Source organism: Aythya marila (assembly GCF_965140915.1).
Source record: "Aythya marila genome assembly, chromosome: 10".
NCBI lineage: Eukaryota > Metazoa > Chordata > Aves > Anseriformes > Anatidae > Aythya > Aythya marila.
In genome coordinates this window covers 19,016,851-19,088,473 of record NC_139051.1, presented here as the reverse complement: position 1 = coordinate 19,088,473, position 71,623 = coordinate 19,016,851, and the positions used below count along the sequence as shown (strand labels likewise).

The 71,623-nt window shown below is 43.4% G+C and overlaps 2 protein-coding genes across 7 annotated transcripts; one reads left to right on the top strand and one right to left on the bottom strand.

The window, feature by feature from the left end:
• Positions 1 to 21,511: 21,511 nt before the first annotated feature.
• On the bottom strand, positions 21,512 to 24,974 carry BARX1 (BARX homeobox 1). Its single transcript, XM_082768350.1, has 4 exons — positions 24,701 to 24,974; positions 22,775 to 23,063; positions 22,574 to 22,658; positions 21,512 to 22,246 (listed from the first exon to the last, which is right to left on the bottom strand). Exons 1-4 carry the CDS (start codon positions 24,903 to 24,905, stop codon positions 22,082 to 22,084), a joined length of 744 nt encoding a protein of 247 aa, XP_082624476.1. The 5' UTR covers positions 24,906 to 24,974; the 3' UTR covers positions 21,512 to 22,081.
• Positions 24,975 to 39,257: 14,283 nt separating this feature from the next.
• Positions 39,258 to 63,673, top strand: PTPDC1 (protein tyrosine phosphatase domain containing 1). 6 transcript variants are annotated; one of them, XM_082767789.1, is made up of 10 exons: positions 39,258 to 39,287; positions 52,484 to 52,576; positions 55,308 to 55,479; positions 56,344 to 56,424; positions 56,650 to 56,768; positions 57,553 to 57,690; positions 58,301 to 59,508; positions 60,249 to 60,434; positions 61,855 to 61,965; positions 62,610 to 63,673. In XM_082767789.1, exons 2-10 carry the CDS (start codon positions 52,492 to 52,494, stop codon positions 62,724 to 62,726), a joined length of 2,217 nt encoding a protein of 738 aa, XP_082623915.1. In that variant the 5' UTR covers positions 39,258 to 39,287; positions 52,484 to 52,491; the 3' UTR covers positions 62,727 to 63,673. The 6 variants fall into 6 exon arrangements, 5 of the variants coding, with proteins under 5 accessions (XP_082623915.1, XP_082623911.1, XP_082623913.1 ...); XR_014318165.1 differs by lacking the exons at positions 39,258 to 39,287; positions 52,484 to 52,576 and adding exons at positions 54,454 to 54,733; positions 60,831 to 60,949 and having other exon boundaries at positions 62,610 to 62,737; XM_082767785.1 differs by lacking the exons at positions 39,258 to 39,287; positions 52,484 to 52,576 and adding an exon at positions 54,454 to 54,733.
• The last annotated feature ends 7,950 nt before the right edge of the window (positions 63,674 to 71,623 follow it).

The window sequence follows — 71,623 nt, the reverse complement described above, 5'->3', positions numbered from 1 at the left end:
GTGAAATACCATCCTGATACAAAACTTAGCTCCTCCTGTTTATATCTTGCTGGTTTTGTTTGTTGTTTTTTGATTGTCTTGGGTGTTTTTGTTTGTTTTGGTGGTGGTGATTGGTTGGTCATTTTTAAAGAGCTACCTACAGGTATCTCAGAAGTAGAATTTAAGTGAATTCTTCTGCTTTCTTTGGTAAAACTTACTCTGAATTTTTTGTCTTTATTATTTCTGAGGTTTCTGTCGTCATGCTCTGTTCTCCCTGAGCACTGACTGCAGAACTGCAGCAGTTCTGCTGGTAGGACACAGTCTCTGCAATCTTTACTTCTAACAGAAAACAAATTTCAATACTTCACCTGATATGGTGTGTGATTAGAATAGTCCTTTTCTTACAACAAGCCTGAATGACACCCATAATTGCCTGTGAAATTACTCCCTTATCACAAGAAACAAGTTCCCCAGGATCTTTAAACATAATTTCTTAAATTGTTGAAAGTTTAATTAATATTATTAATATTAGACCATCAGACCACATACAGACTCAGATAGCTTACAGAGCAGCAACTGAAAACTAATGCTAGATAACCCTCTGTACAGCAACATCCATATGTATGCTAGGGAACCAGAAGAGAGAAGCCCGGAGCTGCCAGTGCAAACCCCCAGATGCACTTCTGCCCTGTGAGAAGGTCACAATTCACAGCCACTTGGCTGTAACACAAATAACTCTGCCTCAGCGTAGCAACTGAAGTGAATGAAAGAGTCTGTGTATGTGTGGGGAACATAAATGTGATATTAATTATTAATTTTGACAAGTCTGAATACCTTAATAATGTATTATTTTAAGCTGCAGGCTTTTTAAAAAGCCATTGAGGCTAAAACAAGCTGACTTTGTGGCTTGGACTCTCATTCTTCAGCGTATACCAAAACTCACTGTGACAACAAAATGGGTTGTGACAGACTTTGGCGAGAGCGATCTTGTTTTGTATATTTAATAAAGGGTTGATAAATACAATGTTTAAAGTGCAAGGTTTGGAATATATCAGCCAGAAAACATTACGAGTTAACCAACCTGTCAAGACACACAGGGCGCTTTAAATTAATACTTGCACAAACTGACTCATTTGTTGACTCCCTACTACTCCAGTATTTTTTAGTAGCATGATGCAGGTGCAGGTCATGGTATTTCTTTAATAAAAAATGTAGTATTTGTGCAGCCAAATGTACCAGGTACTAATGCTACCTGATTCTACAAACCTCAACAGGTGGGAACTATGTTAGATTTCTACCAAGTATTTAAGTGGAACTTACTGGGCAATTTACGATACAAATTTCAGAAGCAATCAGGGAACCATCACTTTTGACACCACCTGCAAGTAACACTTTAAAGCACTTCCTACCTAAAAATCCCAGAGCATTTTACATGTTAATCAGAGAAAAAAAACAAAACAAAACAAAACAAAAAAAACATTCCCACAAGTTACGTATTACTATCTTGAGAAGCAGATTTGAGAAATAGAGGATTCATGAACTTCAGCACAAAAAAAGTTCTCCAATACTCCCTCTCACAGTGCTATTCATTGTAATCACCCTGCAAGATCAGCTTTTTAGGTAAAACCTGAAACTTTACCTGAAAGGTAAAGCTTTAGGCTTTACCTGAAACTGGCAGGGCCCTGAAAGTCAAGAGCTACATATGGCACTGAAGTAATAATGGACATATTTTAAAACCAAAATCAAGTTGTTTGCTTCCTTTCATCCTATACAACCATAGAAAGTTTCACAAATTTGATTAATCACATTTATTCATGTTATAATTTTTAATATCATCACATCACCACAGATGAGCTAAGAAGCTCTCATCTCCAAGAACTGAGACAATATTGCCTGTTATCTTTAAGTGCCATGGTAATTAGTTGTAGGGTTTGTGTGTGTGGTTTTTTTTTTTGTTTGTTTTGTTTTGTTTTGTTTTGTTTGTTGGTTGGTTGGTTGGTTTTGGTTTTAGTTTAAGTTATTTATACAGTGAACCTGAGACTGAAGTTTCTAACCCTCAGAACTGCAAAGTGAACAGTAAGAGTACAAAGACGCTTTAAAAACACAGCCCAAATAAAAATCACAAGCAGAGCAATTATCATTTCATTAAACTCTGTGATTCTTTTCAAGCAGTTTCACAATTCTTAGAGGCTTGGCTCCTGATTTGGAAACAAGATTGATGGTTTTATAACCGAAAGGAAATATAACCGGGTAACATGTACCAAGTCACGCAGTTCAGAAATACAATCACAGATACATAGAGATGGTGCCATGAACTTGATCTCTGACTGGAAATGGAGGGATATCTGGGGTTGAAAGAAACAGAAGGGAAAACAAATTCTCTTCCTTTTAATTCTTCCATTGCCACACACACACACAAAATAATAATTAAAAAAAACCTTAACCACCAATCAACAACATAATGAAGCCTGGTTTCCTGTGAGTTTATGTTCTATATTCTTCTGCAACTCTAATTTGCCCCAGTTTCAATAGAACCGGTGGCTCCCAACAAGTCCCCCAAATCCTCACACAGCAGCCTAAACTTCCTCCCACCTTCTAACTGTGAGGAGGTAAGAGGGAGTATGTCACACAGACAGATCTGAGTAAGGCACACATTGACCAATCAACCAATAAATACAGGGCCACTGCCCAACCAGAAAGCCGACAAAACAGACAGCCCTCAAGCACACATCAGTGCCCTTACCAGGAAAGAAGCCTCCATCCACTATTGTCTTTTCTGTCCACTACCCATCCTCATGCAACTTAAAAGACCCCGGTATTTTGGACACCTCCATGCCACTATCAAATTTTGCTGACAGTGGCTAATAGCTTCTCAAAAGGTACTGGAACTGGCAGGCAGTAGAAAGATTGATAAACATTGTGTTCTGTAGGTCTTGTTTCCATAGAAAACAGGTTGAAAAATCAGAAATCAGCAAATTTTCTTTGCTGCCAACAGGGATTTTGGAAGGAACTCAAACTTTTGTCAAATTGCTTGTTGTCAAGGCCAAAAACCAGGGCTGTCTACAACCTAAATAATACCCTCAAAGACAAGTGCCCCATACTTTCCCTTTGCTTCCTTAATTCTGTTTTCTCAGCGGTTGCTCTTAAAATCTTAACAGTAGTGTAAAATTTTATTAAGATGACAAAGACTCTTTTCTTCTGCATAAGCAGAGAGCTTGAAACTAAGAATACAAACAAATCCTCCCTCCTTTTTGTTACAGTTAGAAAACAATAAAGATCTTGCTATAAGCAGGCCCCTGACATAGCTGTGTATACTACACAGTCAGCAGCTCACCTGCTGGGAAATCAAAGAGCTGGCTCTCTGGGCTACCTTCTTATTTTCTCCCCCACCTACTCTTCAAAAAAATTTCCAGCCTCACATGAAATTAGTAACACAAATAAAAAAGAGAAGAAATTCAACTTGTGTCCCACTGTTGGTCTTTATGTGAAAGTTTAATTTGGATTATTCTGAAAAGATGATTTAGATCTAAAAGCCATTGTCTGTGCCCATAACAGGAAGGAAGGATAACAGTTGAAATGAACATTATCTTCCTTTATGGGTGGTAGCCAGAGGGTGTCGAAGGCCAGTATGAAATTCTGACATGGGACACACAGGCAAACAAGCACACAAAGCTACTCTAAAGCCTGTAATACAAGGGGATTAGAGTTGCCATTGCCAAGAGAAGAATAGATGAGACAAAAGTAACCTGGACATTTCTGAGAGGCTCTCTTCCATCTCCTCAGTCTGATAGGTCCTCAGGAGTAGCTAAAGCTGACTAAATAGTATCCCAAGAAGTACATGAAACAAACCTTTCTCTTCTCCCATTACTACCAGAAATCAAGGGCAGGGAGGAGGAGGGTAGATAAAGTACCATGCTATGTTTCTGTGATTTAAAGGGTAAAAAGAATGTTAAAACGGTGGAAGCTTTAGTTCCGCTTTTAAGATGCCCAAAGTCCTGACTGCATAGCCCTCCTAATCCAACCCACTCTCATGGTCGGTGACCTATCATTCCTTCTCAGTCCATGCAGCTGCATGGCTTTCATCTTCAGCTCCACTTTTCCCTTGCTTCATTTCAGAAAATTTCATCTTGAAAATGAAAACAGTTCAGAATTAGGCCAACATTTCTTCAGTAAATCTTTAAAAAAACCCAAAGTCCTATTTGCACAATCATCTCTAACAAGCTTATTAACTCATCTATATATAAAGCAGGGAGACTCCTTGGCTATACACAACCTACCCACAGAAGCAGAGTTCTGCACCATTTATTATTTACTCCCATACTTCTGAAATTAGCCAACTCTAGTAGCTAGACAAGACCTTGTTTAAAACTTCCTCCCACAATTCCACATTACGCTTCAGTCTACACTGCTGATTAACCTTGAAACTAAAGGTAACTCAACTATGTTTAGAGATAATCAGCTAATCACACTTCCGTAACAGATGCAGACACTGCTCTTCCCCTGCTACATAAAAACTAAGGACCCTATTGTGCAAAAACCAACGTGAATATCACTATTTGCAGGGAGCTGCAGCCAGTAAGTAATTTATACATTATGAAAGACAGAAGAAAAATATATATATATTACCTGGCAGTATCAGAAGATTGACACAATATTTATGTCCCTTAAATCCTATTTAAGCTCTCTGCATTTTGGTAGCAGACAGACCCATCATTTTTAAATGATGCAAATTATTCACCATTCTCTCTAGCTTTGCAAATAGCATGTTTCATGGGAAAAATACGTGAAGTTCTGTCAGTCTAATTCCCAGAAGCTGCATTCAGAAGCCTAGGTAATAATAATATACCAGCTAACCTGTGTGCACATGAATATCTCATTTTCTGTACCTATTTCCTAGTCCTGCTGAATCATAAGAGTATGAAAAGAACAGTTGAAACTTAAGCCGTTAAGACATGAAAATAACACTTCTTAAAGAAAATAAAAGTATTTTTCCAAGTACCCACAATCAGCATTAACTCTCAAATTATCTGAAACAATAAGAGCATTCAATTAGATACAATGATTAGAATCTCCTACACAGTAATTTTCATTAAGCCTAATATTAATTGGATAATATCTAGTATTACCCATTAAGCCTAATATTACCCAACCCTTCATTATTAAAGCAGAGCTAGTTCTAAATCTCATCCTAAATCCTGTAAAGGCAAGAATCTTGACCATCTCCTACAAACCACTGATAGCCTTAAGTCTGTGAAACACATACTTAAAATTTATTTGGCCAAACCCTGAAGCACGTGCATAATTCTTAGTCCTGCTGAAGTCCCAGAACTTTAGAGCATGCTTTTAAAACAGGATTTTTGCCAAAGTAAAGGCTGAGATTTAACAGGAACAAAGCAACCTAAAATTTAAGCAAATGCCTAAAAATAGCTGTTTCTTTTGTGAGGGAACGGTATTGTCGGTTTCTTCCTGTGTGCTCAATTAATCAAAAAAATCCTTTTAAGCAAGGATTAAATTGCAGTTACTACCAAGAAACCCTAGCAACATAGGCTATTTAAATGGATTTTTGGACCGAATAAACTTTTGCCTCTGTTTTTATACCCAATTTTGAACACAAGAATGTATTTCCCAGTCACATCTGAAAGACACATTATAAGTGAAATAAATGTACATTCATCTTTCCCTGTATGATGCAGCATTCTTCTGATGTTTTTAATCATGCTTCAAACACTGGGGGAACCTTCTCACGCTGTTAAGTAAGTGTGCTACTAAAAAAGTGGGAGATGTTTATTCTTTAAACATACTACTAAAAGATCTAAATCACAAGAGCCAATGGCAGACATTTAATGCCTTGTGTATGAGATTATGTCCCACACACGAGGCAGAGGTAATCCAACTCACAGCTTTCAAAACTAAGTATTTGCTCAGACAGTAGACAAATGTGTTATCCAGTGTTATACCGTACACACGTGCATACACAGACATAAAATGGAGCCAGAGTCAAAACAGGCACAACCCCTGTGCCTAGTCTGCTGAACATGTGAAATGTCATCTAGCTGATTTCTACTTCCTGGCATTCAAACATATAGATTTCATCCTTTAGGAGAAAAGACTAAAGTGTATTTAAAAAAAAAAAAAATTAAACTGTGAACTCTGAAATGCAATGCAGAAATGCAGACAGAGATGGGTAATCTAGGGAAGCTTCATACCCTTGGGTGGAGGAGTAATTCATACACCAAATGCCACTCAAGTCTGTCAGAACATGAGAGACCATAGAGGAAACATATTTACATCATAATGTTATCATACACATTATCTTGGATGGAACCTGTGGAAAGCACAGTTCTGAGCATACGTGCCTCCACAGCTAAGAAAATACCTTTACCTTCTTTAAACTGAAGTTTAAAGAAGGTAAAGTGATGATGAAGTTTTCTTTAAATATTCCCTTTTGCACGACTTTCCTGAAAAGGTGCTGGGAGTTATGACGACTAAAGCCCTCTAATTACTCATGAAATTCAGGCAGCACCAGTACAAATTTCTTGACACCTCTCAGCCAATGTGCTTTAATTCCCAGCCACAGCCAATAATGTAGCTTCCGCCTGTTTTTATTTTTTTTATTTTTTATCTTTTCCTGAGAAAGTTGATAAGTTTCCAGCTAGGCTCACACCTCACACTGCATTTTATTCAATGTGTGAATTAGGACATCTATGCAGGGAACATTCATTTTGCTTTGCTAAGCAACAACAGCATTAGGCAACAATTTGAGCCAATCACTAAGACCCCTTGCAAGAACTGCTGGCCCTCTGGAAGCAGCTCTTCAACAAATTCTAACACCATCTCCTCCAGTTTTCAACAATATTTTAAAATTTAAAGAACACTGCTGTTGACACGGCACAAAGGCCAAACTTCACTGTGAAATGACTAACTTGTCCTTGAAAATCCTGTTCTTTTTTTATTTTTATTTTTTTATTTTCCTACTTCTTATACTAAAAGATGGACCCAGAAGTAGGGGATGAATGTGCTAAGAATCTTTAAGATAACAAAACTCTTGAAGCATTATCACAAGTTGAATCACAGTAATACATTTCTTGTGTCTAGACAATTTGAGGATATATCAAACTACCTAATAAACATTTATTTATTCACATTTCCTAAAATATTTTATTAAATTATTTAAAAAGACAACTTACTTTTAAAATTTATTTTATGGGAGCTGCCATAGATAAAAGAAAATCAGAAACACAAATCTAAGGAGTTAAATTAATATATAAAAGAGGTTTGGCAAATACCTTCTTCCTAAGCTCAGAAAAAGGACACCCAGTCCAAGAAGTTACTTGCTTAACAGAGATGTCCATTAAATTCCATTAATACAGACAAGAAAACACTAAGGCATGGAAATTAATTTCTATCAACAGAAATCCTTTAATAAATTAAACAGAAGATGGACATGCTACAGACATTTACAAATGTGTAGTCCTTCTAATATTGAAACACTTTTCAATAAATATTCAATAAGAGCATGATTCCTTTGAATATTAGTCATAAATAACACAAATCAAAGTGAGCACCTATATTGACAAAAAGGCAATTATGATTCAGCTTAGTCAGGTAGCAATTATCACTTTAAGATGACAAGTGCTAAGTAATAGCAATACAACAAATGAAAGTTTTCTCTCAGACTTGACATTAGGAAATGCAAATGGTAATCCTTGAGGATAAAGACTGCAGTGAAAGTCCTGTTAAAGAACTTTCAATTTTCAATTCTTCAACTGCATTTACGAAACAACTTTCTATTTCCAGTGGACAGATGCAACTTTCTGAAACCATCCTTAATAGCGTCATCTCCATTGGATAGTCAGAGAAGAGACTATGAATAAAATAGACAGTTAAACAACATAGTTATAGGTCAGAGGTGAAGCACACTGGCAGGGGCCCATGAGGAAGTTCAAGCTAGCGTGGCCATGATGTTCTTGTTCTGCAGCCAAGTAGACAGCCTCCGAGGCTGCAGATGCAGTATTTTTCATAAGCACTGAATTCAATTTAAAAAAAAGTGATTTAACTGTGAAAAGACAGGTTTCAGTTAAATGCTAACTAGTTGCATCACTAGTACTAAAAGCCTGATGTTACTTCCATTGCCAGAACTCCTAAATAAACCAAGCAAACTTGCTTATATAGCAGGGAAAAAAAAAAAAAAAAAGTTAAAAAAAAAAAACAGTTATTTCCAAATGCCGAGACTCAGCCAAATGCATCCCAGAGTCCTGTGTTGCCATGAACTAGCCAACAGTTATTTCAACTGAGACTGGAGCTGGTTTCCACATTGCTTTGTTTATATTGACTGCATTTATGATGCCTCAGAAGTTGCCAGTAAAATATTTATTTAGCAGTTAAAACGTTCTGCAAATGATTTTGCTGTCCCAAAAGATAAATATTTCTCAGCATGCTGAAATGATACATTGATGTTTTTGCTAAGGAAATTGCATGTTGATAAAATTTTCTCAGATTACACTCTGTCGTTCCTTTGTATTTGAAGTGGCCACATTAATTTTTTTGTGATATTTATTGTAATTGCAAATTGCACTGAGATTAGAAACATTAAACTTACCATAAAATGAAACACATTTCAACTATTTCCGAGTCATCTATTTAAGGGCTTGAGGACACTTTTGATCCTTCAGGTGGATCTGAGTACTCCAAGCTTACAGGACAAGGATCCAACACAAACCAGAATCTCACTCTAAACTGGTCAAGAGCTATTTTCTCCTTTTTTTTTTTTTTCTCCTTTTTTTTTTTTTTTTTTAATATGTTAATATCCAGCACCACTCTGGGGTGTCCTTGCCCTGCAAAATTTCAATCTGAATGTGAGGTTTACAGCAGATTAGAAATTTAAGAAGGCCATGAAAAAATAAAAAAGAAAAAAAAAATCAAAGAGAGAGCACACCACTGTCTTCTCTCCTTCCTTCCACTTCTTTTACCCTCCAAACAAAGTCAAGTCCATGGTTCTGGTTAGGCTTAACAGCTTTAAAGCAGCAGTATTATTTCTCTAGACAAGGCCAGAAACTGCTAACAAATGAAGGTTGTCAGTACTCAATACCATAAAATCTCCCTTTAACACTGAGGTCTGCAGGCTATTAGAAGTACCTCCCTTGCCCCTATACTGCTGGGGGGACACGAGGAAGATTAAGCTCTTCCCCAGTCACTCCAGATGTACTGGGCAACCTACAGGCCTGCACCAGGCCTGGTGTGACAAAATGGCACCCACGTAGAGCTTCTGCCACTGCCCCACTGCAGCTTACATCATGTTGGCAGATTGGCCACAAGATTCAAAAGGAAAACAGCTGCACTGAGGATATGTAGTAATTTATTTTTACTCTAAATTATTTTGATATAACAGTTTTGCCACTGTGCACACATACCAGCACTGATATTGGATGTCCCCAAAATGAAGTTACTTTTTCAGAAGGAATATGCCTGGTGGAGTGGTAGGTGTCCCTGCCTGTGGCAGGGGGGCTTGAATTAGATGATCTTTAAGGTCCCTTCCAACCCAAACCATTCTATGTCACAAACCCAGGTCTTACTGTACAAGCTCTGTAAAGATAAAGCCAGTCTGTGATCAGAGATACATGGGAGCAAGCTCCCTTCAGGTAAGGTTTTCGCGTACAGATTACAGATGGACTGCTGAACAAGCCCACACTTCTAACACCTTCTATATTAGGATTACTTGGCCCTGTCATACATTTCAACCTCCAGGTTAGTTTGTACTGTCAAAAATTCTCCCTGCAATTTTAGTATATATCGTGTCCACATTAGCCCACACTATAAGCCACTGAGTAGTTCTATTGTACATGATTAAAAAGTAGCTGTACTTCCACCCATAAGTGACCCCAAATCGAAATCTTCAGATGCAAAACAGGAACTATTTTTGCTTTAGCATCTGCATTAATCCAGTAAACTTCAATTTTTGGCCACTCATGTATTAGGCATTAATAAAAACAAAGAAACATCTGAAAAGCAATAGAAAACCAGATGTCTTTCCTCTTTCTAATATGAAGGAAGCTAGCCTTTGACTTTTCCAAATATCTGCTGAGGTAGTGTGGCTTACCAAGGACAGGAGGTATGCTTGTTTGAACAGGCTCGATGCCTCATCTATTACAGAAATAGTCTCCAAACAGCTTCGTATCTGGCAAGTAAAGTTTTACCAAGAGAATAAGACATCTTGGGTAATGTATAAATATGCAGAGATCCATAGATATGACTCTGAAAAATTCTCACACCACACATTAACACGCTGAAACATGTTCATACCAAGTAAAAATAAATACGCACATGTTGCTAAATAAAACATTCTTAGTTTACCTCTTAGACTGCTGGGAGAATTACACTGCTTCTACCTTGATTTTAACTTCCAATAAATACTGCTTAAAACAATTTAAGAATTAAAATAGTTTTCAGGGTCCCCGGTTGCTGTTGTCATATGGCTGTTTTAAAAACATTTTGTGTGTGTGCATGAGTATACATGGAAAGTCTGGGTAAACTAATAGGAAAAGCATATATAATGCACAAGCAAGAAAATTAAAACTGTCCATATATGTTATTTTTTCACTTCTCGTTCCAAAGTATTTTGTTTGTCCTGCTACTTTGAAAAGAAACAACATTTATTTTGGAAAAGGGCTATGATTTTTGTGTTAGGATCTGGCAGGTAAAATTTTCACATCATTAAACCCATGACAAAACTGAAATGAACTTCAAGGGTGATAATAAACTACCTGATTAAAAAAAAAAAGAAAGCAATCCTTATGGGTTGTTTCATAAATACATGTGGCAAGAGACCACGTCATCTTCATTTCGTAAGCTTAAAATTTTGGTTAAGATTTTGCTAATTTTTTTTCAGGATTTTCTTATTTATATATAAATATATATATATATATATTTTTTTTACTTTTATTTAGTTAGTTATTTTACTATTTTCAAATATTCAGCTGTATTACCTGCATATACATTCCTAGTAAAAGCCATCAAGTAATATCTCTAAACAAGTCATTATAATATGTAAAGTATTGGTGTCAACTGGAACACATCTCTTGCTTTTACACTTAGAGTCTAATCCACAGTACATCCCAGAAAAAGTACAGGAAATACTTTCAGCTGTGCCATCTTAAACTCATTTCTATCAATAGCAATAGTTAACACCTATGTGCTTGTTTTTCCAACCACAGATCTCAAACACTTTATAAAATAAAGGAAATGAGCATCAATCACGTTCATACTCTATTTAGGTGCAAAGATGTGAAAGAATTTGTATGCAAGTTGCTGCAACATGCTGACTAGTGTTCCAGTTTACCCCTCAATAGCAGAAACCTATCCCCAGCTCTGCCAGCCTTACTTCCTAAACTTTGATCCTCAGCTACATCTTAAGAGAAAATACACCCAAACACATTACCTAGTTGCAGCCAGAATATATGCAAAGAGCACAGGATACCGCTTCATCCCAGAAGTCCATTATCACTCAGAGCAGTTCCAGATTAATCATTCAACAAGAAAAATAGTCTCCTCTGCTAAAATTTCCCATCTTTCCTCCTCATCAGCCTTTTAATTCATCTATTAGCTAGGTTTAAAATAAAACCATTTTCCAGCAGCTAAAGGGAGAGTTTTTGTATTTCCCTATGTAATAAACTTTCTTTTTGCATTCTTGCCTCCCTTTTGGCTTTTTTGTGCCATCTGACTTTACCAAACATCTTTGTGAATTCGTTGGGAATCTACTGGGACAGAAACATTAGACACATAGGAAAAAAATTCTCATTTTAGTTGTTTTCAGTCGAATTCCTTAAAAAGTCAACACAAACTTTTCAATAACTGACCTTGACATCAATGAATTCCAGCTCTTAAAATGTACATTCATTAAGTGAAATCAAAAACAGCCTTGTAAATGAACATGGTTGCAACAACAACTTACGAAGAGGCTTCCACCCTTTCCTCTGTAAAGTGTAGATACACCATGCAGCTGGCACACAAACCAGAGCCTTGCAGAGTAAAACATTTAGGCCTCTTCCACAGGAATTTAAGTAAGAAGACCTCTGGTAATTAGCAAGCCCGAGAACATTCTGAATCAAAGCTAACCAACAGAGGGCAACATGATTACATGAGCAGGGATTACTCTGACAAGGACTGGGTTTCACTCCAAGGACACTGATATAGGGGATTTAAGATACCACAGACTGACATGAATTTACAGCCAGAACTCTGAAAAAACTCTTGATAATACATGTGGAGACACACAAGCCTGAATGTTCCATGCTAGCAATTTTTGTTACTTTAAGAAGCACTGTACATTCCTGCGTAATCAGTGATACTCTTTAGCTAGAAATTAAGACCACCACATCATAGACCAAGGATAGTGACAAGACTCAGTACAAACTCACTGGTATGACTGAGATGCAGGGAAGGCAGAAGGAGGCTGGGGAAAATTATGACAGAGTTCCACAGAACAAAGACTTGCACGGAGAAAAAGAAACGAGGTTGTTAACTTTGTCAGAACATGAACAAAATGTACCAAATAAAATTATCAAGTGGCAAGTTAAAAAAGCAAGCAACAGGAAGTAGTTCTTTGAATATTGCATGTATAAAACAATAAATAAAAATGTGTTGCAAGACAACCTGCCCTATACCAAGGCCTATTCAGGTGAAAATGACAAATAAATATAACAAATGTCTACTATAGGATAATATGAGTATCCACTTTCAGCTCAGAAAAACCTTGAGCAACAAATGCCTGTAGAGTTACTATTTGCTTACCTCTTTTTATGCCTTTCTCTAGGCATACTGACTGCTATCAAATGTAGGACACAAAACTGAACCAATACATCAGTCTTCAGGTCCTTAGGAAATTCAGCTCGTTGTCACCCTTCTCTATGGGTAAATATTGTCTTGACAGAGAAATCATGAGTGTGAGGGCACCAAAATTTGGTTGCTTCACACATGCGGATATAATTAAAGACAGAAGTGAATGAGAGAATAGCATAAACTGCAGTATAAATAACTGAATGAAATAATTGAAGTTATCTCATTACTCATCTTCTAATTTTTAAAACCATTAAATGTCAGCTCTTACAGGTGCAGTCTAACAGGAACTAGAGGGATCTGAATATAACAACTAAGATTCAGTCATGCAGATGAAGAATTTGGGCAGTGCAGGAACAAACAAGACGGAACCTACATTCATGCCATTCTAGAGCAATCATTATTTCTTACCCTCTATCCACTACCTAAGTGTCTTCGTAAAAGCAGTGCATACATGTATATGGATCTTGCATCTCCCAGGTACAGCAGCTCCATTTATAAAATTTTCAGGAAATTACACTTTGCCTTGAAACTTTCATCTGCATTTAATGTAATAACAGAATGTATGTTGGACAGAATCTGTGGGACACTCAAGGACACATTTACCACGAATACACTAATAAAAATATCATCAGGGAAAACGCACCTGGAAAATGCGAGATATGTAAACGTAAGGTCAAAGAAGAGAATTCTTGCAGACTGTATATAACCTAGCCTAAGAAAACAGATATATATATTTTTTTAAAGGACAGAAAACACAAATATGTGCCAAAGCCTTTGGCCCAATTTTGGGTTCCACCAATTATGGGCTCTCTAACTATAAAGGTAGTATTTTCTTAACCAGTCCAAACATAACTATTCAAAATTTATGTAGGGATACCATCATCTCTGGAGTTTGTCCCCTCTAATAGGAGATACTTTGAGGGACTGTAAAGAATACAAAACATTAGTTGCAAAGAAATACCTTATCTTCCTAACTTTTTTTTTTTTTTCCCAGAACCAACAAAGAGATCACATCCCAATATGGTTACTTTAGAGAAACCATCGTATTTTAAAACTTTCTTAGTTCTGTCAGGATGTCAGTTGCTTTTATAAATCCCTTTGTAAAAAATAACGATTGCAACACAAAAACAGAGAACAGAACAGGATGGCAGTACACTCCTGACCCTGCAACACCCAAAAGAGTAGGTGCTGGTCTGTGTCTGGAACTCCTAAGTACTGCCATGGTATGAACGTACCCTAAATGACACTGGGGCTGCTTTAATAAAGAGAAGTCAGACAATACTTCTGCTACAGAGGCTTCCCCCCCAGCTCCTCACAGATGTTTCTGAGCAGCATTTCCATGTGTAGCAATTCCTCTGCATATCTGTTAAACAAGATCCAATAGGTTACAAGAAGCTCACAGCAAACCACAAAGATCTCATTACCTTTATGACAATCTGCTTTTCGTTCTGAAAAATAATAATAATAATAATAAAAATAATCTGCTGAAATAATAATTCACTTTTCTTTAAAAAAAAAAAAAAAATCCACCATACAACATAACCAAAAGGGATCTGCTGGAGGAATAAAGAGCAACGGGTAAAAGGAAAGCATGGTGAGTTAAAAACTGCATGTACATATATACGCATATGAAACACCACTTACAGAATCATGTGATGCAAGAAAACAAGCAAATGTCTTTTATGTGTTTAGAGGCCTGGAAAACAGAAAACATGACCCTTTTTGAGAAGAGGAATTTGTGAGTCTGGGGAGGAGACAGTTGGTATGACTTTCTGACCGCGTGAATGCCACAAACATACTTGCCAATGCTACTGCTCTTGGCAGCAAACCATCACTCTTACACTTCATCTACAGCTTTTCTGGCCATATGTCCAGAATTTTTGGACACCCAAAAGCTCAGTGGCAGCATACAAGGCTGCTTGTACAATGCCTGCTCAGCGGGTCCATCAGCTTCTGGATTCCTTGGGCTACTTTTGCAGTGTAAAAAATAGCAAAAACAGAAAGTGAAAACAAAAAGTAGTTCTGGCAATCCAGAGCAGCAATATAAGAGTAACTTTTTTGTTTGGATTTTAAGCTTTAAGAAAACAGATGTAAGACCCTTATGGAAACACGTACAACTTTTGTTATCCGGACATTTCCTGTTCCATTAGGGTTAAGGCTACAGCAAAACAAAACAGAAATTATCTGTATCAAGGATGCTGAAAGGTGACCGACCAATGCCACACACTGTCTCTGGAGTGCATCATCCAGCAGTCCCAAGAGTTTGTCTTGAAACCAGATACTCCTTCCTGACTCCTGCTCCTCATCTCTCTCAGTACGACCAGCTTTCTTACACAGCTTCTGAGCACAGCTCTCTGTCCACTCTGAACAATTCTCATTCCTTTGGCAAAGAGAGAAAACAGGTTGATTAAACGGTTACTTTTCTCTTTGAAATTCGTCACTGTCACCATGACACAATAGTGTGCCCACCCCTAGTCCAGCAGCACTACAAACCCAGCACGATCTGATCACTTCTGCAAGGAGGTCCCACACTGCCTGTTAAACTTGCTATGCTCCTCCTTTCCCATCCAGGTCAAGATTCTCCCAGGCAGTGCTGGAAATACAATATTTGGCTATGACAAAGTTTAATGAAAACTGTTACAAATTCCCTAATGCAGGGAATCAGTTCTTTGCAACCAAAGGGAACCATCTGGACCTACAGAACTCCTCCCTGGACTGGGGATCCTGGGCAGCACATTCCTCATTCAGTCTTTGGGGTGTTCTTACTGGATATGAAAGAGTTAACTCCATACTACTTAGTTTTTACCCACAAGCCAGTGAAGGCTACAGACCACTAATTTATGTGTTTATCTAAAGTTTCTGATGTTCTATGTATTTTTTAAGGGTTTTTGTTTTTTTCAAACTGGTCTGTATTTTTCCATTTAAACTGAGGATATAAAAGTTAAATCCAGCGGGCTTAGCTGCAGTTTGCACACTGGTAAGTGTAAAGCACTGGAATTTACAAGCTTTCTGTCCCATACACACACACATTGCAGACTAACCAAAAAACTGGCAAATATTCATTAAAATTCAGATGCAAATTCAGACATATTTACAGCTGCTTCACATTTGCTTTCTGCAAATATTTGAGCACTTGTACTTTAATAGTACAAATACTAGCAAATAATTAATTTTAATTTCAAATAACCACGGAGCTTAGCATGGTATGTTCAGTTCTAAAATACATGGTCCGTACATTTATCCAGCGATTAATTCATCCAACCAGGAAACAAGCAGCGCTCTGTGACGTATACATTTAATAGCACAAAATATGAAATACTTTCACACCCATCAACAGGGAAAATTCACAGCATACCGTAGAAGTAAACAAACAAACAAACAAACAAACAAACACCTTACAGTGGCCTTTAAACTTCAGCTCTGGCAGTAATTTGCCTCAAAGAGACAGAGACAGAGGGGGCTGAACAGCAGCAGAAGCATCTGAACACCTTCAGGGACTGGTAGAAAATCCAGCACTTTGCATGGGCTGAACAGCCCCTGGAAAACACCTGCTTGAGAAATGGGACTGGTCAGTAACCCAACCCTCATGTTGACAGAAAGGAGTAAAGTACAATATATGCAAATTATTATTTTTAGACATCTAATAAAAGTTATTTTAATCCAGACAAGGTGCTATTCACCTCTGTATTTCAACAAAATACACAAATGCAGCATTCAAAATTACTTGGGGCTTATGTTAAATTCTTAAATGCTTATGGTTAATCTTCAGTAAATACCTCACAAAATATGCCTATATCAGCATCTGATCAGGTGGAATCGCTCCAAGACCTAGCAGTCAGTGGAGCAGGAGAGAAGGAAAAGCCTGTTAGTTCCAACTGAACAGCCAGCTTTGCACTCACGGAACTTACTGCGGTGAAAAAATTGTATTTTGGGGGTAATTTCCTTGTCAGCCAGTTAGAACAGCATTTTGGTTACATAAACTTCCATACATAAATTTATGCACGTATAAATGATACAACATTCATACTACATAAAGTGCAAGTTTAGGAGTTGGAGAGCAATTCTGTAATTCATGTAAGAATGCCTGGAGAAGGGTTTGGGTGACTCTCCTAATTATTGCAATATCGTGTTTTTGGAAAAGCATCAAAGTTCTTGTCACACACGCAGTTCTCAGCATATGAATAACCACCGCACATCTGCCTGTTCTCTTCACAGCTCTGTTCCCTCTTGATTTTCTTCATCCTCGTGGACTGTCTCTGAGGTTGAGGGACTCTGCACAAGAAGGTTATCAGGCTATCAGTTATGAAACAGGCTGGGAACACTTGTCATAAATTAATGTCTTTTTGCATTTTTTTTTTCACTGCAAGTCATGCTTGAGTAATTTTTGAGTATGAATGAAGAGGATGTAATGTTTTGAGGCTATCTGTACTTGAACTCAGCAGGCACTCTTTACAACACTAGCTCAGGGTTTCCTCCTTGAGCAGTACCCTCTACTTAAATATAATTCACCAACTTCAGTACATGCTCAGAGACTGAATTTACACCACCTCACACTCTTTGAATTAATTATCTGGAAAGAAAAAAAAATGTGTTGAAAAAAATTAAATGTTTTAATTCTAGCTAATACTCAAGCTTTAGACACAAATCAGTCTTCTTACATATATTTTTTGAACTTACATGCCATTTCAATCCAGAAAAGTTTCCACATCCCCAGCCTAAAAAAAAAAAAAAAAAAAAAAAAAAAAGAGAGAGAGAGAGAGAGGAAAGAAAGTAAAAGAAATCTGTTTTAGAGATGCTACAAGCTTGTTTTGTGGTTTGTTAATATAGGTGCAACATAAACAATGGATACGAGGATCTTGCATGGAGAGAACCCATTTTGTACATAATCATGTTTTAATGGACTGTGTTTGTAAACTGATGAAACCATCCAGGGCTGCGACTTGGTCTTTTTTCCATCAACACGGGTTTGCGTGGCTGAGGGCTTACTCGCACGGATTTGTTCATTACGCCACGAAGCCCCTGGCTGCTGACACAACGGCCATCGCTAACTCCACCGAAGGATCCGTCCCGAACACAGCCGGAGCCTGAGCTCTGCACGTTCCCGATGGATGTGAGGGGAAGGCCTGGCCAAGCAGAGCTGGCAGCCCCAGGGCCCTGGCAGGATGCTCGCCGAGCCCCGGCGCTGCCTCCCTCCATCCACACGCTGCTGCTGCGGGCCTCGCTGCTCGCCTTCACGCATCACCATCATCTTCATCATCACCACGGCAGCAAGCACTGCCACGACCTCGGGCCAACCACTTGGACCGAGTCAGACCTCTAACAGCCACACCTCGCCTGCCGGTTAACGATTTGCAGCTTGACCTAATTCGAGCTGATGTCTTCGTTACATTTTTGTCCCAAACGCTGCCCTCACACCCGTCTCGACGATGCCCGGGGTGCAGCATCTTCTTGCCCCCGGGGGTCCCCCCGGGCTAAAAGCGGTACCCGGGGTAAAATCGGAGCAACGTCAGTAAACTTTCGCCTCGGTGTAAAACCGGAGTAACGTCAGGAGTCTCAAAGCGCCGCGGCTCCGCGGGGCTGTTTTTGGGCGGGCTTTGCTGCAAGAGCAGGACCTGCCTCGAGTTTCCCCGAGATGCTTCGGGAAAAGCGAGTTTAGGATGTTTGAGTTGGAAACGCACCCAAACGGCCTTTTGTTAGGGAAACCATCACACCGTTAGCCCATTGACTGGGACGGGATGAGCACTGAAACACGGGAAGAGCCCACTTTCGATGGGGCTTTCCCAGCCTTCAACCCACCCCCTTCTGCTCTGCTTACACAGAAAACAGCCGCGCGTTACCTCTGCTGCTGTAATTCGAACGGCAGAGCTCCCAAGCGCAGATGCGTTTATGCCAGAATAAATGTGCTACAAAAATAGAGTTTTTTGACACGGGGACGAGAAGGAACATCGGGGGGCGAGCCCCGCCTGCCCTTGGCCGCCCACGGGCACACGGCGCAGGGCAGGGGCAGCGCTGCGAGGTGCCTCGATGGGGGGAGATCGTCGTCCCCCTCGGCTCCAGGTGGCCCCAGCTCCGGACAAATTCGTCCCCAATTTCTCCAGGGCTGCCGTCGGACAGCGCTGCAGGTCCCCGCACACACGGCTCTGCTGTTGAAGCGCCGCGAACGCGGGTACCCGTGCTGCAGGAGGCAATCGAAAAGGAAAAAAAAAAATGAAAAACGATTGCACCGAGCTGAAAATCGATATGTTAGCACCAAAGCAGCGTGCTGCCGAGGCTCGCTGTGCTCTCCTCCCGGCCGCTCACCCGCCGGCCGGCGTCACCGGGGCGAGCCCCGAGCCCCAATGGCCATCGCGCAGCGGTGTCCCCGGGCTCTGTGCGAGGGGAGGCGGCACCCGCCAGGCCGGGCCTTGACCGAGACAACGGGGGAACTCATCAAGAGAGCAAGAACCCACACCGAACTAAATAAGTATTTTACAAGGAAAAAAAAAAAAAAAAAAACAAATCAAGCATATTTTCGTTTTCTTCTGACTTGTCGTGTGATTAAGAGGATTTTTTTTTTTTTCGCATCGGTGCAGATGCCCTGGGGGCAGTCAGTCAGCACACACATAACCCGTGGTGTGAGCAGCTCCTTCCAAAAGGAAAGTTTGTAATTAAAGTCGTTACTACTAAAAAAAAAAAAAAACGTTTATCGTCAAGCGGCTCCAAACATGGAGCCCGTTAATGTCGAGGTCACAGCACGGCGCTGGAGATACAAGGTTTTCATTCACACCGTGTTTATGTATCCAAAATCCTCCTCGCCCTTTGCTTACAAACACGGTGAGCGCATCCCGGGGCCGCCTGGCCGAGCCCTGCCCGGGGGGCTGAGGCTGGGGGGCTCCGGGCGCCTCCGTTCCTCGCAGGAGGCGGCTCCCGGGCATCTGCTACCGGCTCCGCCGAGGCTTTTCGTGTCGTGGTCCACCGGAAAGGGAGAGAGAGGCATCCCCAGGGTTCCGCGGAGGAACCGCTGCGAGACCCCCGGGGGGAGACCCCCGGAGCCGGCGGGCACCAGAGGGCACCGGAGCCGGGCGGCGGCGGCCGAGGCGAGCCCAGCCCCGGGAGCCCCGGGAAGGGCCGCGGCCCCGCCAGGGAGCCGCTCCTGCCTTCTCTCCGCCTTGTCTGCAAGGGAAGAGTAAAATACGTTTTCTCATTCATGGTCTGTGAAAAACAATCACTTGTGCGCCACTTACTCAGATGGGGAAAGAAAATCTCGCTGTCCGTGGGTTTGCTTAGGGACTACGGTAGGGAGGTTATTACGGTACGGAGGTTGCATCGCGGCTGTAACAGCAATAAACTGACCCCAGCCGCTTCCGAAGCTCTGCTCAACACCGCTCGTCATCCCGGTAATTTAGGTAAACGCACCCGCGAATCTACCTCCTAATTAAGAGCGGCTGCTCCTTCCAAGCGCTGTGGGGCGGCCAGAGCCAACCGCCGGGAGCCGAAAGCCGCGGGGGACAAAGCCCAAGCTCCGCGCCGGCCGGCCCCTCGGCGGGCAGCCCTCCTCGAAACCGCCGTGCTCGCCCTGCCCAGCCCTAATCCCCATCCCCAGGTTAAATAAAACAGCTCGAACTATTTGTTTGTTTAAATCCAGAAGTCATTTTAGCATAAGAATATGAGCTGGCTTCCTGTTTGCTCGGCACGGGCCGCGTCCCGTGCTTACAAACACTCCATCGCTCATCCCGGGTTTATTTAACCCAGGGCACGGCTCCGCGAGCAGGAGCCGCCCTCAGCCCCCACCGAGCCGGGCCGCAGCGGAGAACCGGCCGAGAGGGACCCAGGGCTGCTTTTATTTTTTTAGGGCCGTTTAGGGCTTTTTACAGCACTTCGATGCCCTCAGCACCGCTCCTGCCCCACCGTCGTGCCGTTTAACGAGAAACGGCGGCATTACCGAAAGTTGGAGCTCGGTGTGGGCTCGTTTACCCGGCACGGACCCGCTGGCACCGGCACGGCACTGGGGACCCGGCCGCCACCGCCGCGGAAGCGGCCCTCCCCGCGGCCCCGGGGCACAGCCTGGGAAGGGCTCAGCCCGGCCCCCGACGGGACGAGAGGCAGCGACTGTACCCTGCACCCGCTGCAGGACCTCCCTTCAGCAGCCTTGCATTAATCACCGCCTTTAATTAATTGGGAGGCCCGGCCAATTAGCACCCCGCCGCTGGGGCTCAGCTCCGCAGCCGGGCTCCGCTGCCCCCGTCCTGCTCCCTCTTCCCTCCCCGCCGCCTCTCACCGCTTCCTGCGGCGCTTCTGGGTTTTGGTGGGCCTTTTTTTTCTTTTATTTTTCTTTTTTTTTTTTTTTTTTTTTTTTTGCACGATGATGATAATTGCACGTCTCTGTAGATGCTCTATAATTTGATACCTCAATGGAAAAAGTACAGCGAAGACCGAAAAAAAAAAAAAAAAAGCCACCGTTTCTTGCTACGTCGCCGCAATTAGCAAAGAGCCTCGGGAAAGGGGCCGTGACCCGAGGCAGAGGCGGGCAAGGAGCCGGGGCTGGGGAGCCGAGAGGGTCCCGTACCCGGCGTGCCGAGCCCCAAAGCCGCTCCAACCAGCAGCACTTCGTTCCCTGTTTGTACAGTGCGAAAGCATCGCCTCGCTCCTGCCCCGCTGCGCTCCAGCAAACCCGGGGGTGCTGCCCCCGACCGGGACAGGCGGCCTCGGGCCTCGCGTCTGAATCTCGGACAGATTAACTGCTGCCGAGGGAAAGAAAAAAAAATAATAGAAAAAAATAGGAAAAAAAATAGGAAAAGCATGACGCTACTCAGAGCAATAGTTCATAAAATACTTTATTGAAATAAAGTAAATATCTTCGCATTAATAAAACTGATCGTAAAATGCAGTTTTCGAGTAACTAGGGGCACCACAGGGTTTCAGACAGCGAGCGGACGTGAAGGTGGGGTCCAGTGTCCTCCTCCTGGCCCCTCGGGGCCGTCGCACAGCGGGGGCCGGGGCGCAGCGCCCCGCGGGCGCGGAGAGGAGCGGCGGGGCTGGGGCCAGGGACGCGGCCGGGCCAAACGCTGGATTCGTCGGAAACCGAAGGCGACAGCAGTCCACGAACCGCTTGGTTCCCCCCTTCCAGCCCTCTTCCCCCTGGGTCGCTGCCGGCGGAGCGGGGAGGTGCGGGGCCGGTGGCTCCTCCCGGGGACCCCGGCCCGGGGCGGCGGCGGCGGCGCTCGGTGGCCGCGCTCCCGGCCGGGCGGAGCGGCTCGGGGCCGGCGGCGGTGGGGCCGGGCCGTGCCGGTCACTCCTCCTGGCTGACCTCAGCCGGCGAGCCCAGGCTCTCGGGCGGCTTCTCGGCGTCCCGGGCTCGTTCCTGCTCCGAGAGCTGCTCGCTGCTGGGGATGGAGTTCTTCTTGGGGCGGCCCTTGGGTTTGGTGGGGGACTCCAGGCCGCCCCCCTGCAGCACCTGCGAGGCGGGGAGGGAGCACAGGGGGGGACAGCCGAGTAAAAGCGGTTCTCGGGCGGCCCCGCTCGGGAGAAGCCTCCCGCGGCCCCGCGCCGAGCCGAGCCGAGCAGCCCGATGGGGGCGGCAGCAAAACCAGGAGGGCCCGGGCCGGGCGATGCTGGCCTCACAGACCGCGGGCACACAAATAGATCACTTTAAATATTAGAATAGAACTTTTTTTCCCCCCCGTCGCATGCATTTTTGCCCTGGGCATGCAGAAGGCCGAGGCGGCAGAGCTGCCCCCGTACCGCGGCGGGGCGCGCAGAAGGGTCAGAGGCGGGCACTTACTATTTTCTTCCATTTCATGCGCCTGTTCTGGTACCAGGTTTTCACCTGGAGCTGGCTGAGCCCCAGCGATTCGGCCAGGTCTATTCTGCGGGAGAGAGACAGGCGGTGAGACCCAGACCGGCCGGCCCGCGGCTCCTCTCCCTCCCCAGCAAAAACTCCCCCCGCGCCCTGCCCCGCTCCGGAGGGCCCGGCCTGCCCTACCTGTCGGGCGTGGAGAGGTATTTCTGCTTCTCGAAGCGCTTCTCAAGCCCCATGAGCTGCAGCTCGGTGAAGACGGTGCGGCTGCGGCGCCCCTTCTTGGCCTTGCCGCCCGGCTCGGGGGGGCCCGGCTCCAGCTTGCCGCGGAGGTGCAGCTCCAGCGGGAGATGGGGCGAGGCGGAGCCGCCCTGCAGCCCCGAGCCGGCGGCCAGCAGCGCCGAGCTCAGCCCCGAGCAGCCCAAGGGAGCCAGCGGGAACTTGAACACGGCCGCCGGCTCCGCCTTCAGCACGGCTGCGGGAGAGAGGGGCCGTGAGAGCCGGGCAGACCCCGCAAGCAGCCCCCCCGAGCCCGCCCGTCTCCCCGAGGACGCGGGGTCACACTTTGCCCTCCGGCCGGCAGCCGGTGATTACCGGGTGATTCCCGGCGTACAGGTGGAAACGCTTTAAAACGATTCCCAAACGATTCCCAAGCGCTCCCCGCCGATGCTCCCGAGCAGCTGCCGCAGCCGCGGCCGCCAGCTCGGCTTCGCCCCCGACGTGCGGCCGGGGCCGGGCGGGCAGCCCCCCGCGGGTTTCCCTGCCCGGAGCCCCTCAGCGCGATTTCAGTCCCCGAACAATTGAATCGCATCTTCCCCCGGGCCCCGCAGCGCGATTTTAACCCGCAAACAATCGCATCTTCCTCCGGGACCCACAGCCCCCGGCTTGGCTGCGAAAACGCGCTCGGGAGCACGGCCGGCAGCTCCCTCGATGGCACCGAGCTGCGAGCCCACCCCAGGGCCGGCACAGAGCGGCTCAGGCCCCTCTCGGCCCCGGGAGAGCCCTGCAGGGCCCGGGGGCCCCGGCCCGGTCCCGCAGCCCCCAGCGGGTCCCGGGCGCGGAGTCGCCCCCCGCGGACCCCCGGCCCTAAAAACCCGGCAGCAATCCCCACGGGTGGGCTGTAAGGAACTTCACTGCGGGTTCCTCCTCCTCGGCCGCAGCAGAAACCCCGCTGCTGCTCAAAGCCGCGTCTCGCCGCCCGGCAGCCTGAGAACTGCGTTTTAGCCGGACCGGTGCTTGAAACCGGTACTTAAAGCAACGCAGATTTCCGCATGTCCTAATCTATGTTGCTCCCTGACTGTGGGGCTCGACGGTTTCCAATTTCTCTTTTAAAAGGAAAAAAAAAAAAAAGAAATCGGGACGGTCCCGTTCCATTCGTTCGTACGGGTGAAAGAGCGGCCTTTCTGCGGTGGGACGGCTTTGGAAACGAAAGCTTCTGGCAGCGCACCGAAACACTCGCGTTTACAAAAACCAACGACCAAAAAAAAAAAAAAAAGAGAGAAAAAGAAAACAGAAAAAATGAAAAAATGAAAAAATGAAAAAAAAAAAGAGAGAGAGATATGTCATTAACGTTCTGCATTTGTCCTAGATGCTGTAACAGAGGGGACAGATCGCGCTTTCCATCCATCGCCCTGTCTGTCTGTCCGTCCATCCGTCGGGCTTCCAGCTGACGCCGTGTCCGCGGGGCTCCCCGCAGCCCCCCGGCTGTGCCCGCCGCGCAGGGCCCCGGCACTTGCACCTCACCCGAACCCCCAAAATCCCCAAATCCTCGGGGCAGCCGCCCTCTGCCCGGGACCGTCAGTGGCAGCCACGCAAAGCTCCGCTTTAGGCCCCAAGCGCTACACCGCGGCGCCGGCCCCCAGCCTGCCCGGTGTGCAGGGAGCCCGGCGGCTGCTCGCTGCCCAAATTAACGGGGTTTGCTTCCGAGGAGCGGCTCGAAGCCGCGCTCTGCCCGCCAGCCCCGGGAGCCCAGCGGCGCCCCGATGCAGCGCGGTCCCGGCGAGCCGCAGCCCGGAGCCTGCTCCCTCCCCGGCCCCGGGACCCCTCGGGCCGCGGTGCCCGGAGCTCGGAGCCCGGATCCCGGAGGCGGCCCGGCCCCGCGGCAGCACGTACCTAGGTGGTTGTGGTAGGGCCGGGCCGAGAGCAGCGCCTGCACCCCGAATTTGAGGAGCTCCCCGGCCGGCGCCGCGCCCTTGGCGTCCGGGGGGTCGGTGAGGATCTCCTCGATCATGAAGCTGCGGTAGCGGTGCGAGCGGTGGTCGGGGAAGGCTTCGGCCGGGAAGTAGTGCGCGGCCCCCAGCTCCAGCGGGTGCTGCATCCTCGCCGCCCCCGGGGAGGGGGGGGGCGAGCCCCGGCCGCGGGGCCGAGGCTCTGCCGGGCCGCCCTAGCGCAGCCCCCCGGCCGGCGCCGCTGGGAGCCGGGCAGGGGGGGCTCTGCCCATCGCCCCGCCGCCGCCCCCCGCCCTGTCCCTGTCCCTGCCCCTGCCCCTGCCCCTACCCCTACCCCTACCCCTACCCCTGGGCAGGGCTCGGCTCGGCCCCCCCAGCTCGAACGGCTCGGCACCGGGCCGCGAGCGCTGCCTGCACCGGGGCGCGGCACCGGGCAGCGTTTCTCCGCCCCGGGCCGCGGGGCAGCCGCCTATATAGCGCCCGGCCCGGCGGGGCTGGCGGCGCGGCGGGGGAGGGCGCGGGAGGGGCCGCGGAGGAAGGAAGGGGCCGGGGCGGGCGAGTACCTGGAAGCGAGAGGTTAGGGCAGAGCATTTGATCCCCTGCCATAGAAAGCAAATTACCCACGGTTCTGCATGCCCGCCGCGGGACAGCAGACACCCAAACAAGCGCCGGGCCCTTCCAGCGCGGCCCCGATCCCCCGACCCCCGGCCCCCGGCCCCGGGGCAGCCCCCGGGCGCCGCCCCGCCACCTGCCCGCCCCCCCGGGCCGGCTCCCCCCGGGGCTGAGCGGAGGAGGAGCCGCCGCCTCTTCCCCCCCCCACCCCCAGCCGCGGAGCCCGAGGCGACCCGGGGCCGGCCTCGACGCCCGCAGCGCGCTCGGGGGGCTCGGGGCTGCCGGGACCCCCGGGCTGGCCCCGCGGGGTCGCTCGGCGAGCAAGGGGAGAGGTTGGGAGGGTTTCCCCGCGGTCCTGGGGCCGCGGCCAAAATGCCCCCGCCACGTCCTTCCTCCGCCTTTCATTGCATGCGCCCAAAGCCAGGTGCTTCTTGAATTCGTTTCTGCTCGGTGCTTTTAGGGCTTCCCGAGGTAACCTGTCCCATACCCTCGCTGCCACTTATACCAGGCGGCTCCGCTTGGATTTGCTGCTTGCCCCGCGTCCCTTCAGCTCACAGCCGTGCCCCTCGTTCCTCGCAAACGCCGAAAGCCGCTGCCCCTGCCCTCCTTAGGGCCCCGGCTGCCGCTGCCGTGTCCCCTGCGGGCAGGGACGGGACGGGACCGACCGGCACCGACCCCCCGGGCCGCCTTCCGAGCTCGGCGGAGCCCAGCACACCGGGACGGGACCCGCCCGGTTCCCTCCGCGGCCACTCGTCCGTCTGTCTGCATTTTGTCCGTCTTTATTTAGAGCAGGAGCTACTCTCACGCCAAGGTACCGATTTCTAACGGCCAAGGCAAAAGAGGCCGCTGGTGAATAACGAGAAGAATAATTTACGCGTAAACTGGGGAGAATTTGGGGCCCATTCAAGCGAGCGGACACATCCACAGCAGCCTGAACCAGCCTCCCCTCCGGGAGCGGCACACACAGCACACACCGCCGAGCACCCGTCCCCGTGCCGCACCTCCCTGCCCTTCCCTCAGCGCCCTGCGGGCTGGACGCGCTGCGCCCCGCAGCTCAGCGCCAGCCCCGCACCTCCCTGCTTTGCCCAGGGCGCAGCCTGCGGGACGTCGCTACCGAGCGGCAGAAATCCGCTGCGGAGCAAATCCTGCTGCTACGAGGACATCGGGCGGTGCTTTATTTTATTTTTTGTCAGTGATTCTTGAAAGGACCGAAATCGCCTAACTCCCTGCGCTCTTACACACGGGGTTTTGCACCCTGCGCCCGGCCCCGCCGCTCACACGGCCCCTCGGAGCCGCGCTGCCCCGAGCAGCATCACCTCGGAGCTCGGCGGGGTTTGGGGACGAAAGGGACGTTTCTGCAGGCCCCAAATTGTGTGCACTTCGTTTTCCATCTGCTAGAAGGGAATCACCTTTTTTCCTTAAAAGGAAAGAAAGAAGAGTTTATTTTGCTCGCACCAAGCAAAGGGTCTATCGAACTGTTAGAAATACAAATTATTTCGACAGTTACCCACTTTTTAGCATTTTTTTACGCACGTACGTCATTAGTTTCAGAACCTATCAATACCTCTGCCCTGTTCAGGAGCTCTCCCGATCTTTATTTTCTATAAACGCGGAGCGTTTGGAGCCTCCTTTTGCTCTCTTCTGCACTTGGGGCATCCCGGCAGCCGTCTGCTCGTCGGCCGGGGCTCGGGGCAGCGAAAGCCGCGCCCTGAAGGAGGAGAGGAGCCCGCTCAGCGCCCCCAAACCCTTCCCCTGGCCGGGGGCTTTCCCCTCGCCGACTGCTGCCCGTTTGGACGGGGAAAGATTTTTTCCACCGCCTTTTCCACGCGACTTCTCGGGGCGTCCTTCTCCCCTGAGCCACAGCAAGGAGCAAAAGGACCAAATGCGCGCTCCCTGCCCCTTGCAGCCCGCAGCCAGCTCCCGGCACGGCGCCGTCACCCCGACGGCGATGCCCCGACGGGTGCCCCGGGCTGCGGGTTGAAGGACCGAGCACTGCCACACGCATCCCTCCCCGGGCGGTTTGCTGCAGCCACCCGGGCCGAGCAGACAGCCCGGCTGCTCCGGAGCCTCAAATCCTGCTCGGAGACAGCCGGAGGTCGGTGCCGGGGCTCCCCTGCGGGCACACAGCGACGGAGGGCACGAGCGGTGAGTAAGGGAGCACCGGGAGGGATGCTGAGCCTTCCTCTCTCTTTTCTCAGATAAATGGGACTTGTAAAAGAGGTTTTGGTTTGGTTTTGGTTTGGTTTTAGTCGCTGTTGTTTTTTTCTTTCAGCTTTCATTTTGCCTAGTCCCCAGGCAAGGGAAGCAATGCGTGGAAATGCAAACCAGGAGCTAAATGCAAACGGTGACAGATTTCAGGCCGGACATATTTCCTGTAACAGTGTCTCCTCTACAAACTGTCCTCTACTGAAGGCTTACAAAGGTCTGTAGGATCAGGGGCTCATTCACCAGCCCCCCAAAATGCTGTCCCAGCTAACAGACAGCTGCAATTCGCTTTCCCTCGTTGACAGTGTATTTATAACCCTCCTTCCACCTGGAACTGCTGTCAAAACAAAACAACAACAAAACCCAACCAAAACCAAAAAACCCAACCACCCAAGAAAACCATCAGTGGAGTAACCCGTTGGTGGCATGGGGGAGTCTCCTGCAATACCCTTCTGGGGCCGTGGCCTTCCTTCGGAGCGAGAGCACCTCTGTGGCTTTTATAGACACTGTGTCGATGGTGATGTGACGCTGCATGCAGCCCTTCCCTGTCACACACAAACCTGTGAACACATACACGTACAAAACAGGGTTTTGATGCACAGGTTCAGCACGGGAAGTGACAGCCCAGTCCTTCAGTGACGGGTGACAGTGAGCACAGGGCCCCAGGCTGCCGTTGACATAAACCCCACAGTCCAGGGCTTCGGAAAAGCCAAGCTGGGCTTTGAATCACACCAAAGCTGATCACACAGCACTGCTGTAACCACTCGTGGATGTGGAACTGAGCACACAAAGCTGCTGTTATCCGTGTTGGGACTACACTGCAAGCAACAACTGTGGTTTGCAAATGGCAGGATATACATAAAAGGGTAAGTAAAAAGCAGGTACTTAAAAGTAGGTAGTTCAGTTAATACCTTCAACCTGAAACAGCAGCTACAGCTGAACTACCCATTTCTGGGCGCTAAACTACCTTCAGACAGAAATCAATGACTTGTCCTTATCACCCGCGTTTTAGTTTAAATTCAAGCAATCCCTGCATCTGTTGCAAAATTAGAGATGCCCTTAATGATATCACATTAGCCCCTGTGCTGTAAACACTTAAACGTGTGCTTAGGTTATTCACTGCGTACACAGTTGACTGACTGGACTAGGACTGTTTATAGTTCATAAAATTAAGTTAATGACTACATCTGTGTGGAGCTGGGGCCTTCAGTTTTTAAAAGCAAAGTGAAGAAACAGAATAAAATCCCTACATTCTTCAGGTTTACGGCTAGCCCGCAGTCAGTTTGGGTTTCTTGTTCTCAAGTGCTACGTCAGATCTGGATGGCTTGGGTTTATAGATCAGCAGGGAGATGTTTAAGTCATTTAACACAATAATGGCTAATTGAAACATTTTATTTTTAAAATAACAAGATGTTTTATACATATTAAAATCATATTAAAGCTGACTTCCCGGCCTCTCACGAGCACCACCACAGCTAGTTAAAAACCCTGTTAAGAGAGCCAATTACATAATATAGCTTTCTTTAAGAGCCAAACAGTATAAAACAATTAAGCAACGAAGGGTTCCTTTCTGCCAGCATATTTCTCAGACAAGCTTTTGATTTGTACGTGGATCTCGTTTCAAAGTCCAGGCACAGAGGCACCGAAGCGCCCCCGTGCCGGACATGGGCCAGGATCTCCCCTCACTCCCGCAGAGGTGCAACCCCTGGCACAGAAGGTGCTGCAGAGCGGGCTCAGTGAGACTTACCCAAAATTACCCCAACCAAAAACGCCTCGGGAAAACAATCTTAAAGCGAGCAGCCAGGTGCCTGACACCTCCCAGACATCTTCTATTTTCAGACGCTGCCCAGTGCAGCACGGACTGCTGCGCATACACCACCTGCCAGGGCAGCAGCACCGGCACCGAGCCTCCCGTGGGCTCCTCCTCTGGAACGAGGCCTGGAGCTCCGCCGGCAGAAGGCTGCACGTGGGGTCCCAGGCTTGGCACGCTCAGGAAGTGAGGACGATTTACCACCTCTGGCTAGAATATTTTTTTTTTCTTTTTGAATAACATTGTGCCACGTGGATTAGGATTTCTCTATGCTGTTTACATTCCTAAGAGCCTTTATCCGTTTTAATCTCTATAGCTTGGCCGAGACTCAACGGGTTCTTAAAAACGTAACTTTGGCTGCGGGAGGCTTGGTCATGAGTTGGGAGCCATGGGAGAACGGCCGGGGGTCAGCTCTGCAGGGTACCTGAGCGGGGGAACCTGGGCAGCCACTCAGGGGAGCCTTGTCCATAGGGAGCTGTGGGCGCCTCACTCTGGCGGGCTGAATTTAAACCCACCAAAAGCCCCAGGACATTGGCCATCATGCCTCTGGTTCAACCACGGCAGGACCTGGTTTAAGGGAACGTGATTTTCATGAGGCGGCAGGCAGCTGATGGCACCGGGTTGTCACAGACAGGTGGGGCTCATGGAGGGGTCATGGTTCCAGCAGCACGAGTGTCCTGCCAAAAGCACCTGCTAAGCTCTAAGGCCAGCCTGAGTAAAGTCCCTGTGCTTCCTCTGTGCACCTGCAGGAGAGATCTGCCAAAAACCTTTCAGGGCTTTGCTTTGTGCATCCCACTCTAAAGCTGATCCGGCTCATGGAGGACTGCAAATAAAATCCAGCCCAACTTTATCTGGTAGCTTCAGCGGGGTCTCAGGCAGCTCTGCCCCCACCTGAGACCCTGTCCCCTGCAGCGACCCTCCTGGGCTCGCACAGCTGCCTTGGGACACAGAAACCACTGCCTGGGGGCCAACTAAGAGGCGATACTTACAGCTATGGGAAGGCTGTCCCGTGGGTTCACTTCGGTGGGGGTAAGAGAGGGAAAGTACAAATGTTTCTGCAGGGCTACCTTCCTCCTCCTGCATCCTGCTGCTAGGGGAATAACCATGTTTTTCTTGCTCCTATTAATGGATCCATCTAATTTAGAATGAAATAGGGGACTAGGAAGGTCAGACTTCAGCAAAATACTTTAAAAGGAGACATGTTAATAAAGGCCTATCGGTACACAGAAAATTCCCTTTTCCCTTGAAGGTGTGAGATTTTGGGAGATGAATTGCTTTGTCTTTCACACAAACACAACTATCTGTATGAGAAAAGTTAATTACTCTGTGCACAACAGGCCTCAGCGTAAACCCGGGGCCCATACACAGGCGTCACCACCACCTAGAAGGCTGCAGCGATCCTGCACATTCCCCTGTGCCAAAACAGACCTCCCCTGCCTTCTGAGAGGTGACTAACAGGGGTTGTAGGGCTTCCTAAAACTACTTTTGCGAACGAATGACGTTCCTACACCGCCGGGGGAAGCGTGACAGCCCCTGACCCCCTGCACGACCCTACGGGCCCTGCTCAGGCCAACCCTGCGCCGGGCTCTCCGTGCGCCCGGCCCGGCCCCGGCCCCGGCCCCGCGCCGCTGCTCGTGCCGCGGGTGCCCTCTGCCGGGCCTGGCCGGGCCTCGGCAACATCCCCCGAAGGAAACGGCGGGACACAATGCTGGTAACGAGGACAAGAGGAATTAGGAACGGCCTCGCCCCCAGCCATCGCGTTTTCGCCTGTCGGGGAGCCCCGCAGAAGAGCGGACTGGCAGCAACGCCCCGGTGCTGGCAGGCAGCAGAAACGCTCAGCCGGGCCCCCCGGCAGCCAGCAGGTCTGTGGCAGGCGGGGACGGAGCGTTTTGTCTCCTTGTGGCTGTTCGGACAGCTGGGTGACCTCTTATCCAGAGCCGGATCAACCTAAAGACTCCCAAGCACGTGTACTAAGCCTTCAACACTGAGGACAAGTGAGGCTCTCACCTGGAAAGGGGCTTTTCGCTCTGAAATAAAAGATTAGTGTTAGGCTATGAGCACCTTACTCAAACAAGGGACTCCAACCTCAAATTTAGAGGATCTCACTGCTTTCTTGTCCTCCTCAGGTCTCACAGGGCCAGGCAGACCAGCACAGAGCCTGCTGCTGCGGGACCGAAGGGCAGCATTGTCCGTGCCTGAGCCTGTCGGTGCTCCTGGAGGGAGCAGAGATGCAGAAACATCCCCTCCAGGTGCACAAGAGGAAGGACGAAGCTCTGAGAAGCAAGGCAGCATCTCCTTGGTACTGTATTTATACAACACTGAGCACCAAAGTAAACAGGAAAAAAGTGTAAGCACTCCAACATTGAAAACAGATTCAGCGGTACAACACTGGTAACAGAAATCTTTCCACTAGTTTTCATAAGATAATTGGGGCCTTAGCTTACTCAAAAAAAAAAAAAAAAAAAAAAAAAAAAGCTGTAGAATGCAGCTTATTCCCTTCAAATCACAAATGAAGTTTCAGCAAAATGCTTTCTAAGCTGTTAATATCACAAGATTTTCCAGCAAAAAGGGAAAGTTCCACTTTTGCTTTTCGTATTTTAGTTAAAAGCAACATGAAAAAACAAGATTTTCACCATGACTAATAAACGAGAGTCATTGTTTTGGAGAAGCTGCTGTGCGCAAGCAGCAGTAGCGATGCCTCCTCAAACAGCTGAGACCTCAGCACCAGCAGACCAGCAGCAGCCTCGGCAAAACAGCCGATGGGTGCGGAGCAGCCTCCCCCAGCGCTGACAGTCCCGTTCAGCTTCGCAGACCTCGGTGCGCCCTGGCACTGAGAATTGATATTTCAGCTGTACCAGAAACAGGGTGCCAGAAGTACACAGGGGAGTCCCCGCACACCCGTTTCTGCTCCTTCTCCCTTACACAAATCTGCCGCTCCACTCACCAGCTAGTTCTCGCTGAAGCTCCAAACACTATTACCGCAGCATTCCCTCTCCGATTACTCTGTCTCTCTCACCCCACCTCCCAGCCACAGCAGTAATTTTGGTCCTCCTAACCCCTACTTCTGCCTCCGAAGGCTCTTTGAGATCTCTGTACAAGAGGCAATCCCAGGGAGCTCACATTTTTAACTGAGATAGTGGTTTCCTAAGTCTTTTGTTCTTATGCAGCTCCTGCGTAATCGTTCTTTTTCCCAAACCCACGCCATACACTCCAGCTATGCTCTTTGCTGATGCTTTATGTGATCACAGGGGAGGAAGCTGATCAGTCACTGCTGGGACTGGGATTGGGCCCAGCAACTTTGGAAGCTCTCCCGTCCTGCCCTCTGGGTGAGCATTGTCTTCCAGCACAGACTTTGACCTGCAGGCAAATGGCACAGAGGTGTGACAATCCTTGGTCTTTTATTCATTCCTCGTTTGTTGCCCTGCCAGCCTGTCTCTGGAAGAGCAACAGCTCAGCTGCAATGGAGAAGTTCACCTTTCAACACCTTGCAGCATCAGGCAGTTGCACTAATGCCAACTGCGTGTACTCGGAGCCATTTACCTGCTGGTTTCATACTGAGCTTCTAAGCAAAAAAACAAACAACAGAGTGACCAAATGCTACGGCCTGCAGAACTGAACCATCCCATAGCCATTTTCTGATCTTTCTAACCAAATTTCTCCTTTCTGTATGCTTACTGCTCATTCTCTTCTGAGGGATCAGACTAGTAACTCATGAGTGGAAAATCAGGATTACCTTTTCTCTCTGGAGGACTTCTTGAATGACTGGGCTTTGAGTGTTAAATGATAGCAATCCTCTAACAAGTTATGGAAGAGCCTTTGAGTTTGACGTTTTTATAAACACCAACCTTTTTATCCTCAATGTTTGTTGTTTAAGGAAATCCCTTCTAGCTCTTACGCATGTATAACATATAAAACAATTGAATTAATACCATATGAGGGTAGAGGGGTGAAAAATCATGTCTATAGCCAAAATAGTTCAGAAAAACTGTACAGCTGAGGTTTAAGATTGCCTATAGTGACTTTGTATTTTGTTTAGACATTGGTGTTAATTCTTCATATGGATTATGTGCAGATTACAACAGCATGTGCTGTGTGCTGTATAATTTATGAACTGTAAACTTCTTATGTTTTGGGGTTGTAAGTTATAACTGAACAGAATCTAAACTACCACCAAATGGAGCATTTTTTTCTTTTTCTGGATTAACGTAAAACTCTTTTGTGGGTTTGGGGCTGAGTGGAAAGCTCAAGGCCAAATACTTGCATACTCATTCTCAGCAAGCTGGTAGCTCAAGCTTTATAAATTTAAATATCTTTTATGCTCTTCACATGTATTATCTGTACTGGTAGAATTCCAAAGCAGGATCACCTGACTGGGTTTGTGCTGTACATGAGAGGAGGAAAACAGGAATGGAGGACGGCAGTAGGGAAACACTTCTGCTTGCTCTGAACTACTGGGATGCCGGAGGAAGGGCTTGTGGCTGTGTGGCAGAGCAACGTGGGTGCCTGAGGTCATAAAGGCCACAGGTAGCCCAGCAGCACTGACTACAGGTCTGTGTGAGCCTCAAAAACAGAGCTGAAGCATCTTAACAGGTTTTTAATAAAAATAAAAATCTCAATTAGACACCAGAAAACTTGTAACAGCCCAGGGCTCAGGGCAAGCCCAGCCTTAATGCTCACCCTGCTTCTTTTTATGCAGTCAAAAGGTCTTATAGCTGTCTCATCACAGTTCTCACACGCCAAGAGGCTACCCGATGCTAGACTGCCCCAGACAAAATTTCTCATGGAAACACCCCAAACCGTTTCAGTCCATGGCTGGCATAACCACAACCTTTCTGTCTGCCCCCGCTCTGCAGCAAGCCCCAGAAGCACCTGAGTGAGGGCTCCCACCCTGGGCATTCAAACGACCGAGGAAAGCCGTGCTGCTTTGCTTGAGCTCTCGACAGTGAGTGATATTTCTCACTCCCGTGCCTGGAGTTTACGCAGCAGAACTTAAACAAACAGCTTTACGGGAGAGGAAGAAGGAACCCAAATAAAGAGTAAACCTGGAAATCCTGCAGATGAACAGAAGGTGAGAATCCTGCCCTCTGGGCACGTTGGCAAAGGCTGTGAAGACAGTCCTGCTCCAGCTGTATGCAGCTGCTGAAGTAGCCAGCCACTGCCTGCTCCCTTGCCTGTATCTCACCCATCTATCGTCAGGGCTCAGAAAAAATCCAAGTCTTGGCCAGATCAGTCCTTTACTCCTCAGGGATATTCAGCATCTGGGGCTCTATCCAGCAGCTGAATCACCACAGGGACATTTACAAATTACACTTTTCAATAGATTGTATTTTACTTTGACACATTTTATTGTTTACAAGGTTTACTCGGGAGATAAAACAAAAGTTAATTACATCAACTGATACATCAGGCAAATGGATTGATTTGATATCCCCTCCAGATGGGCTTCCTTTGCGTGGCAGCACACATACCACATCTTAAGGAAGGGAGACAGAATACGTTAGGAAGGCACATTTGAGCCATCAGACTGACACTTCTTTATTACAGTGTATTTATTTTTTATCATGTGCTTTGACAGAAGTCTCATAAAGTGTTATGCTCCTTCTGTAGGGTCAAAGTCTTGTGACCTTCCATGATTTTAGAGAGAAGGAACATAATTTTAGAGGGCATGTTTATTATTTCTGTAAACAGTCTGTTTTCTATGCCAAGAGAACAGTTTTTCTGTATGTGCTCAGATGACAGCTCAACTTCACTGGCTTACTTTCCTGACTGAGTCTCGCCTGCCAAATGTTTTTGATCATAGTCTGGCAAACAAAACAATATTAATAGTAGAGCTGAGCAAATAATCTCCAGAAAACGGCTGATTTTTTTAAGCCTCTTTTTATTGCCCACATAATATTCCTGAATCAAATGTGGTTTCCTCAAGTCTAACTACAATGCTAAGCACTCTATTTTTATTAAAAACAAAGTAAATCAAATCCGTGGAATTAGAAAAGCTGCTTGCAAAATGGTTAGCTGTGATAAAGCAGGTACATCTCTCTGTGCTGTTTACATCTCCTAAGAAGTGTCTGTGCCCTTCAAGCATGAGTGCCTGCGCTTGTCGATTTAAACTCTGGACACGTGGCTTCCAAAGCTGTTTTTACTGGCACAGACATTCACGGAAGGGGTGACAAGAACACAGCCAAAGCAAACGTGTTTTAAAATCTCACTGAGTAGTCCACTTCTGCCGTATATACTGTTTTCTGATAACTGCACTGACATAACTTATTTTCCCAGCGAGTGGTGAAGACAGACGTATTTCAAATTCACCTTTCTGAATGCCCTGCACTCAGGCATGCCTGGTTATGTGGTCATCATACACCACGTGCTCTAAACCCTTGCTCTACTGTGGCCCACAACAATACTCGCAGCACACTGCAGATGCTGTGAGCTTGAAGCAATCTGATGCCTCAGGTGGTTTGGTTTGGTTGATTTTTCTGAGTGGCACAGAGCTGGTAAAACACCTGTGTTGTCCCACTATCATGTCAAGAAAGGTAGAATTATGGACTGTACTTTTGACTGTTGTCTATGGAACAGCCTTCTGGATAACACTGCAGCTGAACGTACAAAAGCTTTAAGACACGATGATGGCACTTATGGCACTTACCACTTCATATCACGTTTTCACTCCTGTTCCCACAGAGAGAACAGCATAAGAGAGATGGAGAATCTGGCTCACTGCTGCCTCCAGGAGCATTCGAGTCCCTCTTACAGGGATGGGTTTATTCAGGGACTTGGACTGGAGTTACTGAAAGTGCTAGCTAAACGTATCACACAAATTCCCAGGCAGATGCACCTGGAACAACCCTTCGTCCAAGACAATCTGCAAGACAGCTCTCAAGCAATACTTCCATATCTACCTAGAGCTGTCCCCTCCCCTCTGGATACACAGCTCCAGGAGTGCTAGTGAGCTATATTCCTACAAATATCTGCAAATATCTTTTTGTCAAAGTCTAATCCTGAGGTCTCTGGGTTTTGTTTAATGCCTTAAAGATCATAAAACACAAGGTTTCACCTCTGCAGCTCAGTCTTCCTGATCTGCATTTTTTGTCTTCCCGCACAAATCTTGTGACAGGTTGCTCTGTTTTGGCAACTAAAAGACGCACACTGACTCACTGCTTGACTCTGCTCCTTGGCCATTCCAGATGGTTTATTAAGATGTAGTTCCTACTCCCTACCCTTCTTTCTTTTCCCAACTTTCTTTCCCAGGCTAACACAACCATAAAGGCCAAAGTGCATTTTTAAGGTCTTGAAGCTAACAAATGTAAAGTATATACAAAAAATCTGGAAAGATAAATAGATGGATACTCAATAACATCCCATACAAACACTCGATTAAAAGAGAAAACAAACAAACCAAAAAACAAAACAGTGAGAATAATAAACCAACCCCTACAGAATAGGAAGACCGGTAACATGACAGAGAAACAGTTGCACGTTTTTAAAAGGAATAGGAACCAAATCCAGATGAAACCGAGTGAAAGGACAAGAAATGGGTGAGACAGGAAGAAATGTGTCTGCTGCACTTGTCCTGCTCTGAAACAAAACCCACCCTGGCCCGAGGAGTTCCACCCTCAGGGTGCTGCACGTCAGAGGATGGGAGGGAGGAGTGGGAGGTGTCACCAACACTCTGCCCAGGCAAAACGTCGTGGAAAACCTGTGGCAATAGTCATCATTGTCTGCTCCAGGAAAAAGTTGCAAGCCAAAAAGGTGAATGAGTTCCAAAAAAACATTCGCACGGTATCTAGGAGATACACTGGCTGCAATGGATCTGCAAACTTGCTCCTACTTAAGATCCACTCTCCAAACTAACAACAGCATTACCACATTCCACTGCGGACTGCTCTAACCTCAAAAGCGGCCTTTCCAGCTATTTTTTCTTGCTACTGGCATTGTTTCATTACATCTGCTGATTATCTCTGGCAGTCTTTTGTTCTCTTCCCATAACACTGATGCTCACTGCAAACAAGACAGACATTGTATAATCTGTGATACGCCTGCATAAACACTGCAAATGAGAGGCCTGTAGCGAAAACCTAAACCCTCTTTGTAAAGGCTGTGTTTATGCTGGAAAAGAACAGTGATATACCCAGTGAGCGAGTGGGACCTAAGAAAAAAAAAAAAAAAAAAAAAGAGGAATAATGTGTTTAAGTCCAGTGCTTGTGCCAGAGAGGTAAGGAGCAGGAATGATTTGGGTGCAGAAATCACAGTAAAAGTTTAAAGGCAGGCACCCAGTATTCTTTGCGATGCTTTACTCTCCAGATTAACTAACTACAGCTAGCTGCTATGGCTCTGAATTGGAAAGTGCTCAGAAGGCCCTGCTGAAAAGCACACGTTATGTTGGCAGACCATGTGATCAAGGTACAAAATATCACCAAATTGAGTTTCCAACATATGCAGGAACTACTGAGATGAAGCAGAAGATCTTCTGCGATGAAACCCAGCTTGGCACCACAGCAATCTGAGCCCCAAAATACAAGGAATATAAAAAGAAGCAGTACCTTAATAAAGAAAGAAACTGTTGCAGAGCTGAGGGAAAGAGGAAAAAAAAAAAAAAAAAAAGGAAAAAAAAAAAAAAACACACACACAACAGATGCACGATGTTAATTTGCCACAAGGTGGCATGTGCTGATCTAAAATAAGTTCCAGCCAGGTAAAGTTTGTAAAATCTGAACAGCAGAACGCAGATCTGGGGTTGGTAGGTTTGGCTTCGCGGGAGTTACTCCATTTGTGTCAGGTTTGAACTGGGCCCTAGACTATTAGAGAATCAGTATGTACCTAGAAGTATCACCAAACCTGAATGCATGCCTCTTCCTGGGAAAACAAAAATTGCCCTTTTCCTTTTTTCACTCCTTATATTCTATGGAATTGCTCTAACTAACTAACCAAAATAACGTTTCCTTGTCTGTGTCTGAGAGCCCCCCACTCGTTCTTGGTGAGTTCTCTGCTCTCTTAGGCTCATTCTCTGCTGGAACACCCCTGTTTTTTGAAACCAGACATTTCTGAGCGCTCCTTCCTCACGGATCAGTGCTGAGAGGGGCCCTTCCCTGTGCAGCCTGCTGGGAAGCACAGAGACAGAGGCAGGCTTGTCCTGTGCACACACCGTTGTGCTGGCACAAGTGTTTGTGCAGCTGCACGACGAGCGGGATCAAGGGCGTGATGTGGAGAAAAACTGATCTTCTTTCCTCATTTCAGACAGAGGAGCAAAGCCAGTGGCTATTTTCAAAAAGCGTGGTATGCCTCTGTGGCTGTATCTTTACAACAAAACAAAGAAAACGTTATGCTTGCTTTTAGGAATAGTACGAACTTTATAAATTCTTTCTGAAGCATGCAGGAAGCGTGTTTATTCACGTAATTATGTAACGATAAACACAACTTTAGGGCACAGCTATCACACGGCACGCTCGCAGCCGCACTCAGCACACAGCGAATTACAACTCGTGGCGAGGGCACACATCGCACAGGCCAAGTAGCAGATAATTTAACAGATAATTTACAAACCGAAGCCTGTAAACGCCAGCTGCAGTTGCTGCTGCAGCAGGGGAAGCGCACTGGGTGTCTGAAGGGAGGCAGAGGTAGGGGCTGCACTCGCGGCGTTGCTTGTTGAGCGCCTACGGGTGCTGTAGGAAACGGGGAAGGTGAACGCTGCGCGGACCGAGCCGCGCTGAAGCCGCCCCAGATTTACACAGCCTCCGGGCCCCGCCACCCCGAGCCGGGCCGGGCCGGGCCGGGCCGGGCCGCCCCCCCTCAGGCCCCGCGCCCTCCCCGCGGCCCAGCCCGCATGCGCGGGGCCCGGCGCCGCCTCCCCCGGGCCGGGCGGCGGCGGAGCGGCGGCGGCGGGACGCGGCGGGAGCCCGGCGGGTCCCAGGTGGGTCCCGCGCCCCCCTCCCGGCCCCGCGGGGAGCCCTCGGCCTGGGCCGCGGCCCCGCTTACAGGCTCAGCGGCGGCCGCTGGCAGAAGCTCGGCCCCCCGGGGAGCTTCGCAGCGCCGCTCCCGGGGGGTGGTGGTTTACAGCCGCTGCCGGTGCTTTGGGCCGGAGGCTGAAGCCGCGCTCCTCGAGCAGCACCGAAAAGAAGAGGGTACCGCGAGTGTTAGCGACCCAGGCTTAAATGCTTCCCCTTTGTGTGCCTCCCTGGCTTCGCCCTTCTTAGAAAGAGCCGTGTTTCGGGGAGGCCTGCGCCTCAATTAGTGCAACGAAGCACCACGTCTGCGAAGTAATTAATCCCAAGAGATTACGCGCAACACAGACACGAGTACTTGCAGTTACGTGTGGCTGGAAAGCGTTTTTCTGTCTCTTTCTCATCAGTAGTTTACGTAAAGCGTGCACAGAGCCACATGTGTGGCAGCCCGAGTTCGGGGGCCGGTGCTCAGGGCGCTAGGGCAGGAGTCCCAGGGGTACGATCAGCAGCCTGATCCACGCCCTGCGTGACCGCTTCAGTGGCAGCATAAACCCTCCTGCAGGGCGCTTCTGCCACGTGCCTGAGGAAACATTTCACTTAAGCATTGTAAATCAAACGATACCGCTGATACATGGTGTTATAATAGGAGTAAAGTTACACATGAGAGGAGCCACGGGTAGAAATCGTGAAATCTGAGTTGGGTGGAATTTCAGTGGCTGGGAAGGGCGGCTCTACAAACACGATGAGAAAATTAAATGGACTGCAAGTGCTCAGGTAAAGCACAAGGTGGTTTTACAGGTGGCAAAACACTCCCAGTTTCTGAATGCAGACTAAAGCTTGCTGTCTTACTTCGATTTTGCTTCCTGCTAGTATATCACTCAGAATCACAGACAGGCTTGTTCAAAGATGCTCAGTCCAACAAGGCAAGGCACGTTTCCCCTTGCTTTGCAAGGCAACCCAGAAGAGCCCCAGGTGGGTGTTTTGTGCTGCGCTGCAGGGCTGTGCAGGGCTGGAGGGCTTGTGCTGACTGCCAGGCTCAAAGCACTCAGTGGCTGCACAGCGTAGGTAATTCCTGTAACTCCTTCAAACCAGTGCATTGCAACATGAAGTCTGCCCTCGCTGGTCACCACCACGTGCTGTTGGTGACCCGGTGCCTGACAGGTTATGGAGAGACCCTTCCCTCCCTCCGGGGCAAGGTGCTGCCTGGGCCACCGCAATTCCCCGCTCTTTCTCTGATACCCAGGCAGGGGTCTCACTAGGTTCACTGCTTTACAAAACAAGCTTCAGACTGCAGAATTGCTTAAGCACATGCACAACAATCCCCAAGTAACTTCTAGCTTTGCATTCTGTGGTTAGTTTTCAAGAAAGCATAAGAATTTCTAAGCATTTTTGCTCCTGATTTTGGGTAGTCTATTAGTGTTGTAAATTAGAAAAGTACATTAAAAACATACCTGTTTTCTCTGCACTGGAGTGTTTCCTAGCCTTAATCCTATCACAGGAGCAAGAAGGAGGTAACACATCACTTGCAGGTGGCTGTGTCTCTCACCTGCACCTCTTGCCACTTTATTAACTTCCTTTGGTTCTTCGCCCAAACAGTCCCCTGTGCTACAGAGCTTGACCATTCTGTTCCTTAGGAAAAAGCACATGATAAAGTGCCTAAAAGGAGTGGCTACCTTAGATCTACTTCATTTTCTTAACATTTCCTCTTTACTGAATCTGCCATTTCTGAACACCTGAGCTTACCTGAGCTTTATCATGTATATCCTCCACAACTGCTCTGCATGCTCACAGTAGGACCAGCGTTTCCTAGAAACCACACATACATTAAGCAGTGCTTTTGCAAGGGTCTTCACAAGTTGGTAGCTCTTCAGAAGTTACAAAATGTATGAAAGAAGGAATTATTTTCTTAATTTCTCTGTTTTCCAACTACCTGACATTTGCTGGCTATTTCAAAGACAGAGCTACTAACCCAAAGTATACTCGATGTGGGCTCTGCAGCCACCTGGGTGCCACTGTGTGATACAGCCAGAAAACAGGCCGTCTCACAAAGGAGAGCTAAACTGGGTTGCTCTAGCCCTATGACACCTCTCCTTTCCTTTTTAAATCTCTAGTTAAAGTCGCAATTTTTCTTTGATTTCAAAGCCTGAGGCTAAAAAGAGGTTCTAGGTTATTTCCCTGGGCTTGTTGTCACCTATTACATTGCCAGTCCACTGAAGGACCTTTAAGTAATGCTTGATGCAATTCCTCAGTTTTAGAACCGTCTTCTGAATTGAAATCTTCATATTATCATGTTGCTCCTTCGTAACACTTCACCACATTTCCATTTTATCTTATTATTGACAATTTTAACTGACAGTGGAACAGAACAGGAAAAGAATGAATGTAGGAAGTACAGGTGATGAAAGAGGGTGGGGATCATAGGTGGGCTGTTGCTCTGGGATCTCATTAAGGATCTAAACATGTATTTGTCTCGCAGCTCTAACACTGCCGGTGTACTTGAGGTCTACAAATGAGAGGTTTTGATCCTGCTTTTGTGATTGATTTGCTGTGTGATACTGCATGGTGCTTAAGGGACAGAAAAAAAAAAAAAGTCTAAAAGCAAAGCTTCTAAAAAATCTTTAATAAAATTTCATACAGTTTTTAAGTTACACAAAACTAAAGCAGTCCCTGCACAAAGCTAAGGCATTCCGTACAGTGTTTTAATGCAAGTCAGAAATAATGCTTCATTAATTGATTTTTATTACCCAAACTACAAGAAGAGGAAAAAGCAGAAGATGAAACAGAAAATGTACCAAGCCAGCTAGGAATCTAAATATGTAATTTGTGCTAAAGTAAAATTAAAAACAATTAAGTTTTATTAAAGCTTTAGGATAATTTAATGTTCTTATTCTATGTAGCAATGAAAACACTGCAGTCTAAACAATGATCAAACATCCCAATTGCATCCAGATCACTGTGAGACACTTTTCTACCTGCCTAATCTGATAAATTCATACCTAGGGTCACAGGACAGGTGGATTCACCAAGTCCACTACAGAGTAGCCATGAGACAGCCCGAGAAATAAACTGCCAGAAGCCTGGCAACCCCATTCTACTTACCTAAAAAGCTCATTAATATCTTTAAAGAGCAATCATAGTTCAACAGAATTTTCCAGAGGATTTGGGATTCTTCAATTTAAGTAGGAAAATGCCAAACCTAGAGAGAGAGAGAAAGATTATTAGTTTAGTCACTAGCTTCCCACCTACTCTTTGTATTCTTTCTTTGGAAATGGCAAATTATTTCAGCCTAATGGTTAACTCCCCCAAAAAGTCATCCTCAGCTAGCACAAAGCCTTGTCTTGACAAAAATACGATGACAAGTCTGTTTGAACAAACATGTTTGGCACCAATTCCTGGAACTAGCTAAACTTCGCAGATCACTGGAAAAAAAATCAGTTCTTCAGCTGAATAAATTGCTGCTAGTACCCAGGAGTACAAATGCAGGAACAGCTAGAAGGGACAGCCAAGCGAATCTCTAACACCTACAGACGGACACAGCCAAGTGGCAGGCTGATGCACCAAGATCTGAAAGCATCCAAGACTGAGCCCTTTTCCAGAATCGCGTAGGTAAACAGTGCGGTGGTGTTAGCCACAGGAAAATAATCACCAAGTTATGTCAGAGACAGCCTCTCAAATGTGAGCATTTAGTAACTTTCCAAAAAAAAAAAAAAATAAAAATACACTTTTATTAAAAATTTCAGTTAATTAGTGCTCCTTAATTATTCTGAACTGCTCTTTGTTCTTTAGTCACCTAAAAAATCTGCTAACTTCCTCCGTTTACTCCTACAAAATATTTTACCAGATGCTCCACTTGTTGAACACATTTTTGTGTGCTAACACTTGAAAAATGTGTCCTCTTACTCCCAATTCTTAGATCAGGATTTCTAGAGCCACTTCTATAATGAGGACAGACAATGGGTGATGAAACCAAGAAGCGATGCTGCTGTTGGAGTGTTACTTGGGCAGGGCTCTTCAGAGAGGGAAACTGGCATTTCTTGGTCTGATCTGGACGTCAGCCCTGCCTTGAGCAGGCTGGATGACCTTCAAGTCTTTTTGACCTAAATTTTCCATGATTGTAACACAGCTTCCTTCCAAAACTCTCTATATCCCAGGAACTTCCCAGGCCTCTAAAGCAGTGACGTGCTTTGGTTTCTGCCTGGGTCCACAAGATACCAAAGTGAATGTGCAATTCCACGTGCTTACAGCCGGTCATTTAACTGCTGGAGGCCATGGGGCTGCTGGCTGGTTCTTGTCTGTAAGGACAGCGTTGGGAGGCTTGGAGCTCTCCTGTTCCACCTGCACGCCAGGGAGGCTGCGGGTGCTGCACCCGTGGGACTGAAACTGCTACCAGCCATTAAAGAAGTGAATGAGTAAAATTGTAGAATTTTGAAAACTTATTTTGTAGTGGAAGAAAACATTCTTTGTATTGGTTGTCGTTGAAGTGGCGAAACTCAGTTTTGCAGTATTTCAGATACAGCTCCCACGTTTCTAACCTTAAAGTTCAAATTAGTGAACTTCAAGTTTTTAGCAATACGCACTCACGTTATAGGTTACAGAAGCAGGAATGCGTGGCTACATAATATGCCTTAGTTAAAATAGTTACAGGCTGTTATTAAATAATTTTAAAATAGTCAATTACAAATAGTTATAGGTTTGTTTTTTAAAAAAGCATTTCCATTGTGTGCACGTATCATGCATTTTCAGCTACAAAAAGGAATATAAACACTTGGAAAAACTAAAAGAATATCATGCAGGTGGCACTGAGATCATCTTAGGTTCAATTAGCATTCATTTTGGGAGGTGAATCTGTTGAAAAATAAAACAGATTGAACATAGCACTACCTGGTTTCTTCATGAGGTAAAATTCCTCACGAAGCTTTGTAATTAAAAAATAAAACTGCAAGTAGAATTTCTTAATGACATACTTGGGCCTTGAAAAAAGCCTGTTTTCCCCAGGAAGATGCTTTTATATGGCTTTTGTCTCATTTTACAGTCACATTTACATTCAAACATATGTAAATATTTCTAGTGTTTACAAAACATTGGTTTTGTAAAATAAATATGTAGCAAACAGTAAATGTAAACTCAAAAATCTAACTGAAGATAAGTGATCAGAGAATAATCGTCAACCATATTTTCTAAAGTACCTGTCCTGGTTTCAGTTAGGACGGACAGTACCCCAGTGGTTTCCAAAACTGCATACAAATCTTCTGAAGCGCCATTTTTAGTTAAGATTTTTTTTTTTTTTTCACAAACGCCCTTATATGTGTACATATATGATGTTTTCTCTTTAATAAAATTATAGTCTGCAGTTTATTTAATGCCCATGATTTTTTTTTGTCCCTGCAGCATTAGTAAGAAACTAGATGTGTAATCTTAAGGACTTTTAAATTCATTTCTCTCTATTCTCAGTACATTAATTTTTCTATACAAAAGTAGTCGGATTCTTTTTCATTCTGATTTTTGCTGCAATTATTACAACAATAACAGTGAGATTTTGCTATAAAATTATTTTTGAAAATTAATGAAACATTATAGTCCTGTTATATGCCCTGTCTCTGCTGGCCAAAGTGAGGCAGGGGGTCAGTTCAGAGCACAAGTACGTTGGCATTAGTTGTCTCCTGCAGCTTGCTGTCCCTACTTGTTTAAATAATACACACACCCCATTCACAGAAGCTTGCACTAGTACTTTCTTTTTCTCTAAGTAATTGGGAGGTATTTTTAATGACAAATAGTGAGTAAGCACTTAATTAACACTAGCCTTTTTTTTTTTTTTTTTTTTTAATGTGTAGGTAAGCTGTGGAAATAGACAAAAGCCTTTCTTGTCAGATAATATTTAGTAGTTGAAATTGTAGTAAAATAGAATATCATATCCTATTTTATTTATCTTGTTTTCTTACTTTATTTTAGCTCACCTTAGTTAAATCAACAAAGTCCTTGTGTGTGTGTGTGTGTTTTTTTGTTTGTTTGTTTGTTTGTTTGTTTTTGGTAGATCATATCCTCTCCATTCATAACTTATTTTTCTTCTTTTTGCTTATTTTTTTTTCTTTCTGCTTTTGAGGTGTTCATTTTAATACAGTTAATTTACACTCAATTTACATACTTTAATGATAGTATTTGAAAAATAGTAAGTTTTGTTCAGGGTGCAAACACAGGTACAAACAAAAGACAGTTTCTTTCCATGTTGTTATAAAATTACTGTATCAGTTTAACTGCAATTAAGGTACGTTCCCCAAATGATTTTTGTAACTGTGTGCTTAGTGGTCTGGCACATGTAGACACACATATTTACTTGTGGTTGATAACAGGAAAATGAGGTGAATGGAAAGGATGAAGCAGAACGATACGGAGGGTTCAGTTATTAAAACAGGTTGGTGTGGCCTGTTTGCCTCAATCCCTTTAAAATCAAGGCAGACACAGAAAGCAGTTTATGGGACGATTATCTGCATCGCCTGTAAGGCATTCCTCATACAGTCTTAAGTTAAGAAAAGATAGTTACAGGCTCCTCCCAGATTACCATCACGAATCCAATTAACTCCAGGAAATACTGTGGCAACACCATTCAGCATCTCTTCTGCAAAGGTGAATTCCCTACAATATATTTCTTGAAATTGATACAGCAGCAATGAAGGGATCAACACTAACTCACTCTTTTTGCAGGGTAACAGGTAAGATGTTCAACTGAAATTACTGAAATTCTACTATATTAAAGGTCACGTAAATTTGCTGGATTTGACTATCTGCAGTATAAAAATATTTTCTTTTAAGTCGTAGAGTTCAGTTTTAAAACTTTTCCACTTATGAATGCTTTCAGTAGCATTCAGCTGTGCTGACAATATTTCATTCTTCTGTATGTAGTCTGACAAATCTACTAGTCTTAGTAAACATGATATTCATGATCCGTAATATCTGAGTCACTCATTTTTCTTTGTAGAACAGTTAATTTATTCATTTTTACACCATCTACTTTATAATTCTCAATAGTAATTACTGGTTGCCAACCTGTTCAAGGTAGTTTAAAATAACTTCTCTTAACTACTGCGTTAACACTATCACAGAAAGCTGACGTGACTTAATGAGATGAATCAAGTCAATTGGTAGACCTGTCCATCATCTTAGGTTGCAGTTTCTTGCTATTTATGTCAAAAAAACTATTAATAGCAAATACTGAATCACCAGAGCAACACCTACATAATTTTCTAACGGATTTTATTCTTTTGTCTCTTTTGTACATGAAAGGAGCTGTAGTCCTTTGTAAATATCATGCTTAATGATTAAATGACATTCACCTTTAATTAAAACAGATGATGATTTTTTTTTTTTCCTAAAGGAAAAATAAAAGCAACAACCCAACTCATGGAAATAACAAATTAGTTTTTGTTGCATTCCCAGTGAAATCACCAGAGTTTGACAACAGCTGTAGTATTGTTCTGCTGTATAAATTCCATATAGCTGAACATGCATTCAAGTTATTACCTTATCTTCCCTTTGTCCTATATCTCTGTGTTTATTTTCTTTTTATGATTTTCTCATGTTTGCTCATAGGTAGTAAACCTTCCAAATTTCAAGCAAGCCTAGGGAAGTGAGGTGTGTGCCTATTGAAATAGGTGTGCTAACTGCCTTCAAGCCTTTTACTTGTAGCTAAAGTATTTGTGATATGGCTTATCAGTGATTTTTTTTTTTTTTTTTTTACTGCAATAAGTATTAGAACAAGAAACTGAATCATAATGATCAAGTTTAAGGAAAAAAGTTATCTACTATTTTTCTAAAACTTTAGAAATAAATGTTTTGTTATTTCTGGCAATGTTCAAAGTAGATAGTGTGTTGTACTTTTCAATATGATTTCATTTACCAGTGCTTCTTGTAGAAGTCACTAACTACCCCTCAGTGTACTTAGATTTTTCTATCAAAAATGTTAATGATCTGCCTATATTATCAGATGTAAAACCTGAATTTAATGACCAAGTTATAATTTATTAGCTCTTAACCACTTTAGTATCTATAAAACAGTCCTCAGTACATGATCATATTTTTGCTTAATTACCTGAGTTATCTTTAGTTATGTAAAGTAATTAGTGCAGTTTTCAGAACTTTGCATTTTGGCAATGCAACTTTATCCCATACAATCTTCCATTTCGACAAATACCCTGTTGACTTCTATGGGACTGCTCACAAAAGCAGAGCTACTGAAGATAAGTACTTACAGAATCAGGCCACAGAGTGAATTTTAATGATGTTTAATTTTAATGGTGGGCATAGGTGCTAAGCTAATATGGCCACTGCCTGCATCTGCAGTTGACTATCTTGCTTTAAAAATTGGCCACTGGTTAGTTACTTATATGTGAATACAACAGGGGAGAGAACAATTCATTTCAAAAGGCAAGAAAACAGTAAAAAACAATCCCCGCATTTTATATGACAAGCATAAGCATCAGCATTTACCTCTATTGCATGAATATATTTGAGGTTTAAAATAGCTTTTCTTATACACTGACATTAAAAAATTGAAAGCTTATCCAAGGTTTCTAATGTTAACATAAAAACTAATCTTTTGGAATATGTGGTTTGCTGTCATATTCTAGTTACCAAATCCATATAAATCTGAAGAAATGGGACTCCACTATTAGTAAACAGCTCCACAGAAATGCGGAGAGGATTCCTGTTTGTGCTGGCAGCTGAACTGGCACAACTGTAATCATTCCAGTCTCAACTACAAGCTCTTCTGTTTTGAAAACATGTTCTAAAGATAGTAATTGCATTTATTAAATAACCATATTAATTGCTAAGGTCAGCTGGGACCAGCCCTTGTCTTTGCACTTTTTGGCTTTTCTGGCTGCTAAAACATGAGACATTGGACATAGTTCCTTTTTTTCATTTCATTTTGGAGCAAAAAATCAGCCCAGTGACTGGAAACCACTGATTTCCAGGTCCTGACATTCTACGAAATAATCCTTTTTGCACGCTCTTGTGAACCAGGAAGGCATGCCTCCTGTATGCTCCTCCTGGCCAAGGCTGCCCACCAGTTGGTTGCAGATCCCTGATCTCTCCCTTGCCCTCCTTGCGGTGTGGCATTTTGCTGCTTAACCTGTATCTCCACAAAGAGAAGCCCTTTCATTCCAGAGGAAGTGGATGTAGACCAGAGGCTGCATCACTCCCTAAAATGCACGTGGGAGCACAGACTGGCCTCACCAAAGGCACCACAGTGTGCCTATACTATTTCCTCTGCAAGAAATTCACCTCTGCGTAGATGATGCATATTTGACAGCTGTCATTTGTTACCAAATGCAACAGGTGAATCAGCAGTGCTACCAACAGACAACAAAAGCTGATCCATCCCTTCTGTTAGGGATCGGGCTGCTCAAAAATAGAGAAAAGAAATGACGCAAAGAGACACCAAAACATGTAAAAAATCCACGCCTCAGAGGGACCTGTTGAAATATCCCCTGAGGGCTTGATATCTGATTTCAATGTACGCTTGTTTTCCTGGGCAATGGGGTTCTGCTGTTTACTTCAGTCAGCCATCATCAATGTTATTTTTTCTACACTTTGGTTGCATTACCTGTGGCGTTTATGCAAGCTTAATGACATTGCTTCCCATGATAAAATATAAAGAGATGGAACATCACCTAAGACACCGTTCCATTTCTTAAATTGTGATAGCAGGATTAAAAGGCCAGCCTCTTTGCTGTCATGGCAATAGAAATGCATGTCACCCAGATAACAGAGGGGATCTGATTAAGGTGGTGTCATGATTGCCACAAGGCACGTGACCCAGTTCCCTCAGGGAGCTAATAAGGAACGTGACCTGGAATAACATTTGAGACTTGTTTTTTCTCTAGCATCTGTCAAGTGTTAACACGATGAACAAAATGCTGAAAAGGACCTTTTTAAAACTAAAAAATGTACAGAGAAAAAACAGGAGAGTTATGTTTCTTTTACCCAACCACTATTTTAGCTTTTAATGCTGTTCTTATTTGCAGGACAGTAATAGCCCTCTCTGTAATAACAACACGGAAATAGTACTGCCTGTCCCAAAATAAAACTTTTTACCTTTGTTCAAGGGAGTGCATCATTTCTTTGTAAACTCTTATCACAATCTTACTTAACTTTTTGTTTGTTTGTTTCAGAAAAATATACAACAAAACAGAGAATTGGAATTGCCTGGTCATACAGAACAGGAAATAGAGATTTGGTCTACTAAAAAAATTTGAGAGAGGTCTAATTTGTTAAAAAAGAAAAACAAACAAACAAACAAACACATTGTTTACATCTGCCATTTTGAGCAATCTTGCTAGTATTTTGTATATTGTAGATATGTCGTCTGCATCTCTTCCCTCTTCTGTAAAGGCCTGAAATCTGGTTGAAAAAAAAAAAAAAAGAGGAAAGTAACTTTGATTAATAGTAATATCTGTACTGTTTCATCTCACTTCTTCAGTCTAACACTGGGTACAAGCAAATAGGAAAACTAACAGGCATACATAAATGTCTGTGAAATACAGTAACTAACAGATGATGTTCGGTTTCATTTATTGTTCCGAGTAGCCTTATTTTACCAGTAAGTTGCAGGTAATACTGCTGTAGCATGTAAGTCTTCATTTTTGAATGGAGACTTTCTATAATACAGTATTCATTCTGACACATCCTGCGATGTATGTCTGGAAAACTCGGTCTCTATTTAAATAACATTCATATTCTTTATTCCATATTTCAAGAAAATTATTTGCATTTACTGTTAAGGATATTGTTCAGACAGGTGCAGCACAAATATTACACGAGTCTGTAGTCTGTGCTGAGCAACCTATTAGTTTGTGATTAAATAACTCTGTAGTAAATTCACTTATATTTTCAAACAAATCACAGTGAGCTGTTTCACTTCTTGCAACACAGATAACAGACTATGGAAAAATATTAAAAAAGCAATGATTTCATGGAACTATAGATTCAGAAAGAGTTGCCTGAACTCAGTCCTAGCATACATAAGAAAACACTGCCTCCGATAAAAGCTCAAGAAATCAAATTCTATTTCCAACAATTTCATGAAGTGCTGTATACTGCATATCCAAAACTTTGTTAAAAAAATGTGGTACTTTGTAAATTCAACTACAAACGTTAGAAATGCCAGATTTCCAACTTAGCTTGAAGCTTGAATTCTGGAACATTTTAGGGAAAGATGATGGCCTTTTCAGGATACAGGTGTTTCACCCACATTCCTTCCCATGGGGGAATCATGCAGAGAAGCTTGAGCTGTGTCCTGGGTTAGTGGGGCACAGCCTTACTGGACTGGGTTTTCTCTGGCAGCTACCGTTCATTGTCAGAACAGCGTGACTGGTGGTGATCCTGCTGCCCGTATGATTACATCGGACTTTTTCAAATGCTTGTATGTTATCTGGAAAAGCTATTAAGATTTTTGAGAGAAATTTCCGAGAAATAGAAATATTTCTTTAGCTGCTGAGTTTCCTCTGATCGTGAAAGCCATCTATTACTGATTTCAAAGTCCATTGGGGAGGGAAAAAAAGAAAAAAAAAGAAAAAGGTAATTAAGGTAATTAGAGCTCAAAATAGAATGCAAGTTGTGCCTGTATTCCTGCTTACTTATTAAAGGCATTGACTTGTAAAAGTGCAGCCAGATGGTCAAGTAGCTGAGTAGAAAATGTTCAGGATACCCTTTAGTCTAGTGTAAGATTCATCTGAAAGATCTGAATGAATATTCTTAATAATATACAGATGTACATTAGAAATGCATTCCTTAACTTCACTTAAGTTTTGAAAGGCCTCTTGGCTTTCACAAACACACACAATTCTTGTATTTTTGAGGCCACTGATGCAGCGGTATTAAAAGGCTATTAATGGGCATGTATATTCAGTTCCCACCTTCAAGCATCTCGAAAAGGACAGAGTTGTACTAGGTGACTTTGATATGGAATAAAATCCATAAGCATGGTTGGAAGAATAATTTCAATTTATTCAACCATGTGGCAGATAGTGTAATATGAATTAATGAAATTTTATGTGCCCCTATTCAGATACTTAAAATAATTATGCAGTATTATAGATAAAGAGTGGACAGTAAGCAGCAAGCAGTTAATACCTCATTTCAACACAGCACTGGATTGTTTACCACATAATCCCTGCATTACTTTTTATTTTATTTTATTTTATTTTTTCAATATTTTTAGTAAATCTGTTAAACGCTATTTATGCTGCTAAATTCTGACACTGGTTTTCCAAAACATGGCACAGAAGGTTCGTCTATATAGAAAAGTTTCAATAGTTACAGCAGAGACCTACTTAACTTGGTATAATCTTTATTTATTTTTAACATTACATTTGCAACTATTTTACTATTGAGATAAGAGGAAGAGATCTTTTAACGGGTAAAAATTTTCAGTTAGCATCCATGTAGTTGGTTTACTTACACATCACAGTGACTGATGTGTTTCTGTTTACAGCCTTCCTTTAGTTCTCTTTGTCAGACACAGTCTCTTCAGAAAATGACTTGCTTTGTATCAGAAATTGTATTAAAATGTGTTTTCTGCTTAGACAAAGTCTTGGGTTCACTTTTGTTTTTAGAAGAGAATCTTCATATATGTGATTTCAAACTTGCCATCATACCAGAAACAAAGAGTGGAGGGAGGAGAGCAGAGAAAGCACGTACCTTGTGGATAGTCTGTTGGGCAAGCATCAGCTAAAAGTATGAATGGTATGATTTAGAAATAGTGCTGCCATTCTGGTATCATTAGATTTGCTGGAACTGCCCCTTGGAAGGTTCCAGTTAGACTTACAGTTGTATGGTTACCTTTACAAATTTGAGAAAATCAAGATGGAGGCATCTAGGGTAGTGCCTCCTGTCCATATAAAGCACACACTTTGAAGTACACAGTCAGCCAGACTCTGGAGCTGGAAATACACAATTAACTAAACTTCAAATTGCTGGGGCAGACAGTGAAGCAGTTGAACTTTAAGATGACTGCACATCAAAACCCAAGTACCGTCCATGTCTGACTGCCCCAATCTTAAGCTTGGGGCAACTTACAACCACGTGTCAGGTACTCAACTTTAACTCAGCTTTATTTTGCCTTTTTTTAATGTATTGTAGATTTACAATGAACACACTACTGTTTCAACAGGTACTGCAATGGCTGCAGGAGTTTTGCTACAAAATGAACTCCCATATTCTTCATTGCTAGAGAGCAGCGTACATCTTGCAAATATGAGTTCAGGTAATAACTTCCTCTGATAATGCCATTCATAAAAAGTGCTTAAAGAAATTATGATTTTTTTTCCATAGAGAAAAGATGCATTATCAAATTATAATCTTAAAAATGTCTCTAACAAAAACAAACTGCGTAACATTATCACCGTGATGTGTTTTTAAGCTTTTATGTTACTTCCATATTGTCAAGTCTCTTAATTAAAGAACCTGTGTCATTTCCATGTTCAGAAACCGCCTTGCTCTCTGAAAGTGTAAACAACTCTTCAACAAAAAGAATTCTATAATAAAATATCTTAAGTCTTACTTTGGGTGAGTATTTGCAAATCATGGTAGATTCAATGGAAAAATATGGTGTGCAGCATTTTATCTTGCTCATTTCTGACTCCATCATTTAATATATCCTGAAGAAAAGATTCTGAGAAGAGAAAGAATAAGAATTAAATATAAGAAAGCCATATAATTAACTGGAAAGCATTTTTTTTTGCATTTGCTGGATATAGGTAGCACTTGAAGTAGCCTCTTTTTCTCCTTCCTTTTTCTTCAACCTAACACACCATATGAAAACACATTCAAATATTTTCTTATCTCCTAATATCAGCTTTATTAGAATACTCAGATCTTTGAAACGACAGCTAACAGTCAGCTTTAACGTTTTCCTTTTCTCATACCACATCACTACCGACAATTAATGCCTGGTATCTACAGAAAACCTTACCATGTCTGAAGAGCTGGGGAGCAGTATTCAAAATTCAGTCACTCTGTTCCTCTTCAGTACCTAGGAGAAAACAGTACATGTTTACCTGAGGAATGTTTATCAAGAGAGCTTTCTCATACGCAATTCCTCTTTAAGAATTCCTGGTTTCATAATACAAAAGAAAAAATCAAACACTGACTGATGATAGTATATATCCTTAGGAAAATGCAACAGCATTTATTTGTCAGGTGACCAAAGCTGTGGTGACTTTTCTTCATTATTTCCCCAGGCTTTCTCCTTTAACATCCAGTCTAATGCACAAACAATGGGAAGGTTTATTTTATTTTATTTTATTTTTTTTTAAACATTTCTGTAGTTTGTTCTCCACATAGTTGCATAACAATTTTGTGCTTTTGAAAACAACAGTCCTGTTTTTGAGCAGTCCTTCTGGCCAGCTCGTTCTTACCACGCTAGAAGCAAAGAGGGAGGCAATTTGCCACCTAATATCTACCTTCATAAGCCTAAAGCACTCAACCAATGCATCTTCTCCTCCCCATAATCTGCTTTATCTCAGTCTGTAGGGCTAACAGCTTTGGTTAATAAAAGAGCTGTGCCCTGAAAAAAAATAAGCCTTTTGTTTTGAATAACAAATTGTGTTTTGTTGAAGATATGAATGGTCCAGAGCGAACAGTCTACAATTCATCATGTACTGAGCCATTTCAGTAGGAACACACTAATCCCAATCATTACAGAGCTAATGATGCATTTTGGAGCAACTAAGCAGAGGGAGAGAGGTGGTTGTGGAATGTTAACCCAAGAGGTGGGGGAGTATAATGTACTTACAGATTTCTCAGGAAGCAGAGCCCCCAACTGCATTCTGATTGTTCTTTTGAATATACTATTTTGTGTCTTAGCAAGTTCTGAATGTGTGTTATTTATGACCAACTAAAATACTCACATTGTTTACGGAAAATGTTTTGGTTGTTCCCCATCCATTTCCAAAATTATCTGCTTGAAATGCAACTATTTTCATCGGCGGCGGAACAGCTTGTCCCAACCAGAACCAGCCCCTACAGCATCTCGCTGCCTCGGGGCTGGCTGCGAGTTACTATGGTGACAGCTCAGCCCCTGCCTTCTGGCTGCCGGAGCAGGCGGGAGGATGCTGCACATCCCTGCAACTTCGGCACAGAACAACTGGGGTGTTCGATCAGCGCGTCCTCAGCACCCTGCCACACTGTCACTGGGGCCAGGCAGTCATGCAGGGCTCACCCCGGAGGCGTTCAGCTGCGAGTATTTTTAGCAACTTTTTCCAGGGCCGGAGGCATTCGTCCTCCGATCCCCTTCTCCGCATAATCCAGAGGCGCCGGAGCTCGGTGGTGGAGGTACTGTCATCATCAACTCAGCGCGTTATGGTGGCGATATCATCTCTGAGCCCCGAGGAGCTGGATGCAACTTTTCCTGAAAAAAAGAGTAAAGTAGTTTTCATTCAAACTGTTGGCAGTTCTGGTTTTGTTGCTGTTCTTGTTGTCCAATTCAAATGCTTTTGCTCTGTTGACTGTATTACATATAGATGCATAAAATACTGTTTAAAATATTTTTTTTCTGTATTTTATATTTCATTCATAGATTCGTATTTGAGTATTAATACATGCTTTTCACTCTAACAGCTCAATTACAGAGAACAGATAAAACAGAAGCACACCTTCATACATATACCAAGTACACGACTAACTATTTTTGATTTTAGGTGGAAGATGACAGTGACATTTGTTCTGCTGCACAGGTTATCACACACCTATAACTTCATCAGAAAAAACAAATTTGCTATGAGAAAAAGCAACTTTTTGCTTGTAAAAAGCTTTTTAAATCAATGTTTTTTTTCCCTTAGAATCCTTAAAGTCCATGTTTAAAAATGAGTTGTAAATTTACATATTTCATATCTGTATGCTCTTTGTAACTTTGTTGACGTAAGGCTGAACAGATGCTTTTAAGGTGGAAATGAATTTGAAAGCCACCTTACTAACTACTTTTGCTTGTGTTATAGGAAGTTCAAGGCGTCCAACAGCAAAATACACTAAAGTCGGGGAGCGCCTTCGCCATGTCATTCCTGGTCACATGCAGTGCTCCATGGCGTGCGGTGGACGTGCTTGCAAGTATGAGAACCCAGCTCGATGGAGTGACCAGGAGCAAGCCATTAAAGGGCTCTACTCTTCTTGGTAGTATGCAGCATTTACTGTCACTAAATGTAACTGGATCCAGTATATTTATTAAACAAGAGAATCATACTTAAGATTTTTTTTTTTTTTCCAAATCAACCACTTCCAAGTTAAGTATAAACATAATGATAGCGTGGTTCAAAATTACAAATTAACAGTAAACCATAATAGCCATTGTACATAGCCCAGTAAAAGTGATGAAAGACTTCTGTGTATTTCCAATAGGTTTGGTTCAGATCCCAAAGAATAAATACCTATCTGTCATGAACTATATATATATATATATATATATATATATATATATGCATACACACACACATATATATACATATTCTGGGTTACAGACATTTCTGGCTAAGATTTAAAATGCAAATTAATTAAAATGTGGTCATAATAGAATTTCAAAGTAAAAACAGTTACTGGAGATGAAATAATGTGTGTTCAAAAAAGCATATCCATATACAGTATTACTTATGTGAAAAATATCTTTTAAATTTTTAACAGTAACAGTGAATGCTATTAAGAAGCATACAAGCCTTAAAGGGACAAACAGGGATCAGTCCAGATTTTTATTCAAAGGAATTTTTTAATGTGTTAATTGGACTGGCATTTAAATAGTTGAAGTAATGGTCTTTTGATATGTAATACCTGTATTAGTTTAATAGGATTTACCACTAACGGTGTATGATAGTAGAATTCTTTGAAAAATCATTTCTATTTAATCAACAATGTGTTTCTGTCCTTCTTAAAAATCACATAGTAATCTAATCATAGCAAATTCATACCGGGGAAGTTATTAATAATATCATTATCATCTTTATTAGCGTACCAGTAATAAAAACTACTACTTTTTTAATTTCTTAGGATAACAGATAACATACTGGCTATGGCTCGACCCTCAACAGAATTAATTGAAAAGTACAACATTATTGAGCAGTTCGAAAGGTAACAAAATTTACTCATTATTTATTGTAGGTATTACTCAAGTAATTCCCAATCCATTTTCTCTTTCAACACAGATTTGGATAGTTGCTAAAGATCCTCTCATTTTCCTGATGCAACAGTATAAAGATTTTTTCTCCCCTAAGAATAAATGTGTGTTTCAGAAAATAAGGGATAATAAGATTTTGGTTGCATATAATGCTTAGACTCATCTATTCCTTCCTTAAGATGTGGCATAAAAACCATAATTAACCTTCAGCGTCCTGGGGAGCATGCGAGCTGTGGGAATCCATTGGAACAAGAAAGTGGTTTCACTTACCTTCCTGAAGCTTTCATGGAGGCTGGAAGTAAGTTCAATCCTGCTGCCATTCCTCATTAATTATTCACTTCAGCACCAGATATTTTTACTTGAATTCTCATGTATTAAAAGCAGCTATATAAGAAATGTTGTACAAAAGAGGGTGTAAACATAAAACTTGGCAAATAAAACTGAGAGTGAATAACACATTATCCAATACTGTATATATGTAGAGTGATATTAGAGGGTTTACATTCAGGTATTTAGAATAAAGAAAGGACAACAGCTGTGTTTTTTGCTTTTTTTTTTTTTTTTTTCTTCTGAGTTCCCAAACATATAAAACATTAATGTTGTTTCAAGATCTGGTATAACTCAGGTTTTCTTACCTAGGCTATAGAATGGTTTTTGATTAAAGGACATTTGTAATGACAGTATTTTTATATTTTCAAATGCTGAGATGAGGAAAAGTGCTTCTGTGTAAGAAACAGCTTTGGACTGAAGCGGTGCTTTTATTTCTAAAAAGAAAAGATTATGTTCTACCTATGTATAGCTCAGTAATTTTTGTATGAATCACTCCGCTTTGTTATATCTTTCACATTCCAGCTGAATTTGAGTTTGACAAATCTTTGCTAGCGTCACGTATTTATCAAAGTGAAACAGCAAAAGTACTCTGAAATAGGAAAATAATCTCTTGCAAACAATAAGTAGTCATATTCTCCTAAGATTCTTTATGCGTTTTTAATACTATCATTTATTAGTCATCTCTCCCCTGCATTTAGTACTGAAAATTTCACATTCAGTAAAGCAAATAACTCTCTCTCTTTTCATTTTAGTTTATTTTTATAATTTTGGATGGAAGGATTATGGAGTGGCATCTCTCACTACTATACTTGATATGGTAAAAGTCATGGCTTTTGCGTTGCAGGAAGGAAGGGTAGCTGTTCACTGTCATGCAGGACTGGGTCGGACAGGTAAGTGTGCTCTACTGCAAGATCAACAGCATTGTTTTTCTGAAGATGCAAACCCCCTATTGTCATAATTTGTTAACGATTTAAATTCTATATCATCGAAAGATGTATATCTATAAAGTGGTTAAAAATGCTAAACAAATTGGTGAAAATGGTCAGTCAGCAGTGGAAGAGATCAGTTTTAATATATAAACACAGAAACCTGTAAGGTTTGAAGATTTTTGAATCTGTATAATGATGCACTGTTACATTCATATGGGGCAGCTATCTTTTGATGGGAAAAATTCACCTAAAATTTCAATTACTCCTGGCTCTTTCAAGACTCGTTTGCCTGAGTTGTTCCTGTAGAAGGCACCATCGCTCCCGTGTTCACTTATGATGCAACTCCTAGAAATGCTGTGGTGAGAAACTAGCTCTCACTTCAAGTGTAGTGAGAGTGGGTTTACTGTATCTTGTGGTCCAAGGAAAGCAACTATACTTGCCTAACAGCATCAGGTAATAAAGGGCACAAAACCTCTATCTGTACCTACGTTCATTTTTACCCCATGGTTCTTCTGAATGTTTGTTTCAGTTTGATAGTTCTTCAGCTAATTTTTGTGTTTATATTTCCCAGGTGTTCTAGTAGCTTGCTACTTAGTTTTTGCAACAAGAATGACAGCTGACCAAGCAATTCTTTTTGTCAGAGCAAAAAGGCCTAATTCTATTCAGACTAGAGGGCAGTTACTATGCATCAGAGAATTCACTCAGTTTTTGATTCCTCTGAGAAATGTGTTTGCATGCTGCGAACCCAAGGCACACACGGTGACACTGTCCCAGTACCTGACCCGCCAAAGACACCTGCTCCATGGCTACGAGAGCAGGCATCTCAAACACGTGCCAAAACTCATTCATCTAGTTTGCAAACTGTTGCTAGACTTGGCAGAAAATAGACAAGTGATAGAAGCAGAACTGTTAGATATACCAGATCTCTCAGCTGAAATTGAAAAGACTGTTTCTCAGCTGGTGTCTGCACAGCTAGATAAAGAACTGGCAAGGCAAGACAGCGACACATCGGACTCCTCCCACGCCCACTCGGCCCCCTTTGAGACCCAGGATTCTCTTTTCTCCCTGGCACACGAATGTGATCCCCTTTGGAAAAGAAGGAACATCAACTGCCTTCAGCCTCTCACTCATGTGAAAAGGCGTCTTAGCTATAGTGAGTCAGATTTAAGGAGAACCGAGTTCCTCTTAGAACAAGCAGAAACTGCGTGGACAGTACCTGCTCAGATATTACAGTGCAACAAACTTAAGCAGAACAGTGGTGAGGAGTGTTCTGCCAAAGATGACCAAAAGCCACAGCTGGATATAAACAAAGAAGCGTTAGTGCGTAATACATGTACGATTTGGAGTCAGACTAAATTTAATTTGGATGGGCGAAAAGATGGATCTTCAGTTCATCATAGAAGGAACTCTACCAAAGAAGTACAACGCAGCAGAACATTTTCTTCAGGTCTATCATCTATCCACACTTCCAGGGAAACTAGAACACCAAGGCAAAATTTTGCCAATGAGATTGGTCACAGGAAAGAACGCATGACTAATATGTACAGCAGAAAAGTCTATGTCTCCGAGGACTCTGATTCTTCTTCTTCTTCTAAAGTGAACTTTTCCATTGGATGCGAAAGCCAAGGTAGCAAAGATCCATCAGAGGCAATTCCACACATTGTTCTGCAGTCAGAACTAAGTTTGGAAGGCCGAAGGGTTTTGGCAGCAAAAGCACTTGCAAATATAAATGAATTTCTGGAAGAGGATGAAGTGAAGCAGAAGGTAGAAATGTGGCAGGTAATTTTTAATTTGACTCAGTGTTGTATATTCTGCAATGTTTCACCTAGGTTAATTCCTAGAATGGCAAAAATGCTACCATGTGCTTTGAAAGAGCTGAGACACAGATTTATGCTCTGGTTAAGAAAATAATTGTATTTGTCAGTTATCACCAGCTCTTTCAGTAGGAAACAAAGTGAACCTACAAATTTTGTTATCTAACTGGAGGTTAGAACATTGTTTCTGGTTGCGTTCATTCATTTTACAAACTAATGAAAATTGATGCTATTATCTGTAGCTTAACTTAATATCTGTAGTACTTTTATGCTATCAGCAATGAAGTTAGAGCTATGTTGTTTTTAATCAGCGCTTTCTCGGACCTAATCGGAGGATTCTGTGTGTAAAAGTATTTCGTAGAAACTTAATTGCTTATTCTCAAAACCAAATCCTCCTACCAACATTTGTTTTAAAGTAGGAATTCAAAGCTATTTTACATGTTCTAGGAGATAACTGGGAGAGTCAGAGCTGCACTACTTATGTCATCCTTCTGTTTTAAAGAATCACTTGTATTACTGCTGATTAATGTTGATGCTTTAGAAAAAGAAAAAATATATTTTTTTTGGAACTGTTAAGTCTTCTGTTCATGTTGGAATGTAAGCAGCCAAGTACTGCTACAATCAAAGAGAATGCCAGTAAAAGTAAATAGATGATTCATTTTCACCCTCTTCCCCCCCTCCTCCTTTTTTTTTTTCCCCCTAAAGAAAGAACTGAATTCTCGAGATGGAGCTTGGGATAAAATCTGTACTGAGAGAGATCCTTTCATCCTCTGTAGCTTGATGTGGTCCTGGATCGAGCAACTGAAAGAACCTATTATATCCAAAGATGATATTGACATGTTGGCAAAAAATTGCATAGAATCACAAGATGCACTTAACTTGCTGAGAAAGGTAGATATTATATATGTCAATCCATTATTTTACTGTTAAGTATATTTTGTTAATACATGCTGAACCATTCATTTATTGCCTTTAGACACAGAAACTGTACTCTCTAAAGGCAACTCCAATCTCTTTAAAAATCAAAACGAGGATTATTTTTATATTCAATAGTATGAGCTGTAATCAATAATACTACCATGATGAATATTATAAGAAAAGTCTGAGTTATCTTTGGAACTTATTTGGTAGAAGCCCAACTGCATTTGCATGCCTGCAAATTCTCCAGTTGGAGATCCAGGGGCAAAGACAAGAAACTTGCCTTTTGTATGGCTTTTGTTAATGTCAAATCTGTCAGCTGTGCTTAACAGTCGTCATGTTTGCTGTGCAAACATCATACTCCATCAGTTTCAGAAGAACTGGACAAGGAATAGGAAGAATTTGCCAATTGAAGGATACAGAAGGCAGGCCAAAATCCTTTACTTAATTCAGAACTGTGACCATTTGAACTCTGAAATGAGAAACAGGTACTTATGATCCACAATCACTTAACTGTGCTTACCCCAAAGAGCTAGATGCAGGGTAAATAAAACAAAACAAAACAAACCCACTTCTATTCTTGACCTCTTAATTATGCAAACTCATTTCGTAATTCTTTGGGAATTGCTTCCAAAGTATTTGCGAAAAAGATAGGGCCCCTTTTAATAACCTCTAGATACCCAAGAATACAGCTTCTAAACAGTAGGTGGGCAGACTTTGTGTGCAGTGACCACTTTAATGACATGACATTCAGAATTCTTCATCTCAAAATGTCATGTTTCTTCCTGACGCATTCTTCCACCCTATCGAGTTTTAAGTTTCTGTTTGTATCAAAATAAAGAACACTTTTAATCTATCAAAATAGAAACCTATAATCCCATCCAAAGGGATGGGAATTAGCAGCTCCAAGGATACTTTGCTCCATTTATATACATCCTAGTCTCTCTGCAAGCTTCTTTTCATGGTGAAGGATACTTGGTAGGGCAGAAGGAGATGTAGATCATGCTACATTAGCTGGGGAAAGAGCTAACGTGCATAGCATTTGAGACTGAAAAGATCTAATCTCACTTTTTCTATGCTACCTCACGTGAGTGTTGCACTTCTTGTGTTGGGAACCTTGAAATGCCAGGTCTCCAGAAGAATGCCTGACCTTGTTGAAATTTCCAGAATAGTCTGAGATACACAAGAGAAGAGTTTCTCCCATCATGACTGAAACAATTACATAGAAACTCTTAAGGCTTGTAAAAATTCTCTCCCCAACTCCTACACCTGAAGGTTTCAATACAGAAAGGCGCGGTCTGATATTTGAACAGCAATTAACAAAAATGGAAAGTTAAATGTTTTTCTTGAAAAGATTTCTTCTAACAAGCTGCTGTTCCTTTTTACCCATCAGGAACAGTGTCAGACTATCCTTTGTATTTTACACTGTGTGGTGAACTTGCAAATGCTACCAGCTGATGTGGAGGAGGCCTTACTTGCTCGTGCTATTAAAGCTTTCACTAAGGCAAGTAACCATTTGTCCAAGACATCGTATTTATTTGTTGTAAATCATGTAGGGTGAATCAACAGAGCAGTCCTCTGTGTTAAAAATTACAGTAATTCCTTCACACTTCATGTACTCATGTTATTTCAGAGTTTATATTTTATAATAACCAGCCTACATAAAAGATAGGAAATACTCTCAATAAAATTACATTCTGTCACTACAGCCTCAGTCCTTCAGTCGCATTTTTCTATTTCTGGCTCAAGTCCAATTCATGAACTTCTTCATGTTAGGGAAAAGATAATTTCTACGGGGTGAGATCAAGTAGGCATTGGGAGTAGCCTTTACTACTTGGACTCTTATCATCAGATTAAATTATTTTCTAAAATTACATTGCAGTTCAGCAAGTGAAATTATTTGAAAAGAAAGTTAATTGCTTCCTAATCTTTTGTAAATCTACAGACATGCCACCTGTTAAAACAATCATGACATTTCTCCTCTCCTCTGGTTAGCTTGTTTTAATGTTTAGTCAGCAAAAAATTGTAAATACTCAGTATTAAGTATGCCATAACACAACACGTATTTTCTTTGATAAATCTGAAAACTGATTTAAAAAATGTTGGTCATCTACTTTGCATTTTGCTATATTTTCTTCCTTTTATTAGACAAGCTTCGATTCTGAAGATGGACCCTATGTTTACAATACCTTGAAAAAAGTATTTAAACAAACACTGGAAGAAAAAAGAAAAAAGCTTAAGGAAGGAACAGAAAATCCCTCTTGATTTCTGCATGGCAATGCTGAAGAATTAGATGGGTCTACCAAATTATTTTGCATTTTCCAGCTACTGTATTTTGTGCTATTTGGTATGATTTACTTAACTTCAGGTGACAGTAGTTTTTAACAAAACGTTTTATTTTTTTAGAGGCAGTTTTAGTGACAATTGTTCCATCTACATGGTTCTAAGGAACAGCTCCTGCGTGACCGTACTGTAGCATTTTGGTTTCAAGTACAATGCTTTTATTTTGTGAACTGTTCTCTTTTCTTCAGATGTATTTAATGATTTAGACTCCTCTGTCATTGGCAAGCTATGCTATTTTCAAGTTACAAGGTTGCCATAAATTCAGTGCCATGGTACATGAAGGTTTAATGGATTGAGTTTATGTATTAACATTAAATATGTTTACATTAATGTTACTTGATATTATTTTGCAGAAAAATAAAAACTGGCTGAACTTACAAAACTTTTGCTTTTAGAAAATTTAGAAAATAGTGAACAGAGCTTAGGGTCTACTGTTAGCAGCAGATAATTTTTTTTCTTGTAGATACCTTAAATAATTTTCACCAATGTATTTCTAAGAGGTGTTGCAGAAGAGAAATACATTAAATGTATTGAGTATGAAGTTATAAAGGTCTGAAGTTAGATTTTTTTTTTTTAATGGAAGATAGGCTGTGTCATCTTAAATGCTTTGAATACAAGCAAAGTTTTACCTTACTAGTTAAATTTTTATAGACCTTATTTTAAGTGGAAAAAATATGTAATCATCAAACATTTAAAAAGATATAATTTTCTCTGTACTTATATTCAGCAAAAACTTATACAGAAATGTAACAGAATAACACTCAAAAATAATCAATGAAAATCTTATCTACGGTACACTTTATTGCGGCATTTTCATCTAATAGGACAGAACAACGGGGATATCATCATGCTGAGTTTTTGATGACAGCCTTAGGATTCAGACTGGAATGTCATTTTGGAGATTAACAGTTTATCCAGTTTGATATGTTTTAGTGGTTAAATAAGAATTTGTCCATTTCCAAAATATTTTTATTTCGCCCTGTAAATGAATAATATTTAGAGTTAAAAACAGATCAGTTTTATATATTTAAATTATACCTACTTGATCTGTTAGATGGTGATACACCAAATTCAGAGCCAAACGAGTACTTTGGTAGAATCATCTCGAAGTAAGCACACTTGAAATTAAAATATCACATACGAATCACATACACGAAAGCAGCTTTGTAAAGAGCCTGTGCAACACAGCATGTAGTTCAGCTTTAGCCAGCGTATCACAGCAGTTAGACTTGGGAAAATTGAGATGCATTTGCAGGTATCATAAATTCCCAAGGAATTATTTCAACATTTCAACTGTAGCGAATCCAGAGTTGAACAGTTCCAAATAGCTCGCATGCTCACAGCATAGAGACCAGCTCAGAATTGTTTAAACCAGGATAATTAAGAAGGACTGCATATCATTAAAACTAGCTAGAATAATCTTTCTGAAGTTAATGTCAAGTGTTCACATTTGAAAAATTACCTACCGGCTGTCCATGCAGATGGATATTGCAGAACTGGGTGCTTTTTCACTTAGTACGTTTTTTGGTTCACTGACAAATGTGGTGTAATTACCACCAAACCAACCCCTCCATCTGATTGAAGCCACTATGGGGGAAAAAAACAACAGCCCATCTAAATGAAATAGCAAACTCACAAACAGCAGCATCCTATTAATTAATTTCTCACCTGGGTGATGTAAATGCTTAAATTGCAAACAGGCTTTTTCCACATCATTTCCTGATGCAGTAAACCTGACTCACAGATTTGTGTGACAGCCTCCCAGCTGTGGGTTATGTGTGGGCAGATTTCTCTTTGTGCTTGTCACTGCCTGGTCATGCTGACAATCCGTGACCTCATCCCACTGCAGCAAAATGGCCAGGAGCTAGTGACAGCATGGGACAGGAGGACCCTGACTAGCATTTCCAGACTCCGCTGTTCTTTTGTGATCTTTTCTCTCCCCTGTCCATCAGTGAACTGGCATGAGGGGACTGCAGCAATAGCAGCTTCCTCTGACCCCAGCAATGCCAAAGGCCTCCTTCTACAACGTCTGCTTGTGCTCTGCCACCTCATACGGCAGTGCACCAGGCAAAGCTGCAGCCACCTACGTCTGGTGTGTCTTATTTTACTGAAGCTACAAGGGATTCATACAGTGCAGCAGCTGCCCAAGGAGCAAACACACCCTCAGCAGCCGGAGGTAGAAAAGCCTGGGTGGGATTTTGTCCCCACACCAGGCCTAGGTTGGTTCTACGGGGAGTTCCCACGTCATCAAAGGGTGATGAGAATTTTCATTTTGGGGGTGGGGTGGGTGGAAGTGGGGGAGATGCAAGGAGGAGTTTTTTTATGTACAAGTCAGCTCCAGTCTACAACTATGAGTCTGTCCCCTCAAGCATCATGTTGCTGTAATTGGTAAAATGTCCCTGAAAGCACACTGCAGAGGAAGATGTAATTGGTCCAAGTGGTTTACAGCAGCCTGGAGTAGAAGTTGCATTAACTTTAGTGCCTGAGAGTGTCTGATCCCTCCACTACCACAAATCCAGTCAAAATGAAGGACTCACCTGCTTCTGTACAACTCATCCTGCTCTGGCAGCGAGCTGGCTGACTGTCGGCACTGCCTTCTCCACTGGCTTTGGGCGAGTCCTGGTCTGCTGGTGAGGTTTTTTTGGCTCTTTTCTCCAGCCATATAAAGGGAAAATGGAAATACTCTGTAAAACACCATGCCAGCTGTCAATGAGGGCTGGAGTGTTCCTCTCAAAGCAATTAATCCCTGCAAGCCATCACATGGTCCTCGTTAATATGCTTTAACTTTTGGTTAGCCCTGCAGTGGTCAGGCAGTGGACTAGATCATCTCTGAAGTTCCCTTGCAGCTGAACTAATCTATTGGTATTCTTTCAGCTACAGGTTGGTTCTAAGCGTTACATGCTAAGGCAACATGGAACACGCACACAGACACACACACACACACACACATTTCTACCTGTTAATTTTCCATACAGAGACAGCACTCACTTTGGATGTTAATTTCTATCAATTTTTAATTGTAAATGTTTATTCTGCATCTTTGTGAAAACAATTGAGAGTCTCCTCCTGTGAAAAATACGTGACCTTTTGTTCATTTTGACTCCTGGATGAAGACAAATCTTTAACTACCAGATAAATTCCTCTTGCCACTTCTTTCACTTGGCTCCACGTGTCTCTTGAGAACAGAGTGCTGCTCTGAGGCAAATGCTTGATTTTTTTCTCTCTCCACCCACACAGAATAGTGCAGGAACAAAGAGCTGAGATTTTCCTGTGGCTCTTGGATCAAAATCTATTTATTCCAGGCCTGGGTCTGTCAGCATGTCAACTGTGCATAGCTGACTGCTGACAAAGATTTCTTCTGCATTACCCTGCCTAGTTTCGGGTGTAGATAGTTCACGCATACCTAGCTACTTTATAAAGCATTTTGAGAAGGGAAAGGGATCTTAAGTCTCTGATGGCCAGTGACTTCAGGATGCAGTATTTGCTTCATTCTTGTGCTTTCAGGTTGCTGTATAATCAGTAAAAGGCCATCTAGAAACAATAAATTGAGATTTATTGCTGTTCCTCCTTTTCCCTCTCCTGCCATACTGCACAGAGCCGAAGAAAAGCAATGGGCAATGACAGCAGCTCCCACACGAGCACAATGCGTGGCACATTCTCACTAAAATCAGTAGTAGAGGTTAAAATTAATTCCCTTTGTTTCAGTGACATGGCATAAGAGGTTTCAGTGGCACTACCTGGTCTGCTTTGCACATCTGTTTTCTACAGATGACCGTGCAGTCAAATTACTTTTGATTTATGACATATGATAGGGTAGCAGCTTAATAATAATAATAATTAAAAAAAAAAAAAGAAAGGACATGCTTTCAACAAAGTAACTTAGCAAGAGATGATTCCCATGTTTGCCAAATGAAAAGTTGCTCTCCAGACAGGAGGCTGGAGACCTGATGGAGATCAGAAGTCCTACAGGACCAATTCTGAGAGGTTTGTGTCCAACCTGATCAATATTCCCTTTTAAACAATCGCAGAATTATAGAAAGCAAAGCAAGCTCCCTGCTTCAAGCTTCGTACTCTTTAGAGTGAGTACCTGTAAAGGGCCATTCCTCATTAATGGCATGGAGATGTGCCTGGGAGGTTCAGACTGGGTGTTAGGAAAAGGTTCTTCACTGGTGGCTGGGCACTGGCACGGGCTCCCCAGGCAAGTCATGGCCCTGAGCCTGCCAGAGTTCAAGAAGTGCTTGGACAATGCTCTCAGACACGTGGTCTGATTTTGGGGTGGTCCTGTGCGGAACCCAGAGTTGGACTCCATGATTCTTGTGGATATTCCATGATTCTGTCAGCCAACACAAGAGATACTAAAATATGGAAGTATTTTAAAAAAGAACCTGACATTCAGAAGGAGACGTGTGAGACACTAGTTGGATATTTGAAGCTGGAAACTGAGGTAGAAGTCAAGATCCAAAAGTAGCACACAGGCTGGGAAGGAATTCCATGGAACAGGTTACTGCCTTACCTGTGAACCAGCAAAACAAAAATCAGGCCAAGTTTTTCTGAGCCTATACATCTACCAGTGAGAAAATTCACAGTGCCAGCAGTTTTGCATCTAGGAAGGCAGAAGAGAGACACAGTATTGCAGAGGTCTTTTTCTGTGCAGCTGTGACTTAGAAGCATGAGAAAATGTATCACCACAACCCTTTGTGACAGCTCCGCACTGCCCGACAGAACAGCCTGTGCTGGAAACGCCACACAGACACAGCAGCAAGTGCCTGCTGCTAAAACCCTGCAGCGAGCCTGGGACAGGCTGGTGGCAGGGGGGAAAGTGCTAAATGCTGCCAAGCGTCAGTGCTTCATGCTAGCACAACACAACACCGGGGAGCTGCTAGCATCCTGAGCCTGGCCAAGTACAGGGGAGTCTCAGTGCCAACAGGGGTGCGAGGCCACCCCGCTGTCGCAGGCATTTCGGTTTGTGGAATTTCTGCACTGCTGCCTTGGACAAGTTTTGACTCCCACTTTGTTTTTCCTAGATCTTTATTACAAGATCTCAGCATATCCTCTGAACTGTCACAGCAGAATTAGTGAGAGCTTTAGATTAAACAGTTAATCTTCATGACTGCTGAGAGGTCCTGAGTCAGCTGCTGAGTCCTCCGCATCACCTGGCTGTGGCCAGCAGCGTCCCTCCTCCAGGGTCAGGGAGCAAAGCCATGCACCCGCACACAAACATTTCATGTGCCCTACCGCCAAGGACAGTAAGGAAACAGACCACTCCTGGGTTTAACTTGTGTCTGAAGGCCTTTGTTCAAAGATGTTTGTCCCTCCACCAGCATTTCCTCACCAGCCCCACCTTCAGTGACAGCAAAGAAGGAAAATAGGATCCCATAAGGGAGAAACCTCTTCCTATTACCTCATCTTCTGCTGTCCAAGGTCTCACCTACCATGGTCCTGACAAGGCTTCAATCTCATCATTACCTTCAGTGAGGCTTTTGCTTCAGCTGATAGAGGTGACGCTGTCAGGGCAGCTACAGCCACGGGACAGCAGGCAGCCTGGAGGTGCTCCATCTCCTACAGCACCCAGGCTGGCAACCTGTGAGACAGCAGGAAAAGACCAACCCTCTTCCAGTGGCTTCTGGAGGAGAGTGGATAGGGACCCATGTATTACAAACAGTGGACTAAATAGACTTATTCACGGGACACAATAAAACAACCTATTTTTTTCTCCCCTACTTTAATTAAACTCACAGCTTCTATGCTCCCTCTGCCGGTTACGGACAAGTGCCAGCTGCAGTACACTGCTGAATTATAAACTCCAGTTTCCAATACAGCCTAAGGCTTGGGACTAATCTTTAGAACACCTTAGAATCCTTAAAAATAGGTTCCTACACCTACTCAGCTATTTTACAGTTACACTTTTAGTAATAAACATTGAGTCAAATTATCTGTATACAGACACACAAAAACAAGAAATCTACCACCCATACCCATTTTGCAAGGGATCTATTCAGTTCCAGATAGGCTCAAGAAATTGTGTAGATACAGTTTGTTCACCCTTTAAACTGACTCAAAATAGCACCCAATCTAAAAACAATCAGCAACAAAAAAAAAAAAACACCCATCAAACCAACCAAAAAAACAAAACAAAACAAACAAACAAAAAACAACAGGCAAGCCCAAATCCCCAAATGAACACACACAAAAAGAGAAAAGAATATGAGCATCATTGACACAATCCCATCCTGTCCATCCTGACTGATCTACCCTAGTGCGCACTAATATGGCCATATTTCTCAGCAAAATTACCACTAGTCCATTTTCCTCCCCTGCTTCAGTAACACCAGTACTGCCTTTTAAGAAAACACTGGACCATTTACGAGGAGATCAGAGATCTCACATGTCTCTGCACCCTCGTACTAACCAACTAGTAGAAGACTTAACGTAAAAAGCCACAGCAACCTACTTTGTCTGCCAGCCAGAACTTGGAAAACTCCTTTGAGATACCCTACATACCACAAAGCCAACACACAGAGTACTGCCCTGGGGTCTCAAAGCATCTTTGCTGAACTTGTGCTTGTGTACTGGAAGACACACTGTGATTATACCCACCCCAGTGGTCAGGCAGAGGAGGATACCCACATATTAGCACAATATGGCTTTTGACAGTGCTGATAACTGTTTATTGTGGCATTTATTGCATGCCATAATATTGCACTAGAGATTTAATATTTATTCTAAGAGAATGACACAACTGTACTAATTAGATTTGAATGTAAGGCAAGCTGCCCTTCCGCAGCCAACAGAAACTTCCAAATAGATTTAGGATGTCTCACTGATAATAACTTTATCAGTGGTACAAGTAACCATGGAATTATGGTTGAGTTCTGAGAAAGAGTTACCTGAGCTCAAGAAGATTCTTCTAGCTCTTCAGGTAGATCTATTCTCAATCCTTATATACTTTTAAAGATTAAACGTACACTGAGTTACTCAAAAAAGTAAGTGTTCTGTGTTGCAGGCGAAGTGCGTGGTTATGGGAAGGGCTTCTGTGTAGGCCAGCAGGTAAAGGCCTCTTTTTCAAAAGTTACCCCAACCGTGGGCAGCATAAGGGATGGGTTTAAATAGCCTGACTCCAAAGTCTCAAAAGGAAAAATCCGCTCAGACAGCAAATAATTGGTGTTAAAAATTCCATTGCCAAGAAGGGTTTCATGTCTCAGAAATTAGTAGGTGGCAAGCTATTAAAAATGAGTGGATGTTAAAATACTACTCATCTATGACAGCCATACCTATGTATGTGTGTCTTGAAAGGCACAGTTTCCATTTAAGTACTCCAATGAACATTTTGTCATAGCATGTAATTTTTTCCCCCAAAGTTTTACTTAGTTTGCCAAAAAATTACCTTTTATACATCCATTAAGGAGGATATGACCTCAATAGCTATCTTTTTTAATTACATCTGATTTCCATTCTATTGGACAAGTGAAAAATGACCTGGTTCCATCGAAATGTTAGTCCCGTCCAAAACTCAGCTCGTATTTGTGATTCCCTCTATGTACCAGAGAAGGCAACATCATCCAGCTCTTTGCCCTGGCACGCTGCCACCAGGCGTGTTTCAGCACCACATTTTGGCCTGTGCTTACATAGTGAAGGACACAACACAAATGCTGTGGCTATCAGGTTAGCTCCATAAACCAGCAGCAGCGTGGGACTGTTACCTGCCCTGCCTGATCTATCCAAGCGATCTGACCTCTGTGCTATCGTAAGGGTTAGCCAATGTCAGCCAGGAATTAGTAAGTTGTATCCTGGACTTCCATAAGTGAGTTTCCTTACATTGCAATGAATTCTACCAGTTTCAGTGATAATTTGCATGCAGGCAGTGAATGGCTTCCAAAGACTGAAATGGTAAAGACAATGAATCAAAAAATGCCATGGATTGAAACAGAAAACTGGCTCTGATTCAGCTCTAACCCATGAAACACCAAACAGTGAATATATCTCCTTGAATCCTGGTTGCATTGCAGCCCCACTACACACTAAGAAAAGGGCTCTACTGACAGAAAAACTTATTCCACACTAATTTAGAGTACAGAAAATTCAAAGAGAATGTCCTACATAATAACATGAAGCAAAAAACCGCTCAGTGTTGGCAGTAACATTGGCTGACTGCAGTACATGATGCAAAGAACACTGTACTTCCCACACAAGGTTTCCACACGCTCTTATTGATACTTCCCCTCACATGCCTATTTTTACACCTGCACAGCCCGTCTCCGTTACAGAGCACACCTCCCTAGAGCATCCTCTGCTAGTCTGCACCACGCAATACAAGGACACACAGATTATGGAAAAGGAGAAGGCCTAGAGATGAGAGTAGCAACAGGCTGCTGTTGGAAAACAGGGATTACAAATTATTTGCAAAATGCACCAGTGACTAGAAAGCTCTGATGAGGTTACAACCAGACGGGACGTTCAAGCAGGCATTTTGTCTTCAATTCCTAGCATGGTGCCTCACCTTTTATTCCCCTTGGTTTCTCTGGGAAAGGTTTGAATGAGAAGGATGGGGGAAAATAACTCTCCTTAACTACTGCACTGAGGTTTTCTGGCTGCACTCCTAATTTCTATGTAATTCACATGGGTTTGCTACATACAAATTTATGTATGTCACAGACTTCAGTGCCAAATCTTCACTCCTGTGTAGGACGACTGTCCAAAGTAAGCAAAGCCAGCTCTGCCCCAGAGTTTCAATCAGGCCCACAGATAACTGTGGGTTGGGCTAGAGATGACAAAAGATCAAACACAATTCCTCTAACAATCAGGTATTAACATCCCAAAGA

Excerpts from the sequence above, each read along its gene's own strand:
- BARX1 (XM_082768350.1), bottom strand. The coding sequence starts at position 24,905 with ATGCAGCACCCGCTGGAGCTGGGGGCCGCGCACTACTTCCCGGCCGAA. Across the intron at positions 22,659-22,774 it reads TACCTCTCCACGCCCGACAG|AATAGACCTGGCCGAATCGC; the intron begins GTAGGGCAGGCC and ends TCTCTCCCGCAG. Across the intron at positions 22,247-22,573 it reads GCATGAAATGGAAGAAAATA|GTGCTGCAGGGGGGCGGCCT; the intron begins GTAAGTGCCCGC and ends CCCGCCTCGCAG.
- PTPDC1 (XM_082767785.1), top strand. The coding sequence starts at position 54,520 with ATGCAGGGCTCACCCCGGAGGCGTTCAGCTGCGAGTATTTTTAGCAAC. Across the intron at positions 54,734-55,307 it reads AACTTTTCCTGAAAAAAAGA|GAAGTTCAAGGCGTCCAACA; the intron begins GTAAAGTAGTTT and ends CTTGTGTTATAG. Across the intron at positions 55,480-56,343 it reads AAAGGGCTCTACTCTTCTTG|GATAACAGATAACATACTGG; the intron begins GTAGTATGCAGC and ends TTAATTTCTTAG.